This window comes from Balaenoptera musculus, chromosome 10 (genome assembly GCF_009873245.2).
Source record: "Balaenoptera musculus isolate JJ_BM4_2016_0621 chromosome 10, mBalMus1.pri.v3, whole genome shotgun sequence".
Classification (NCBI taxonomy): domain Eukaryota; kingdom Metazoa; phylum Chordata; class Mammalia; order Artiodactyla; family Balaenopteridae; genus Balaenoptera; species Balaenoptera musculus.
In genome coordinates, this window is record NC_045794.1 from 18,135,711 (window position 1) to 18,189,453 (window position 53,743).

The window sequence follows — 53,743 nt, forward strand, 5'->3', positions numbered from 1 at the left end:
ACACTCAAACATCACCCCCCACCTGCCAAGGTCCTGCCCCACCCTAAACCCCACCCCTGCCTAAGTTCCACCCCCACATAAACTCCACCCCCCCATAGCCAAAGCTTTTTCTTTTTTTCCTGTTTTAGACTGGCACTCTGTTTTACCTTGTTGGTTCATTGTTGTTGATTCATTTATATTTTTCTTTTTTCTAATAAATCTTTTATTTTTCTAATTTTATTTTATTCTTTATACTTTGTTATTGTTCTGTTCCTTTTGGCTTGTTCCTCTTTTCTTTTTCCTGTTGTGGTTTTATTTTACCTTGTTGCAGTTGTTTCAATTTTTTTATTTTTCCTAATATATTTTTTATCTTTCTAACTTTTTTTATTCTTTGTTATTGTACTGCTCCTTTTATTCTTTTTTTTTTTTTTTTTGCCATGCCACATGACTTGCGGGATCTTGGTTCTGAGGCCAGAGGTCGAGCCCAAGCTCCTGTGGTGGGAGCTCCAAGTCCAAACCGCTGGACTAACAGAGAACATCAGACCCCAGGGAATATTAATCAGAGTGAGGCCTCCCGGAGGTTCTCATCTTGGCACCAAGACTTGGCACTATCCAACTGCCTGAAAACTCCAGTGCTGGTTGCCTCAGGCCAAACAACCAGTAAGACAGGAATACAGCCCCACCCATCAAAAAAAAGAAATGAAACAACAAAAAACTATGTTGCAGACAAAGGAGCAAGGTAAAAACCTGCAACACCAAATAAATGAAGATGAAATAGGAAACCTACCTGAAAAAGAATTCAGAATAATGATAGTAAAGATGATCCAAAATCTCGGAAACAGAATGGAGAAAAGACAAAAAACATTTAACAAGGATCTAGAAGAACTAAAGAGCAAACAAACAGTGATGAACAACATAATAACTGAAATTAAAAATACTCTAGAAGGAATCAATAGCAGAATAACTGAGTCAGAAAAACAGATAAGTGAGCTGGAAGATAAAAAGTTGGAAATAACTGCCAGGGAGCAGAATAAAGAAAAAAGAATGAAAAGAATTGAGGACAGTCTCAGAGACTACTGGGACAACATTAAACACACCAACATTCAAATTATAGGGGTCCCAGAAGAGCAGAAAAAGAAAGAGGATGAGAAAATATTTGAAGAGATTATAGTCAAAAACTTCCCTAACATGGGAAAGGAAATAGTCAGTCAATACCAGAAGTGCAGAGAGTACCATACAGGATAAACCCAAAGAGAAACAGGCTGAGACACATATTAATCAAACTGTCAAAAATTAAATACAAAGAAAAAATATTAAAAGCAGCAAGGGAAAAGCAACAAATAGCATACAAGGGAATCCCCATACGGTTAACAGCTGATATTTCAGCAGAAACTTCGCAAGCCAGAAGGGAGTGGCAGGACATATTTAAAGTGATGAAAGGGAAAAACCTACAACTAAGATTACTCTACCCAGCAAGGATCTCCTTCAGATTCAATGGAGAAATCAAAAGCTTTATAGACACCCAAAAGCTACAAGAATTCAGCACCACCAAACCAGCTTTACAACAAATGCTAAAGGAACTTCTCTAAGTGGGAAGCACAAGAGAAGAAAAAGACCCACAAGAACAAACCCAAATCAATTAAGAAAATGGTAATAGAAACATACATATTGATAATCACCTTGAATGTAAATGGATTAAATGCTCCAACCAAAAGACACAGACTGGCTGAATGGATACAAAAACAAGACCCTTATATACGCTGTCTACAAGAAACCCACTTCAGACCTAGGGACACATACAGACTGAAAGTGAGGGGATGGAAAAAGATATTCCATGCAAATGGAAATCACAAGAAAGCTGGAGTAGCAGTACTCATATCAGATAAAGTAGACTTTAAAATAAAGACTGTTACAAGAGATAAGGAAGGACACTATATAATGATCAAGGGATCAATCCAAGAAGAAAACATAACAATTATAATTATTTATGCACCCAACATAGGAGCACCTCAATACATAAGGCAAATGCTAACAGCCATAAAAGTAGAAATAGACAGTAACACATTAATAGTAGGGGACTTTAACACCCCACTTACACAAATAGACAGATCATACAGACAGAAAATAAATAAGGAAACACAAGCTTTAAATGACACAATAGACCAGATAGACTTAATTGATATTTTTAGGACATTCCACCCGAAAGTGGAAGAATACACTACACCTTCTTCTCAAGTGCACACAGAATGTTCTCCAGAATAGATCACATCTTGGGTCAAAAATCAAACCTTGCAAAATTTAAGAAAATTGAAATCATCTCAAGCATCTTTTCCAACCACAACGCTATGAGATTAGAAATCAATTACAGGAAAAAAATAGTAAAAAACACAAATACATGGAGGCTAAACAGTGCACGGCTAAATACCAAGGGATCAGTGAAGAAATCAAAGACGAAATCAAAAACTACCTAGAAAAAAATGACAATGAAAACACAACGTTCCAAAACCTATGGGATGCAGCAAAAGCAGTTCTAAGAGGGAAGTCCATAACAATTCAAGCTCACCTCAAGAAACAAGAAAAATTTCAAATAAACAATCTAACCTTACAACTAAAGCAACTAGAAAAAGAACAGAGAAAACCCAAAATTAGTAGAAGGAAAAATATCATAAACACCAGAGCAGAAATAAATGAAATAGAAACACATAAAACAATAGCAAAGATCAATAAAACTAAAAGATGGTTCTTTGAGAAGACAAACAAAATTGATAAACATTTAACCAGACTCATCAAGAAAAGGAGGGAGAGGACTCAATTCAATAAAATTAGAAATGAAAGAGGAGAAATTACAACTGACACCGCAGAAATACAAAAGATCATAAGAGACTACTACAAGCAACTATATGCCAATAAAATGGACAACCTGGAAGAAATGGATAAATTATTAGAAAAGCATAACCTTCCGAGAGTGAACCAGGAAGAAATAGAAAATATAAACAGACCAATCACAGGTAATGAAATTAAAACTGTAATTAAAAATCTGCCAACAAACAAAAGTCCAGGACCAGATGGCTTCACAGGTGAATTCTGTCAAACATTTAGAGAAGAGTTAAGACCTATCCTTCTCAAACTCTTCCAAAAAATTGCAGAGGGAGGAACACTCCCAAACTCGTTCTACAAGGCCACCATCACCCTGATACCAAAACCAGACAAAGATATCACAAAAAAGAAAATTATAGACCAATATCACTGATGAACATAGATGCAAAAGTCCTCAACAAAATACTAGCAAACAGAATCCAACAACACATTGAAAGGATCATACACCATGATCAAGTGGCATTTATCCCAGGGATGCAAGGATTCTACAATATACACAAAACAATCAATGTGATACACCATATTAAGAAATTGAAGAAGAAAAACCATATGATCATCTGAATAGATGTAGAAAAAGCTTTTGACAAAATTCAATACCCATTTATGGTAAAACTCTCCAGAAAGTGGGCATAGAGGGAACCTACCTCAACATAATAAAAGTCATATATGACAAACCCACAGCAAACATCATTCTTAATGGTGAAAAACTGAAAGCATTTCCTCTAAGATCAGGAACAAGATAAGGATGTCCACTTTTGCCACTATTATTCATCATAGTATTGGAAGTCCTAGCCATGGCAATCAGAGAAAAAAAAGAAATAAAAGGAATACAAATTGGAAAAGAAGAAGTAAAACTGTCACTGTTTGCAGAAGACATGCTACTATACATAGAAAATCCTAAAGATGCCACCAGAAAACTACTAGAACTAATCAAAGAATTTGGTAAGGTTGCAGGTTACAAAATTAATGCACAGAAATCTCTTGCATTCCTATACACTAACAACGAAAGATCAGGAAGAGAAATTAAGGAAACAATCCCATTCACCACTGCAACAAAAAGCATAAAATACCTAGGAATAAACCTACCTGAGGAGACAAAAGACCTGTACTCAGAAAACTATAAAACACTGATTAAAGAAATCAAAGGTAACATAAACAGATGGAGAGATATACCATGCTCCTGGATTGGAAGAATCAATATTGTGAAAATGAGTATACTACCTAAAGCAATCTACAAGTTCAAAGCATCCCTATCAAACTACCAATGGCATTTTTCACAGAACTAGAGCAAAAATTTTCACAATTTGTATGGAAACACAAGAGACCCCGAATAGACAAATAAATCTTGAGAAAGAAAAACAGAGCTGGAGGAATCAGATTCCCTGACTTCAGACTATACTACAAAGCTACAGTAATCAAGACAGTATGGTACTGGCACAAAAACAGAAATATAGATCAATATAAGAGATAAACCCATGCACATATGGTCAACTTATCTTTGACAAAGGAAGCAGGAGAATACAATGGAGAAAAGACAGCCTCTTCAATAAATGGTGCTAGGAAAACTGGACAGCTACATGTAAAAGAATGAAATTAGAACACTCCCTAACACCATACACAAAAATAAACTCAAAATGGATTAAAGACCTAAATGTAAGGCCAGATACTATAAAACTCTTAGAGGAAAACATAGGCAGAACACTCTATGACATAAAACAGCAAGATCCTTTTTGACCTACCTCCTAGAGAAATGGAAATAAAAACAAAAATAAACAAATGGGACCTAATGAAACTTAAAAGCTTTTGCGCAGCAAAGGAAACCATAAACAAGATAAAAAGACAACCCTCAGAATGGGAGAAAATATTTGCAAATGAAGCAACTGACAAAGGATTAATCTCCAAAATATACAAGTAGCTCATGCAGGTCAATATCAAAAAACAAACAACTTAATCCAAAAATGGGCAGAAGACCTAAATAGACATTTCTCCAAAGAAGACACACAGATGGCCAACAAGTGCATGAAAAGATGCTCAACATCACTAATCATTAGAGAAATGCAAATCAAAACCACAGTGAGGTATCACCTCCCACCAGTCAGAATGGCCATCATCAAAAAATCTACAAACAATAAATGCTGGCAAGGGTGTGGTGAAAAGGGAACCCTCTTGCACTGCTGGTGGGAATGTAAATTGATACAGCCACTATGGAGAACAGTATGGAGCTTCCTTAAAAAACTAAAAACAGAGCTACCATATGACCCAGCAATCCCACTACTGGTCATATACCCTGAGAAAACCATAATTCAAAAAGAGACATGTACCACAATGTTCACTGCAGCACTATTTACGATAGCCAGGACATGGAAGCAACCTAAACGTCCATCAACAGATGAATGGATAAAGAAGATGTGGCACATATATACAAAGGAATATTACTCAGCCATAAAAAGTGCCGAAATTGAGTTATTTGTAGTGAGGTGGGTGGACCTAGAGTCTGTCATACAGAGTGAAATAAGTCAGAAAGAGAAAAACAAATATCATATGCTAACGCATATATATGGAATTTTAAAAAGTGGTACTGATGAACCTAGTGACAGGGCAGGAATAAAGACACAGATGTAGAGAACGGACTTGAGGGCCCGGAAGGGGAAGGGGAAGCTGGGATGAAGTGAGAGGGTAGCATTGACGTATATACACTGCCAAATGTAAAATGGATGTCTAGTGGGAAGCTGCTGCATAGCACAGGGAGATCAGCTCAGTGCTTTGTGACCACCTAGAGGGATGTTATAGGGAGTGTGGGAGGGAAGCTCAAGAGGGAGGGGATATGGGGATATATGTATACATTTAGCTGATTCACTTTGTTGTATAGCAGAAACTAACACAACATTGTAAAGCAATTATACTCCAATAAAGATGTGAAAAATAAAATAAAATACATATGCAAAGGAAAGCTACATTTACACTTGCATACATAGCCAAGGACATGTATGAAACATATTAGAATAAGTGTCTGTGAGAAGGAGGAAGAGAGTGAATGGGGAAAAAATGAGAGAGAGGCATCTCATAGACCAACCATAATAGAAAATAATGAATAGAAGACATCTCAAATATCAACACCTGAATTTAGGAAACAAAATATCCTCTGCCCAAACGTGGTAAGGACAATCAACTAAAACACATCAGTGTTTTTCAAATATTTCCAGTATTTTTAAAATAGTATCTTGCTCCAGAAATTTTAATTTATTTCCACATATTTTTTGTTGGGCTTTAAGAGAACACTGTAAAATTTTCTGTTTTCCCCATTTCCTGGACTTTCCAATGTATTTCAGATCAATCTTATAGATACTTGTCATTCCTCTTTATGTTTGAAAATATGAATGCTGAGTTTAAAATGGCTGTGTTTCAAGATTTCATTTTTCTTCAGCTGTTAGAACTCAAACACATTTTCCTAGTATAATAATATTATAAATACTGGTGAAAGGAAGTGGCAAGGTATTATGTGTGAAAATAAATGCACGAACATGATGACTGAATGCGTGAAGATAGACGATACTTTATATTATATACTTTATTCCCCATATGTGATATTTAATAATTTACCTCTCTGTTCTCCTCCATAAAATGTTAAGGTTTTCTACAATTGGAGCCCTGTGGGTTTTTTAAGGTTATATAACCCACTGTGATGCTTAGGAAATTGATTCTGCTCAGAATACGCCCTCAGCAAATGTTTGTTGGGTGCAGAGATGGATGGCTCATGAATGTTGTGCTGCCCACAACATATAAAGTGAATAACTGAGTTAAGTCCTTGTATAGTCTGTCCTCCCATCAAAAGGAAAAAGAAGCTAAATCTTCAAAAAAAAATGAATTTCAGTGCCATTCCCCTTTTCTTGTCCACATCTCAAGTCTACTGGGTAACACAGAAGTATTTGACTTCATAGGTAAGGAGACCGTGTTCGTTGGTGCAGGTGACAGAACATTTGTAAGTAAAAAAGGAGAGTGAAAAAAGAAGCTTCGGTATTAATATAACTCTGTAAGCCAAAAAAAAAAAAAAAAAAATAGTACCCAGAGTCTGTAGTACCCTAGTTACTGCACAGGCAAATCATTTTAATGTGTTTCAAGCCCTTGGGGTCAGAGGTCACTAAACAAATTCTCCAGTCCATGGAAATGGGGCCACCTAGTGGTCAGCGACCTTTAATTTTGTGGTGTCTGAAAGCATTTCACCGCTTGAAGCACAAGCCTTGCTTTCATCCCTGGGAGCAGTATAGATAAATCCTGGAAAGCAACTGGACTATATGTATTAGGGTTCCTAAAACTGCTGTCGTCCAAGTTTCTCCGGGCCGTATAGGTGAAGTAACAGAAATGACAGTAATTCGAACTGTCTGGCTTTCCCTGCTGATGTAACAGATCATCCTTCCATCAGTGTTCCCTCAAGTCTTTTGAGGAGTCATCAGGGATATCTAATATTTCTCCAAACAAGTCCTAACCCATCAGTGACACTGCTGGTTCTCCTGGCACCATCTCACCCAGCCCCTATACCGCCTCCCATCATGGATTCTGAAGCTTCTCTCTTCTCTGCCCAGAATAGCCCCTAACAAATCCACTGGAAGCCTCTCTGCCTAAGAACGGTGCTAGCCCGCACTTTCCCTGCTCTGTGTCATACTGTCTCACCCAGAGCCCTAAGCATTGCTGCTTCTGCCCTCATTCCTCAAACTCTCCACGAGGACAGCTCCTTCATTTTCTACCTATAACTCTTCCTTTTGTAGGACCCAGATGCCAACTCAGAGGGCCTGGCAGAGGACAGACCACTACACTGTCCTCTACTTTTCCACTCTTGCCCAAATAGTCAAATCTCCTCCTCTATATTAGTTTCCTTTGGGTACTGCAATAAATTACTTCAAATTTAGTGCCTGAAAACAATTGAATGTATTATCTTACAGTTCTAGAGGTCAGAAGTCCAAAATCAGTTTCACTGGGATAAAGTCAAGGCATCTGGAGGTCCTCAGTCCTTCTGGAGGCTCTAGGGGAGAACTCTTGTCTTGCCTTTTCCAGGCTCAAGAGGCTGTCTGCTTTCCTTGGCTCATGGACCCTTGGTCTTCAAAGACAGCAATGAAGCATCTTTTCTCCTCTCTGACTTTGGCTTCTGTTCTAACATCTTCTCACTCTGACTCTGACATGCCTGTCTTCCTCTTGTAAGGACTCTCCTGGTTGCATTGGCACCACCTGAATAATCCAAGATAATCTCCTCATTTCAAAATTCTTCACTTAATTGCACCTGCAAGTCCCCTTTTACCATGTAGCTTGTTCACAGGATCTGGGGATTAGGATTTGGACATCTTTGCAGAGCAGCCACCTTTACCCTCCTTCAAAAAACATAAAAGATAATTGAGCCCTTTAAGACTCATCACCATTTTTGCCAACCATTCACCTAGATGATTAAGTGTGGAATCAAACTAGTAATAATTGTAACACAACTATCACTGTTGCTTCTTGGCCTTTTGGCTGAGATCAAGTGAAGTATCACTTGTTTACATGTCTCAAATTCCTTGTACTTCAAGAGTTCAATAAGATTTGCTCATACTCCCATACTACATATAGCTGGATATCAATTATCCCTCTGTGTTTCTCTGCAGGCTCCTGGGAGTCTTCCATTTTTCCTTCTCATCTCTACTTCTTTTTTATTGAAGTATAGTTGATTTGCAATGTTATGTTAGTTTCAGGTGTACAGCACAGTGATTCAGATATATATATATATATATATATATATATAGATATTCTTTTTCAGATTCTTTTCTCTCATACGTTATTACAAAGTAGTGAGTAGAGTTTCCTGTGCTATATAGTAGGCTCTTGCTGGTTTTCTATTTTATATATAGTAGTGTGTATATGTTAATCCCAACCTCCTAATTTATCCCTCCCCCAGTCCTTTCCCCTTTGGTAACCATAAGTTTGTTTTCTATGTCTGTGGGTCTATTTCTGTTTTGTAAATAATTTCATTTGTATCTTCTCATCTGATTTCTTGTTTTTGCTGCATTCTGATTTCTTGCTTTTGCTGCATTCTCTATCCCACTCTACATCTCATCTCTTGGGCATTCTCTCCTGCTTTAAGGACTGCACTCCCCTAACCTTTACCCTGAGCCTTGACAGAGGCTGTGTGGGAAGCCAACTCCAGCTGAAGACAGGAAGGCACAAAATGTGTTTACAGCACAGCATAGCACAGACAACATCTTTAGAATGCTCTAAATCCAGCATATCCAGGTCATGCTCTCCACTCTTCCACCCCAAATTTTACCTTTTCTACCCAAAGAGCCTCTCAAGGCATTAAAAAATAAAAGGCTCAGTTATCTTCTGATAAAATATGAAACATTGTGCCCACTCATAAACTAACATTTCTTTCTCTAATATACAAATATTTCAATAACTCCATTTATTGGACCCTTATACGATATGCTATTCACTGTGCTAAATCTGAATATGTGGTCATTATGAGACAGATGAGAAAATTTAGACTCATAGAGGCTAAGTTATTTTTCAAGGTAAATCAACTAAAATGTGATAAAAGGAAAATCTGAACACGTAGACAGTTGAGTACAAGGCATGCGTAGGAGACAAGCTTTGTCCTCTTTCAACCCCATGCAAAGATCTTCTTTGCATCACATTGTGGCAGTTGGATAAATGGGCAGCATGTTAACTGGGGTACTCTGGTACTTCTGGCTTCCTGCCTGGGTCACAGACTCCCATATGCTTAAAAGGAGCAGTGCATGTGATCAGGACACTGGACAACTTTGTGACATCCTCTGTAGATTACTCACCTCCATCCACAGCCTCCTTTTCCCCATCACAGACTCCTTCAAGAAAGGGGCTGGTGCTTCATGCTGGGCCCTGTTTATTTGGCACTGTGTGACCTGGGTCTAGGAACTGTCTTCTGCTCAAGACAATATCTGGGGACAAAGATCCGATCAGATGGTCCACCCTTCTTATCCTCTGATCAAGGTGACACCCTTGTGTCTCTACTTGCTAGGTATACCTCCTTCCTACCCTTTAACAGCCTTAAGGCCTCTATACAAGTGAACAGTGGAATTCTCTATTTGCCCCCTTTTGGGGAAGTAGTTTATGAGGGCACCTGATGTTATCAGCACTGCTCGCTCCTAAGGTCTCACGGTTTCCATAGCTCTTCCACCATCTTGGCCAAGAACTCCATTTGTACCAGAGGACTGAGCACACTACAGAAACATGTTACCAGATCCTATTTATTCTGAATCTGGGTGTTCTCTCTGTTCTTTCTTCTCCTCATCAGATCAAAATATAACTACTAAATCATTCAAGACGGGTTCTCATAGCCTAAGGGTTCAGAACCCAGATTCTAGAGTTGGAGACTTTGCATTTGAATCTCACCTTGATCACTTGCCAGCTGTGGGATTTTGAACAGGAGTTAAAGTTCCTTAAAGAGCCAGGTGGGGCTCAGTTTTCTTATCTACCATTGGGGATGGTGTTAAGGGTTAGGGTTGTCATGAAAATGAAATGAGACAATACATGTGAAGATTCAGCAGTGTGCATGGCACCAAGTTCTCAGGAAAGGTTAGCTGCAATTATGAATACATCCTTCTAGAAAGTGATCATTCTCCATTAACATCAACATAGTGGTGGGCATTTTTCATTCACCACATTGCAGAGTATTGTTCCAGAAACATTCTCCTTTGAGGGGTAGGCAGAATCTTCTCTGATTTTGTTGGCCTTAAATCTTGTCTTTGAGGGGTTGCTTCCGTAGTTTTATGGAACACGAAGTCTTGGTGTCTTCCTGACTCTTCCTTGGCATCGTCAGTAACAGAGGATGGCTCTCTGTTTTACAATTTACCTGCTTCCCTCCACCTTTCAGCCTCCCAAACCTGTCACAGAACCATGGTTGTGTTTGCCTTAAAGACCTGATATTTTGCCCAGAAGTTCTCTAATTGCAGACAGTCCTTAGCAGATGTTTTTAATACCAGGAGCAACTCCCCCACCTTCAGGCCTGGCTCTTATCAACATCTCCCATGGAGTTCAAAGTCTGAAATAGCTGGAGGCCGGACTGGCTCTGAGCTCAGTGGTTCTAAGGCACGTCTCTTTCCTTCTCCTTCTAAATAAGGATCCAGGGAGTCCTTCAAGTCTTCCAAATAATCTGAGCTTCCACAGTACCATTTCTCTGCAGGTTAACCCTTCCTTCACTTGCTCCATGCAAGTTTTCAAGTTTATTTTCTATAGATTCTTTCCAACGTGCTTTTTGGAATAATTTCCCTAGCATTAATATATCCATGTTTTAAAAAACTCATTTATCTTGATAGAGACTGAAATATTCATCTGTTCATCCCAGGTATATTAAATGCCAATTCAAATCATAATAAATATAAGGTCACAAACACCAAACCATTAGCAACTTTGTGGCAGTGGAAGTCCTCATAATCAGGAATTATTTCTGCTTGAGGAATGTGCATCTTGTGTTACGCCCCAGTAATAGGGTCTGGCCACATTTGAAATTTCTCCCTCACAGGTGCTGTCATCACACCTTCTGGGAATACCTATGATTTGGCAGCCATGTGGGCTCTGTCATGGGCTGTAAAAAAAAAAAAAAAAAATTCTACCTATCTAATGCCCATTTGGGATTATTAATCTAGTCTCCTGGGGATACTTCCCAGGAATCTGGGGTCAGGGTAGACCTCCTCCTTCCTTCTAAAGCTGATAAAAAAAGAAAGGAAGGGAAGGGAGGAAACAGGAGGCCCAACTCCTAGGTTACAGTGATTTTAAAAATATATGTCCATAAATTCTTTGACACTCTCCCCTTCAAAAGTAGAGCCAATTTCCCTTCCCTTGAGAGTGGGCTGGACTTAGTGACTCACCTGAAACAAATAGAATGAAACAAAAGCGACAGTGTGTGACTTTGGAGACTGGGCCTTTATATTTTGTGTGTTTTGGGGATTTGGGTTTTTTTAAACTTATTTTTAATTTTTAAAAAATTTTAAATTAAAAAATTTTGTTTAGAGACTGGGTCTTTAAAAGATACTGTGGCTTCCATCTTGGTTGCTCTGTCTTTCACTCTTTCTTGAATCACTTGCTCGGGGGATGCAGCTTGCTATACTGTGAGCTGCCTCGTGGAAAGGCCCATGTGGCAAGGAGCTGAGGGAAGCTTCTGGACACACAAACAGCCAGCAAGGAACTGAGACCTGCCAACAGCCAGGTGGATGAGCCACCTTAGAAATGGATTCTCTAGCTCAGTCAGGCCCTGAGGTGATCATGGCCCCTACTTGAGAGCCTGACTGAAACCACATGAGAAACCCTGAGCCAGAATCACTCCTCTAAATGTCTCTCTGCCCCTCAGAAACTGTGAGATGGAAATGTCTGTTGGTTTAAGTTGCTAAGTTTTAGGGTAATTTATTATGTGGCAAGAGATAACTTATACGTGACTAGTAACCGTTGCCAACATACCCAGATAGCACTGAATCTTAATTTGGATTCAAAGGAAGATAATCACTACATTTTAATCGGGTAATTTCATTTACAGAAATCTGTTTCAGGAACCATCACCTACATCATTACAAATTTATACACAAAGTTATTAGGGATTATTACCTTACATAAAAATGTTCAGCAGTAAGGAATTGCTGAATATAGTATGGTCTGTCCATTGAAAGTAATTTTAAACAACTTTTACCAGTAAGTTTAAAGACTTTATAATGACACAAACAACAAAAAAAAGAATATAAAATTGTGTGTGTGTGTATATGTATATATATACATACAATATACATATGTATATACATATATAGTACTTCAACTCAGTAAATATGTATATACATATATATAGTACTTACAAATCAGTAAAATATATATATATATACATATATATATATACACATATATGTAGTACTTACAACTCAGTAAAAATCTATGTGTTAAAAAACCAATAAGAAAGTCTTAGCTTAGCTCCAGAGAGAGAAATAGGTCTGTGGTGCTCTAGCAACTGCAGCCACTATAAGTCACAGCCAGGACGTTCATTTTCATGGGCACATGTAAGACACCCTTGAGAACTCGCAGAAATACTCAAGGAAAGGGGGCTTTCTCCAGAGCTGGGATTCTTGCATCACCAGAGACTGACTGATCCTTAGATTCAGATGTTGGTATGGCTTCATTCCTACCCACTTGTTGGTGAGAGTCACCAACATTAAAAAATTATAATGGTCAGGCCAAAGATCCTGCCACCACTCTTATCTCCCTCTTTCTCTCACACCCCTCATCTGGCTTGTCAGCAAATCCTATTAGCTATACTTCTAAGATACATCCAGAAATTGAGCACTTTCTAGCACCTTCAATGTATTTCCAGGGGCCAGCAAAGTACCTAACACACAGTAGTCATGCAATAATGATTTGCTGAAAGAATGAAGTGAATTGTGTCCTATCCCTGCTCTTCATAACTTCCTTGACAAGGCTTGGCTCCTAATACCTTTATGTGCTGTAATCTGGCCCACATGTTCCCCTCTATTCTCATCTTTTGCCATGAACCCACAAGTATCATATGCTCCGATTATAGTGACCTACTTCAAGTTTCCCAGTTTCCCTTTGGAAAGCTATTTCATTCATCTGTGCCTTCCCCAGTGTTGTTCCCTCAGCAGAGAAGATTCTCATACTTGAACAGTATTGCAAGAGTCATCTCAGCCAATAAAAATCTCACTCTAACCTAAATACTTCTCCCCCATTCTTGCCCACCCCAGAACACACATTTCTATCAAAGCACAAACGACACTCTACTGAGGTTTGCCTGTATCCCCATCAGAATGCTAAGCTCTGGGTCTAGGCCATCTTGCTTTGGCATTCCTGAAGTGTCACACAAGGCCTGGCTTGTGGAATGCAATAAATGTGAGCAAATCAATGAATGAAAGGACTCCTCTGTGTATTGAGTGTGTTCATATACAGAATCATAAAACAAGAGGTCCTACAAAGATATATTCTCTCACTATGGATACAAATGAATTATTCTTTAGCAGCAATACTTCACACGCATCTTTAAAGAAAGGATGAGTCCGAATATTTGTTTTGAGAGCAGTTTATTTTTAACTCCTTCAGAGTAACCCAAAGACAAGCTAACATTTCCTCTTCCTGGCACAGTTATTGTCTCTCTCTTTTTTTCAAAATTTTATTTACTGTGATATGAATATGTAACATGAGATCTGCCATCTCAAATTTTAAGTGTGCAATACATTATTGTTGACGATAGGTACAATGTTGTACAGCAAATCTCTAGAGTTTATCCATCTTGTTTACTGGAAACTTTATGCCCGTTGACCACACATAAGAATAATCTATTAAATGATTATATTCTAATTTCACTGAAAAAAAAATTATCAAACTTCCATGTGTCATATATTGAATTAGATGAATCACCTTCCACTTTTTCTAACCTTTCCCCCGCCTCTCTCTCTTTCTTTCTCAGGACTGGAATCAGCCAGTTGTCAAGTCTAACCAAAACTGTACTGTAAAAATACAAAGAATACAAGACGCTTTATTATTGTAAGACTGCAACCATATAAAAAAGTATGTGTGGCAGTATACCACTTTGTGGTTGGTTTGGGGGAGAGAGTTTTCATCAGCTAAAAGTATGATTCTTGGTTTGTTTGTTTTGTTTTTGTGTTCTTATAGTTGCTTTGTATGGAGTTGGTTTAATTTTTTGCTATTCCAGGGCATTTAACACATCATATGAATGCCCAGTTCAGCCAGGATATGGACGTACAGTTTCTTTTAAATAAATGAGTTTATGGTAATGTTGGAGAGTGAAAAAAAAAAAAAGAAAAAAGTATGTGTGGGCAGAGACTGGAAAAGTAACATCAGACGTAGTTCACTGCCGTTTACTAAGCAGATGCTGTGACCCACATATTGTTCTGAATGTGATTACAAAGAAGGAACAGTCCCTCTCCTGGAGGAGTCCAGAGTCTCACAGCTTTTACGCAAATTGTTATAATCTCCTTTGATAAGAAACAGTGGTGCCACTTGCTGTGTCCCCAGCTTGGAGGACACCAATGCCAGAGAAGTTAAACTACTCAGATGTCAGTGGCCCACTAGGGTTTGTGGGTCCCTAGGGAATTACTGTGGAGAATGGTAACTATCTTATTAGTGGGAACTAAGATTGTTATTGGGGTGGAAAGGAGAAAAGAGGTTTTGGTGTGTGAGAAGCAGTAGATGTCCTCCTCACATGGTTGCCAAAAAATCAGTGCTGCTCTCTGTCAAGCAAAATAACTGTGAAGGTGCCAGTCAAAGAGCCAGTACGTTGGGGGCAGAGTGGTCACTTGGTCTGGAGCGCTGGATGGTTCTTAGGGGCCTGGCCCCCTTCTTCAGGCACTGCACTGATGTCTGTTTACAGCCACACTGCCCCACATCCAGCACCTTCTCCCAGAACCAGTCCCAGTAAGGGCTGAGCTACTTCACAGGCAAACAGATGAGACGTGAAGTTTCCAGTGCCTCTCCAGGACCCAAAACACTAAAGGCTTACTCTGTCTCCTTCAGAAAGAGCCAAGACCTGAGAAGCACAAAGGCTTTCTGTCACTTCTTGAGAAGAAGAGGCAGTACTACTATCTTTCATCCGTTCTGGATGTACTAGCCTTTACCCAGGACAGGCAAGGAGACTCTCTACTTCCAGATACAAGCTTGCAAAAGTGGCAAAAAACAAAATGCGTGCTAGGTAGGAGAATCCTTCCTAAAAAACCACCCCAAAAAAGAGATATATGTATGCATATGTGTGCCTGTGTGTGTGTGCACGTGCACCTTTGAACCTCTTGGCTGGATCAAGAGGTTTAAATGACGCCATCGGGGCTCTTTCTCTCTTCTCCCTGCATGTCTTGGCCCTGTTTTCTTCTGTGTGAACATCAGCCTCCCAGCCAATTTCAGAACAGAAACTCCCACCACATCCCTTCCTTCATCCTGCCTTCAGGATTCAGGTTTACAGGGTCCTTAGCACCCAAATATTCAGCAAGAAAAAGATCCTTTCTTTCCCAGAGTCTCTGGAAAGGACGCCAAGAGGCTCTGCTTGGTCATACGCCTGTCCCTAGACCACAGCTGTGTTCAGGAAGATGAGGTACTTAGATTGATCAGCTTGGGTCACACACCCACCGCTACACTGTTGAGGGTGGCGTGAAACGCCCACCAAGTAAGAGAGGTAACAATTCCTGAAAGGGAAAGGTTTTCAGTAGTCCAAAAACAAAAAACAAGAAAACTAACAGGTGTCTACTACACTTAGAAGGGAGTAGACAAGGTTGACTTCCAAGTTTTTCCACCAGACGGATGGTGGTATTTGATAGAAAATGCAGACAGATATGTTGAAAGGTTAACTAAACCTATTGTGGTGATCATTTCCCAATACATACAAATATCGAATAGTTACATTGTACACCTGAAACTAACATGTTATATGTCAGTTACACCTCAATTAAAAAAAAAGAAAGAAAGAAAAAGAAAATGCAGAGGTAGAAGCAGTTTGAGCTTCTCCTCACATGGTTACCAAAAATACAGGGTTGCTCTGGGAGAGTTGTTTTTAAAACGTTGAATTTAAGGTGTTTGGAGGACATTCGAATGAGGTCATCTCTTGGAAACAATGAGTCAGAAGCATAGCAGAAAGACAAACGTTTAAAATATAAATTTTAAAATATAAAATTGATTAGTGTTCGGGTGCACCAGGGTGTGCCGTGGAAAACCCACAATTCCTAAATGGGGAAGTTCTTCAGCAAAAGATCGGTAACCTGTGTTGCCTACTTTATTAATCTCCATACAATATCAAGCCCCCCAGAAGCTACACTTCCTTCCAGGCATTTCTGGCCTTTCCGTGCCGGGCTTGGACTTGGGGGTCGCCTGGGCAGAACCTACTGGGCCTCCGGGACCCTGAGAGCGACCCGTGGACTACAATTCCCGGCGTGCCCCGCGAGGGCGCGGGGACGTGGCGGTGGGCGGGGTCGGGAACAGCCACCCCCGCGAGCGGTCGGGCGGGGAGATCGGGCGGCGCCGAGCTGAGGTGGCGAGACAAGAGCTCCCGGATGTGGAGAAGCTGGGGAGAAGGCGTGGGAGGAAGATGGACTCGGTGGAGAAGGGGGCAGCCACCTCCGTCTCCAACCCGCGGGGGCGGCCCTCCCGGGGTCGGCCGCCAAAGCTGCAGCGCAACTCCCGCGGCGGCCAGGGCCGAGGTGTGGAGAAGCCCCCGCACCTGGCGGCCCTAATCCTGGCCCGCGGCGGCAGCAAGGGCATCCCCCTGAAGAACATTAAGCACCTGGCGGGGGTCCCGCTCATTGGCTGGGTCCTGCGTGCGGCCCTGGACTCGGGGGTCTTCCAGAGGTGCGCATGTGCGAGAGTGGGCGGTGCGGCCTGGGCGGGGGTCGTGAGGGGGAGCGGGGCCGCCGGAGGGGCAGGGGCTCCGGGGGGCAATCGCCCCCGGAAGGGGTGTGCAAGATCCGGGGTGTCTGGGCCCCGGCTGGCAGCCGGGGGAGGAGGGGCTCCAGCTTCTTCCTTGTACCGTAGCTGCTAATAGCCATGAACTTGGGACCGTTCCTGTCTCCGCCCTTGAGAATAACATCCGTAAAGGGGGAGATTTCCTCTTCTCTACCGTCTGCGCTGCCCGGGTTGACGTCGCAGGGTAAAGGAAAGGAGTCCACCCTTGTGAAACGTCTGCGATAATCTGTGAACTCCTTTAGGCAGTGGCCGTTGGCTTTCCCCTGTTGCCCGGCGTCTGACACCCACCTGGTGCTGAACGATTAAGGAGGCATCGGGTTCATGAATGGAGTGGGCTGTCAAGGCTTTTCTCATTTCAAGTTCAGCTTGGAGATCCTTTCCTGACCTTTGGAAAATACTCTAAGCTATCTGCCTGTGAGTCAGCACAATCTAGAAAGCTCCCCACATTTGTATCTAGGTGCGAGAGAGTGGAAAACCGCACCGCTGGACTGTTTGATGAAATGCTTATAAATGGTTTGATCATACCTTTGGAACCTCGTTTGTCCTAAGGACAGTTTTAATTGTGCATCATTTAGAGACATGGCCATATGCCGTATTGGTCGGGAGTTACAAGCTTATGTCGTTCATAAAAGAAGGGAGGTAGAATTCTGTGTCAAGAATGCATTTACACATGGTAATTTCAACCTAATTATGCTTGAATTTGTTACCGTGGAAAGTAAATTATTTTCACCTTTTGATGTTTGGGTTTTGGTTTTTAAAGAGATGGCTGGTTTTGGAGCATATTAATTACCTACATTAATATATGGATAAATGATTTTCATTTAACTGTTCTTGTTTACAAAGGAGGTACCAAAAAAGTATAAATTTACTAATTTTCTTAATGTTTTAATCTAAAGGAAGTCCTGGGTGGTGCAAGGTAAATAAGAGCTGGCGCACAGAATATAACAGTAATGTAACAGGAAGTGTGCAAAGGAGTGATAAAGAAAGACTGGGGGAATTGGTTCAGTTCAGTAAACACTGAGCCCTAATTTCTGCCATACACATCCAAGGGAACAGCAAGATGTGTGTGACATGGTTCTTTCCGTGTTAAGCTCACAGACTTTTGGACATTTTTACCTCCTTACAAAGGGTACACACTGGGAAAACAAAAGGACCGAGAGAAGGTGCATCCAGTTAGTAGTGATGTAGTAAAATCCTATTTTTGTAACATAAACTAGAGAGGAAAATCACATTCATAATAGATTGAGAACAGAACCCATTTACAACTCCAGTTGCGTATGTCAAGAAACCCCTTTCAAACTGGCTAAACAAAAAAAGGTAGGGCTTGTTTGAGATACAGATTCAAGGGCAAAAATGATTCATTCATTCAGCAAACATTTATTGACTACCTACTATGTGACAGGCACTGTTATGTGTCCTTAACCAAGGGTTATAGCAGTAGGGTCCATCCCTAGGCTGGTGGAGCTTGCATTATAATAGGGAGAAGACAGTTAATATATAAACAGTGTATACTGTATCAGGTGATAATACATATTTTTAAGAAAAGGAAAGTAAGGGGATAGTGCACTTGGTCACCATAATCCTCTATTTCTTGGTTCCTCTAGATAGGCTCTCCCTTTATGGTATGGGGGTAGTTTTGCTGAGAACTGCAAAACTTTCCACACATAACAAACAACTCCATCCAAACCTCTGTGTTCAACCAAACTCTGTCATGGTTTCTAGCAGCTTAAGGCCTTGTTCTTAGGATGATCCCAGCCCCCGAAAATGCGTGCTCAATGCTGCCGGGAGAATTTACCTGTGTTCTGGCAGATAGCCCCTGATGCCCTCTTAAAACAGTTAATTTAGAAAGCTTGCAGTTATACATCCCTCTCTGCCCTTTGAGTTCTAATCTACCACCCAAAAGGGGTAGATTTGAATTTAATTGACTTATTCTGAAGCTGCAGTCAGTTCGGAGCAGTCTTCCTGCTTCTCCCCTTCTGCCTCCTTTAACAAATATGTACCCTATGAAGGAATTGGGGAAGACTGTAGCTTGCCTGATTTGTGTTTTTCACGCCTGGAGATTATTCTGTTCAAAATCATTTTGACTTAATTGAGTTTCTGGCCTGCTTAGAATCAAAGCTAACGACACTTTCAAGGTTGCTAACTTCGCACACTAACTTGAAGAGTTAACAGTCAAGAAAAATGCTGAGATAATATTTTCATTTAGTAAAAAGCTATATTGTTTGAGCTGAGTTTTTAAGAGCTTGGTTTCAACAGTGGTTGAGTGCTGTGTAAGTGAATCTCAGAGTAAATTGATTTTTTAAAATGTTGCCTAACGTGAAAAATAAACATAAGTTTTGGTTTCATTTCTAGGGTGTGGATTTATGATTAATGAAAGGCCATGCTATGTTGTCCTTGAAATGGCAGTTTATGATTTGAAGTTTCTGTCGTAGGGATCGTGGTTGATACTCCTGTTCATCCTGTTAGATGTGGTATGACTTCATCTGAGGCTAAAGCCATTGGCGTTGAACTTGGACATTTACTTTATACTTGATTTAAAATTTTATTAGCCCTGTTTGTTCATTTGCTCATTCTTTCTCTTTTGCCCTCCCTCATCTGATGCCCCTAAACCAAGGGAGAATGATTGACTGACTTAGTCCTTCTAATAAATGATGATCATTGTATTTTAAGTGTACCTATAAGATGCTATTTTCATATTCATGATGCCATTGCCTTACATAATACATACAAATTAGACATTTGGACCTTTGAAGGTCTAAACTTCAGTTTTCCTTGCAACAAACTCTGTGTGAGGATTAAATGAGACTGTGTAGCTGTTCCTTTATTACCATTGCTATTTTATTATTTTCAATAGCTAACACTTATTAAACGTTTATTCTGTATTGTGGTTTATGTTGAATTCTCATAACAATCATATTAGGTAATTACTACTATTATTACCTCCGTTTTACTGACAATTGAGGCTTAGGGAGATTTGACCTAGAGTCATATAGCTAGCTTGTGGTAGAGCCGGGATTTGAAGCCCTTCCTTCAGAGCCCATGCTCTTAACCATCTACTGTTTCATTCATTCAACAAACTGAGCACCTGTTATGTAGCAGGCACTATAAAAATACCTTGTAAAAAGTAAAGCATTGTAGAAAGGTTAGTTATTGCTTCCTGACCTCTCGCTGTCTCTACCAGTCGGCTGAGAGTTTCTCAAGAAAATGGATTATATATCCCGGTGTCCAGAGTAGGGCCTAAAACAGAATAGGCAGTCAGGAATCATTTCATGAATGAAGGAATGAATGAATAATAAAAGGGAGGAAAGAAGAAACACAGGCAAACCTCTTCCCAACCTCTATTATTTCTTATTTACTGTTTAGCATTTCCAAAAGATCACTGAATCCTGAGGTGTTGGATATTTATTACAGTAAAGATCAGGCTAATAAAGTAAATGGCTTCAGTAATTTATTTCAATTAGTAATGGAAAACAGATGTCAAAAGACTCATCTCTTTCTTTTACTGTTTACTTTTTACTGTGTTACTATCACCACCCTCCTTTTATCCTCTGTTTAAAAAATTCACTACATTTTTGTTGATACTTCACTTTGTTGTATAACTTTGTGACATTTTCCAGTGAAAAACTTATCCCAAAATTATTTCAGATTTTGAGATGGAGGAAAATGAGGGCTCCTATGTTCTGCCGTACGCAGAATGGCATGAGTAGATATGACACACTTGACTCCTAGCCAATGGCTCATCTTGTTTACTAGGTTTTCTCTGAAAAAAAAAATTGGGGGCACTATGGGGGTTTATTGACTTTATCTCTAAATTAAATCATCTGCCAATAGTAAAGGCAATAAATGAAATTAAATTCATAAATGAAAGCCAGAGATGTTAGAAATTTTTCTTTAGTTTCTCTCTTTTCACTCTTGACAATTGAGCATAGACGTTTGAAACATGCAGGTTCTCATTCATTCAGTAGATATTGAATGAAAAGGGTAAAAGAAATACAGTTGACCCTTGAACAATGTGGGGTCAGGGGTGTTGACTCCCCTCCCCACCCTGGGCAGTCAAAACTCCCAGATTAGCTTTTGATCCACCAAAACTTAACTACTAATAAGCCTACTGTTGACTAAAGCCTTACCAGTAACATAAACACATTATGTTTTTGTTTGTTTGTTTTTAATTATTTAATTATTTATTTGTTTATGGCTGTGTTGGGTCTTCGTTTCTGTGCGAGGGCTTTTCTTTCTAGTTGCGGCAAGTGGGGGCCACTCTTCATCGCGGTGCGTGGGCCTGTCACTATTGTGGCCTCTCTTGTTGCGGAGCACAGGCTCCAGATGTGCAGGCTCAGTAGTTGTGGCTCACGGGCCTAGTTGCTCCGCGGCATGTGGGATCCTCCCAGACCAGGGCTCGAACCCGTGTCCCCTGCATTGGCAGGCAGACTCTCAACCACTGCGCCACCAAGGAAGCCCCTAAACACATTATGTTTTTAAAATTTAATTGATTTTTTTAATTGAAGGAAAGATTCTTTAAATTCTGTAGTGCTTTACAATTTTCAGAAGTTTCACACATGATTTTATGTAATCCCATAATAACCCTTTTTTTTCCCCTACCCCTAATTGGCCCTCCCCCTTTCCCTCTCCCCACGGGTAACCGTGAGTTTTCTATATCTGAAACACATTATGTTTTATTTAGTTTTATGTTTTATTTTATGTTTTATTTATTTTTTATTATTGATTAACACATTTGATAATATATATGTATTTTATAGTATATTACAATAAAGTAAGCTAGAGAAAAGAAAATCATAAGACAAAATACATTTACAGTACTGCACTATATCAATATCATAAGTTTACTTTGTTTACAAGGTGAATCACCTGTCAGTATCAATATTGTCTTATATGATACAAAACACTGTAGATGTTACACATATTACTAACACTGAACATCAAAAATGAAAAGATAATGTGAAAAAGAAATTCATATTTATTTACAGGTATAATGATTCAGGCATTGGTAACAAAGAAGCAACAGTATGATTGCTTTATGGTAGCCGATTGTAATCAGTATGATTGCTTCACGGTAGCCTAGCCTATACACTAATGAATGAATCATTATAAAATTTTTATGGCATACAGTATTACAGTCATATTCATAATACAGTGTCAGAAACATTGTTCCATTTTTTAAAAAAACCACTTACCTGTGATGATGGGCAGAGTTAAAAAACAGAAAAGTAAAACATTATTAACTTTATATTAAATATCACTCATGTCTGTGTAAGGATAGACTATTATCTACATATGTTGTATGTGTTCATGGCATACCTTTTTTTTTTTTTGCGTTTTTGTGGTATTATACTTAGTCATCTTGGCTGGTTTAATCACATCGTTGTTGTTTATTTTTTGGCCATGCCTCACAGCATGTGTGATCTTAGTTCCCCAACCAGGGATCGAACCCACACCCCCTGCATTGGAAGCACGGAGTCGTAACCACTGGACCGCGAGGGAAGTCCCACCTAACTTTTTCTTATTTTTTCCAATATTACTAGGCTACACAGTTGGCAATTTTTTTCAAATTGTAGCAGACCTTCTAAAATTTTTCCAGTGCATATATTGAAAAACATTCACACAGTTCAAACCAGTGCTGTTCAAGGGTCAACTGTATATGCATATACCAAAGAAGTCATTCAGATTTCTTTGTGTAATGTCACTATAAAAACATTGTGGCTAGAGTAATACTCACATCTTCTGTTTCTAGCAGTGGGGATTTGTAAAGGTCAAGGAAACAATTCAGTACAGACTAGTACACACCCCCAAAATAATGTTTTATATTTTACTCTTAGTTGTCGTCTTATAAAGTCCAAATGGTCAGCTCTGTAAGCTATGGTTAATAGAGCTGTTCAACTAAGCTCTCCTGAGCCAATCAAGTCATGTTCTCCACATCTTTAATTGTTATCGGTGGCTTTACCCACTTGATTCTGTGTTCAGATATTTATGTACCCATTGTTAGTTGGCAAAAAAAAAAAAAAAAAAGAGTTGGCTTGTCTGATTGTTTTGGGCATTTAATCTCTACTAAGCTTGAAACTCTTTCAGTGTTGTGGTTTGGCTAAGCCAAATCCATTTTTTTCTTAGCAAGTATATTAAATACACAATATTTTGGATTTTGATGGGGAATGAGAAGCAGTATCTTCTTTATTTCCTTTAGATTTGAACTTCTAGTGTTACTAGTGTCTTTAATATACCAGTAGCTTTAAAAATACCAATTATCATTTTTTTCTAATTTTATAAAACTATATCTAGGGCTATGTAAATAATATGTATATAAATAATATGTTATATATAATATAAATATATATGTAAATATAAATATTACATCTAGGACCACATTTTTGATTCAGACATTTTAAAATGTGGTTTACATAGAAAATACTTTATTTTTCTTTAAATTTCATATTACTTTCTATCTGTAACATTATTTTGCTGGTACAAAAACTATTCTAACATTATGTAAGCTGTATTTTTGGGGTTGCAGAGCTCCTTTTTATCTTTAATGATTTTTTTTTTAGTGATTTGGCTTTTTATTTTTTTATTTTTTAATATCTGTACAGTGTTTGGGTTTCAACAGACCATGATGAAATTGAGAATGTGGCCAAACAATTTGGTGCACAAGTTCATCGAAGAAGTTCTGAAGCTTCAAAAGACAGTTCTACCTCACTAGATGCCATCATAGAATTTCTTAATTATCACAATGGTATGAGTTTGACTAATAGTTTATTCAAAAATTTTACATAATTTCCAACTTGCCTATCATTTCACAAGACTTGTTTTAACATTTGAATTTAGATCTTAGTATTACTTGCTTGCAAAGAACTTTATTTTGATGTTCTTTTCATTTGTTTTGTCTTTTTAAGAGGTTGACATTGTAGGAAATATTCAAGCTACTTCTCCGTGTTTACATCCTACTGATCTTCAGAAAGTTGCAGAAATGATTCGAGAAGAAGGATATGATTCTGTTTTCTCTGTTGTGAGACGCCATCAGTTTCGATGGGGTGAAATTCAGAAAGGAGGTAATCTGTTGTATCAATCTTTATTTTAGCTCATTTTATGGAGAATTAATTTTTCATATGTAAATATTCTTTAGGAGTGGGGAGAGTAAAAAGGGAGCAGTAAAATAGAACATGGGATTCTTAACTCTAGTAGGTAATAACATAATGTGTTCTAAATCTTGTGATTATTGAGGCAAAACAATGAGACCAAATTAATTCTCTACCAAATTACTTTTTACAAAGGATTATTTTAACCCTCTATTTGTATTTTGAGGAAGACGTGTCATTTTTCTAGAGCAAATACTTTTATGTTGTTCTAGACTTGTTTGATAAACTCCCTATAAATCATAGAATTGTGGGACTAGAAATCTTCTACCAAAAAGTTTTGGAGAACCTCAAGAATGAATTTGTGGAATTGCTTCCCAAAATTTGTAACTTCTTGTGCAAAAAGAGTTCCATAATGTTTAGCTACAGCCTGATTTCTAGCCAGATAAAGTAGCAAAATCTGTAATAAAGAATAGAATCACCAACAAATAGGTAAATGTAACATACGTGAAGAAAGGCAGTGTGATTACTCTTCAGTGCCCTGACATTTGTTGAATGTAGGAAAGCTGGCCCATTTGTCTCTAACCTATGTTTGACTTAAAGGAGAGGGGAAGATGCAGTGAAAATGGAGAAGGTCCACAAAAGAGCAATTAAGATAAGAAGATAAAGTTATAGACAGAAAATGATGATTTTTCAGCCTCTAAATATGAATGCTATCAAAATCAATGTAGTATATCAATGACTACATTTATTGATTTCATTCAGTAAGCATTTATTGTCTTCTCTGTAGCAAGTTCTATGTTAAGTTTTATATATATAATATTTTGAACTTATTCACTAAATATCAGAAATAAGATATAGGAAGGATTAAAGCTTGAAAAACACATTTTTGAACAAATCAAGGAAGCCCAGTGTTAAACTGAATATTGAGCTTTATATGATACATGATTAAGTTAAAAAAGTTCAATAAGTATCTATACACATCCACAAACACAAATTTGGCAAAAATTTAGTGGAAAGCCAAGGGAATTCCTATATACCAATACTGAAGGCTTCATTTATTATATCATGTTATAATCATTAATGTTGGTATTGCTCAGCTTTCATTATTACCAACAATAATAATAAGTAAACATAATTTATTTATTGTTATGTATATTTTATATTAGTATTTTTTTTAACTACTGGTAAGAATGTATCATACATTATATAAGCAGTTCTATCAATATGAAAGTTTCAATAATTTAATGGGGAAGTATTCATTTTTCTGTAATAATTCCATGAAAGTAATTTCTCAACCACATTAGATAAATAACACATACATTGTATTTCTATAGAAGCACATAGTGAGCAGTAGATTTACAGGGCTCAAATATTGAATTATGGGTACTGTATAACAAATTCAGTTCTTTTGAAACTATTTTAAGGTTGCCTGTATGTCCTCCCAAAGCATCATATTTGTATAAATAGCTTAAAACTTTAATTACTCAGAATTTCTCTATAAGATACTTTATTTTTCTCTTATTATTGTTATTGAAAAACAAAGATAAATCATCAGAATTATTAGAGGTTTTGTTTCTTTAAAAAATCTTTTAAATTGTTTATTTAGATACAGAAATATTCTACCTTCTGAGTTCATTTTTATTTGCTTTTTAAAAAAATTACTGAATGAACATTTTCAGTGTTGAAAGCACCTGGGACTTACTGTAGCTTTTTGCTTTTAGTTCGTGAAATGACTGAGCCTCTGAATTTGAATCCAGCTAAACGACCTCGTCGACAAGACTGGGATGGAGAATTATATGAAAATGGCTCGTTTTATTTTGCTAAAAGACATTTGATAGAGATGGGTTACTTACAGGTTTGTGCCCTCATTTTGCAAAAACCTTTCAAACCCTTTTATCTATATACTTTGAGTTCTAAGAAAGAAGTATGGCACGTAAAGGAAAGTATTAACCCCTAGGGGAAAAGCAGTAACTGACAAGATTTATCATCTGAGGCATTTATCCTGCACACTTACCCCAAAATGATCTTTGGGGTTCATTCAGTGAGTATGGGAAGGATTCTGCTACAATTGTAACATTAAGATAAGAAATGAAACAAGTATTGAATGTTCTATATGTGTCCTGGTATTCATATTATTTCATTCAAAACTCTGTTTTTAATCCATAGTTGTATTACTGTCAAGTTGTGGTTGTACAGTTGAATAACCTTTATTACTTTGAAAAGAGACAAAAAAACACAACAGTATAGTAGAGGTGAAAGAGCACCAACCTGGACATCAGGAAAACCGGAATATATTGTAGTAAAATCTCTATCTATAACTATTTAACCTTGAATATATCATTTTATCTGTTTGAGTCTTAATGCTCTCATTTTACAATAAGGGAGTTGGATGTCTCTCTCATCTTTAGAGCCTGTGTGGTTACATCATATACTATTTGTTCATTTTGGTTATAGCTATTCTTTATTCAGCACTTACTATGGACCCAGGACTATATGAAATACTACATAGGTTATCTTATGTAACGGAATAAAATGGATGTTCCTAGTTCTGTTTCAGAGGAGGAAACGGCAGCTCTGAAAAATGAAGCAATTGGCTCAAAGCAAAAACAAGTTGTAAATGGCACTGTTAGGATTTGGATTCAAGTCCTTATGTTACTCAAAAAATAGCATTTAAGAACCCCTGAACTCCACTCTTTATAGTAAAAATTCTAATGTGACTCATTCTCTAAGGGGAAGGAATTTTTCCAATCTTCTGGTCAGTAGGCAAACTGTAGGCTGGCTGTTCAGTTAAGTTTGAGTATTCAGGAAAATTAGATTTGACATCTACAGATACCACCCTCCATAAGCTCTTTGCTAAGGGGAACTGTGATTTGACCCTTTCCTAAAGTGCGGAGAAAAATAGCTTTCTCCTTGTAACAAGATTTGTAAAGAGACTGACAATTCTGAAAAATGAAAATTTCTAGTGATTGATATTGACCTTCAAATGATTACAATCAGGAAAGGCCTCACTCCTCTTGCGCCATACCCCAGGATCATGACACTGTTCCTACCTTTGCCCACGTATGACCCAGACAATTATTGTCCACTCCCATCTGTGGCTCAGGGATCTAAGACAATTCTGTACCGTAGATACTACAGTTCCTTTTCCTCCCCAATCTTACCCCTATTGCAAATAGGAACAGAAGTTCCAAAAACATTTATACTACTGCTTTTGGATGATGATGGGAGAGACTACCAGAACAAAGGGGATACAATTAGGGATTCCCAGAAAATTCCTTGTGGTCAGAATACTGGAGGATGCGTATTATTTCTACTGTGTTTCAATCTTAAAAATCTATTTAAAGAAAGATGGGAACTTGCACTGTGTAGATAGAATTTGGAAAATGTCAAGGTTATTTGTTTTATGTGGTTTGAATATATGGAAAACAATAAGCTCTCCCCTCCAAAAAAAATTATTTGTTGTATGTCTGGTATTACTGCTTATTCATTTTTCTTAGTACTGTAGAAGTGGATTCATTGTTCTGTATTGTAATAAACTTTTTGATACGTGTGAATGCATGTTGACAACAGTCCTCATGGCACCTGTGCTATCTTTAGGGTGGGAAAATGGCGTACTACGAGATGCGAGCCGAGCACAGTGTGGACATAGATGTGGACATTGACTGGCCTATTGCAGAACAAAGAGTATTAAGGTAAAAACAAGATTGTATAGCCTTTGCACTACACCATAATGAATGATTTTTAGTAGATACATTTAAATTCACTTGTGGACAACTGATTTTTGATCCTCCAATCTTAGGATCTTTTGTAATTATTTTGCTTATGTGAGGAAGACATATACATAAAATATGCCTATAGATGGCTTATTCAATAACTTGAGAAGCACATAATCTGGTTAGACCACACTTAAAATCCTTGCATTGTAAGTTGAAGTGTATATGTGAGGTTACTTGGAAAGGTAATGTTTGAGTAATTAAATGGAAACGGGTTATCAAGTTTACTGGTGTTAGCTAGATGAGAGGGAGTGATTAGTGTCACACTTGGATTCAAAAGTCTATTTTGGTTTCTTTTAGATTTGGCTATTTTGGCAAAGAGAAGCTGAAGGAGATAAAACTTTTCGTTTGCAATATTGATGGATGTCTAACCAATGGCCACATTTATGTATCAGGAGACCAAAAAGAAATAATATCTTATGATGTAAAAGATGCTATTGGGATAAGTTTATTAAAGAAAAGTGGTATTGAGGTATGTGCCCCCTGAACATAGCAATGCTTTTTAAGATTGTGATTTAAGGTCAAGGAACATGTGAGGGAAATAAGAGATATACATTTTTAGTATTATCAATTAAAATATCTGAAATTTGGCTTTCACATGCCTAGAAAATTGTGCTGTTTACTTCTGGATGAGTAGAATTAGTAATTTGTCTATCAATAAATAATATTTCTTATTTATTTAATGAGTATGGTAGTAGGTGCTATCTAGTATTTCCGATAGGATCTTGCAACCCGAAAGATTTCACAGAAAATAGGTGTCAGCATTTGGAAAAAAGCAAATCTCAGGTGGATTTTTTAAATGTAGCTTATTCTTATGATTGAAAATTTTAATTCAAAATAACAATACTTATGTGTATTTTCAAAAATGAAGTTTAAGATGATTTCTTAGAATTCACTAGAAATCTTAAATACGTGTTTCTGAGCAGCATGAGAGACAAGTTAGACTTTCCTCTGAATAAACTGAATTATTGGAGAATCTTAGATTGTTATCAGACAATGTATATTTTATTTTTTACCTGTAGATAGACTCCTTTCCACTGTAGAAAACAGTCTTTCGCCTTTATTGGACTACTAGCAATCAAATGTGTTAAAGCTTCATCATTTTAAAATAAATTAGTTGATTTTACTTAATTAGTCCTTCAGACTACTCACTTGTGATTTGTATTATTTAAAAGGTGTTATTTTATTATGAGAGATTTCTGTTTTCTCATTTTGCCCTTTGTTTTTTGTTTCTTAAGGTGAGGTTAATCTCAGAAAGGGCCTGTTCAAAGCAGACTCTCGCTTCCTTAAAACTGGATTGCAAAATGGAAGTCAGTGTACCAGACAAGCTTGCAGTTGTAGATGAATGGAGAAAAGAAATGGGCCTGTGCTGGAAAGAAGTGGCATATCTTGGTTGGTATCCTTCTATTCAGCCATAATAATGGATTAAAGATGTCTGATATATAGGAAGTACATTCTGAATATTTTTTGCTATTATTAAAATGTACATAGATTTGACTCCCCAGATTCCATTTCCAGGAAAGAAATGGGACAAATATGCCAATAATGGAGGGATAAAAAGAACCCACCTAAATATCCTGCACAAATATATTTATGCAATCATTAAAAACAATGCTGTAATATGTATTCCTTGACATGGTCACATGTCATAAGTTTTTCACTTTAGCATTAAGCAAGTATATTTATCAGGTGTCTCCTCTATGCATACTTGGAACTGGTTGCTGGGACTTATTGCTTACAGAGTTTACAGTCTAATGATGTCAACATTTTTGAATATCAGTAATGAAAAGTTATTAAAATACATAATAACTATAAACGTGTATGAGATAAATATTTACAAGGACAATATGGGCCTCAAAAGAAGAAGCACAGGGATGCTTTGGGAGCACGTGATCTGGGGACTTCAGGAATAGCCTTTGAATCACATGTGAAGATTCAGTGGAGAAAAATACTATAGAACCTTTGATAGAAAATGATCCAATTTTTGTAAGAAGAAAACAATTTTAATGGAACATATAACAAATCCCAGCTGTACTTATTATTACCTGTGCAACCTTAAGCAGCTTCTCTAAGCCTTAGTTTTCCTATTTATAGTATAAACACAAATCAAACTTCATAAGGCTATTGGGAAAGAAATTGAAGATAATATAAGATTCCTTAAAATAGTGTATGCATTTAGTAATAAGTGTATATCATTTATATAAGTAAAACTGTAAAATATATATGCCAAAGTGTAGTGATTATCCATAAATAATGATAATTAGGCTAATTTTGATTTTTTTTGCCTTCGTTTATTTTTTTAAAAAGTTTCTACCAAGAATATGCATTACTTATATCACATAAGGAAAAAACTATAAAAAGTAGAGGTTAGAAAAGCAAGAAAATAGAGAATAAACTCCAAATTTTTATTTTAAAAATCAGAGCAGTATTTTGTATCAGCCACATAAATGTATAAAAGTGTATTCCTTTAAAATGTTGACACTATTTTTTTCTTCCAATTTTATTGAGATATAACTGACTTACAGAACTGTATAAGTTTAAGGTCTACAGCACAGTGATTTAACTTACATACATCATGCAGTGATTATCACAGTAAATTTAGTGAATATCCATCATCTCATATAGATACATATGAGATAATAAAAATATGTTTTCCCTGCGATGAGAACTCTTAGGATTAATCTCTTAACATACTGCTTTAATGAGTATAGCTTTTGAAAACAGGGAACATGATTCCTTCAGCTCTGTTCTTCTTTCTCAAGATTGTTTTGGCTACTTGGGGTCTTTTGTTTCCATACAAATTTTAGATTTATTCTAGTTCTGTGAAAAATGCCTTTGGTATTTTGGTAGGGATTGCATTGACTCTGCAGATTGCCTTTGGTGTAGTTATGATCATTTTAACAACATTAATTCTTCTAATCCATGAGCACAGTATATCTTTCCATCTGTTTGTGTCATCTTCAGTTTCTTTTGCCAGTGTCTTAAAGAGTTTTCTGAGTACAGGTCTTTTACCTCCTTAGATTTATTCCTAGGTATTTTATTCTTTTTGATGAAATAGTAAATGGGATTGTTTTCTTAATTTCTCATTCTGAGAGTTCATTATTAGTATGTATAGAAACGCAATAGACTTCTATGTATTAATTTTGTATCCTGCAACTTTACTGAATTCATTTATTAGTTCTAATAAACACTTTTATAAATAAAATTTAATAAAGTTTAGTCTCAGGGGTGGGTTATACAAAGAAATACTTTAATTTTTATCATCTTTCATTGAAAACAATTCAAATTTCAATACATTTAATAATAAAAGAAAAATTTCAGTAGATAAATGTAGAACAGATTTAAAACAAACACTCTTAACCAACATTTATTACTAGTATTTGGTCTATATTATAGTAATAGTTATATGCAGAATGGTGAATGTTAGATCCTGGGAGCTTCTGAAATTCATCCTACCAAAAAAAAATAAAATAAAATAAGAGGGGGAGGTGGAGAAACTGATAAGCAAGGCAGGGAGAGAAAGGATGCAGTTATGTCAGTGTGATGGTAATTTTTCAACAAGCAGCATACAAATCAGAGAGAACTGTTAGAGACTTAAGATGTATAGCAACAAAATGCAGTATGTGGACCTTTTTTGGTTTCTGATTCAAATGAATCAACTATAAAAAGACAATTTTGAGACAGCTGAGGATATTTGAGCATGTACTAGGTTATTAGATGATATTAAGGAATTAGTGTTGATTTTGTTGGTTGGGTGATATTGTGTCAGTTTCTTAAAAATATATGTTATTATAGACAGATGGCAAAGAGTTTATGGGTAAAGTATGTCGTCTGGGAATTCCTTCTTCTCCCTTTCCTCCAAAAAACTTGAGGGCAGGGAATGGACAAAAATATTGATAAATAATGCAAAACATTAATAATTACTTTACATAAATTTGGGATTCTTGCATGTTTGAAATTTTCCTTAATAAAAAGTTTAAATAATTATAGTTTATATTAGATTTCTAGTAATTGTAATATGCATGGCAAGCAGAAAGTACACTCCATTCTCCTCTAATTGATAAGCGTTTATTATGAATTACTTAGGATAAACCCTAGACCTTAAGTATTTATTATACTTGGAAATACTTTTATTTTTGTTCCATCTAATCTGTAGTATTCTAATATACAGTGTCTGAAGTTGCCAGAATTACTTACTGATTGCTGTTTGCATTATTTAGGAAGAAAATTCCTTCTCTCTTTAAATATTCAACCAGTGTTTCTTTAACTTGATAGGAAATGAAGTGTCTGATGAGGAGTGCTTGAAGAAAGTGGGCCTCAGTGGCGTTCCTGCTGATGCCTGTGCCGCTGCCCGGAAGGCTGTTGGATATATTTGCAAAAGCAATGGTGGCCGTGGTGCCCTCCGAGAGTTTGCAGAGCACGTTTTCCTACTAATGGAAAAGGTTATTAATTCATGCCAAAAATAGAAATTAGTGTTATGTTGGAAAAGAAAGTATACAGCCTTCTTCAGCCACTTTACTTTTATTTTTGATTAAGTACAATTCCATGCTGTAATGTTAACAGAGAGTGTGATTGGATTTGTGATATATCTTAATATCTTTTAAAGCAGAGTCTTCTCAAACTGTCACTCCAAAACCTTCTATGAAATAACTGTGCTGTACTTTTCTCTTTATGCAGGATCATTATTTAGAGATTGATTACAGTCTCTCTCAGATTTTTAGTAAATGCAAGTAAGAGCACCATCAAAATTGACTTTGTATTTTACCCTGTAAAATTGTGTGTTTGTGTGCTTTTAATGATGCTGAAACTTTATTTATTTTGGGACAGTTTGTCTGGTAAGACATGCCCTTCTATTAATTAATAAAATTACATTTCACAAACTTGATGCAAACTGTCTTGTTGCTGTAGAAGAGATGTACCGAACATTGCCTGATTTCAACACTGACCACGCGGTCAGCGTGAGAAACAAGCCACTAAATACCAGCTGTGGAGCATCCTCTTCTACTCCATATATGGATACATGCAGCACATTAATACAAATACAGATGTCTGAAGAAATTCATGTATTGTGAAGGTTGTATATTGGTTTGTAGTAAATCGTTTGCAGTTACCTCGGAGATCATGGTAATTTTGTGTACTAAATTTGGGTATTATCACAATTTTACAACCAGCACAAATCTCTCTCCTACCTGGTTAGATTCCAAGAATGGGACATTAGCTCATAAATGTGGATGCTTACCTAATAAAAACACTAACCATTTCCTGTGGAACATTTTCATCTATTTCCACTATAAAAAGAGTTCATGTAAAACTCTAGCAAGAAGCAAGCCATTCACGCCGTGCTATATAGGAAGCTGTTTTCCAGTCAAGACTGGGTGGATCTGTACAGTTCAGAGTCTGCCCCTATAGGCCAGACATAAGTTGGAAGAAAAAAGGATCACCTTCTACCTTAATTTCCTTTTCATCTTGTCCTGGTTTTACTCCCATCTTTCTTGCTTTTCCACTGCTAACTCTATGTTCTCCCATCCCCTTAAATTTACACATTCCCAAAGGTTCTAAACGCAGCTCTTGTTCTTCCCGAAGACCACATCTCTATTCAGTATTTCAGCTCTAACCTCCATGCGGATGACTCCAAAATCTAATGACTCCAAAATCTAATCTCTGTTGTGAGATCTGGTTGCATTTCAAGTTCTTTGTATTATAGGCCAGACTCCTGTACCTCATCTCTCAAATGTCTGATTTTATCATTGGGACATCACAGCCTTCCTCAGTTTTTCCTTTTCATTTCTAGTCAGACACTAAATCTTGAGCTTGACACTACTAGCCCAGTGTCCCTTCAGTTTATCTAATACTATTGCTAGATTAATTATGTATTTGCTGTTATCCTTTACAAAATCTGTAGTGACTCCATGCTGACCACAGAATGTAATCAAACATTTCCCAGTCTAAATGTACTCTGGACACAATACTTCCAGCTTCGGTTCCTACTGATTCTTGTGCGGTTCTCCACCCCAATCAAGCTAGTCTGTGTAATTCTCCAACCATGACTCTATTAGCCTATTCTCAAGTCTTATATTTAATCAGCACATGAGTCACTCATTCCTAACAAACGTCCTGACAAAATACCTCCCGTAATTACCGTGCATAAGTATAGATTATACTGGAGTCCTTGTTTCATTCCCCTCACCCAAAACAAAATACAAAGAGACAGTTCAGACCGCCTTGTGACTCCTAGTTCCTGTGTGCCCAATAGTAGGGAAACAGCCAAGAAAATATATGTTCAGCTCTGACATGTAAAGAACTTAGAAGTTGCCAACCCCTTCCTTACAAGACAAACTGGCCAAAATCAATGACAATCACATCCAGAGATATAGCACCTGATATTGGTTTGCCTAGAGCAAAACCTGCTGGATGCCATAAACTGACGGGAACATTTAGTAATTTTGCAAATTGCCAGCAGTTGTGTGGAACTAATGTGAGCGTGAGAAACTCCTAGAAACTGCAGTCATGGGAGGTGGGAGTGGGACACACTTTCCCTCCAGAAATGCCAGCAGGTTATCACAGAACGGGTCTGAGGATTCAAGAAAAATCCCCTTATGGTCCTGATAGGAGAAACCCTATCTCCCTAAGAAAGGACTACTCCAGTAGGAAGGACATCTCCCCAGAGGACAATACAGAAGACTTGCCCCAACAGGGAGAAGGGAACTCTGCTCCACTCCAACCTCTCTGTCTCACCTAAGGTGGGGAAATTCCCCCTTATTCAACAGGGGAGATGACATCAAGGAAATAGAGAATGCTGCAGGCAGGAAAAACAGTAGCAGCAAGAGGAAGAAAGCGATATGTTGTAGGAGAGACAGAAACACTTGTGAAGGCATATTCCCAAGACAAGCCCACTAAGAGACCAAGTCTTAGAAGATTTTAGAATGTTCCCCGTGTTCTACACCCTATGCTACACCAATATGTTGCTAGTATGATAACAGTGGATTACAGCTTAAAAGACTACAAGGCACAGACTTTCTCTGAGGAGAAATAAAAAAGGAAGTCCCAAAATCAAAAACAAGGACATTGGAGGAATTTGAAGTCTCTGGTCCCTATAGCTACAGGAAACAGTAAATACAGCCCAACTCCTAGCAAGATTAACATAAATCTTCATACTAGAGACTTTGTGTCTTGGTACCCATTACCCAATAACATACATGGCTTTCAACAACAAAATTATAAAGTATACAAAAGGCAAGAAAAAGCAGAATCTGAAGAGAAAAAGCAATCATCAGATCCAGACTCAGATATGACACACTTGTTAGTATTATCAAATAGGCAATTTAAATAGCTATGATTAATATCTAAAAGGATGTAATGAGAAAAGTACCCAACATGAAAGACCAGATAGGTAACATCAGTAGAGAGATGGAAACTATAAGAAAGAATCAGAAGGAAATGCTAGAAATCAGACACAGGAACAGAAATGAAGAATGCCTTTGAGAGTGGGTGAGTAGATTTGAAACAGCTGAGGAAAGAATGGGTGAACTTAAATATTAGCCGATTTTATTTTGTTTTTCTCTATACATCTGAGTTACATGTTTATTTTATTACATTTCTTTTTTTCCAGCTTTATTGAGCTATACTTGACATATAACATTTTGTAAGTTTAAGGTGTACAACGTGATGATTTGAAATATGTATACATTGCAAATGATTATCACAATAATGTTAGCCAGCACATCCATTACCTCACACAGCTACCATTCTGTGTGTGTGTGTGTGTGTGTGTGTGTGTGTGTGTGTGTGTGTGTGTGTGTGTGTGTGTGGTGAGAACATTTAAGATCTACTCTCTTAGCAGCTTTCAAGTGTACAACACAGTATTGTTAACTACAATCACCATGCTGGACATTAGTTCCCAGAAACTTACATATCTTACAACTGGAACTTTGGACCCTTTGACCAACATCATCTGTTTCCCTTACTCCCCAGCCCCTGGCAACCACCAGTACACTCTCTATTAATTCGTTTGGTTTTTTGTTTGCTTTTTTTTAGATTCTGCATATAAGTGAAATCACGTGGCATTTGTCTTTCTCTGTCTGGCTTATTTCACTTAGCATAAGTGCCCTAAGTTTCATTAATGTTGGGCAAATAGCAGGATTTCCTCCTTTTTATGGCTGAATAATATTCCACTGTATATATCTATATACTACATTTTCTTCATTCATCATTGACGGACACTTAGGTTGTTTCCATGCGTTATGAACTTGTCAAGTTAACACTTAATAAGTGGATCACATAGATATGTGGTCAACCAAGGTGGTGACACAGGAGACTCCTGAACTCCTCACACCAACACAACAAATGTACAGCTACATACAGAGCAATTTCCTTTAAAAGAAATCCAGAAATTAGCTGAATGATTCCTAAACATCAGACAAATGAGAAAATACACACATTGATACTGGTAAAAAAAAGGCTGAGACACACTCTTGCTATAAACCCTACTCCCAGCACAGTAGGGGACAATCAGGAGGGAAATCCAACTACCAGCTTCTCCCCGAAGAGTGAAGAGTTTGGACATTACATTTAGCACCCAAACTTTTAAGACTCCCACCCAATAGATGGGACCCCAAAACACCTAACTCTGAGAGCCAATGAGGCTTGCATACGAGACCCAAAAGACTATTGCAAAAGAAGAAGCAATAGTTAATGGGCATATGAGCACTTGCCAAAGCTATCCCACCAGGGCTCAGGGCAGAGGAAGCAGGCAAAAACACCCATCTCACACTTTTTCCCTGGAAGCACCTTAACTACATTCTTTACCAGCTGCTGCCTGAGAGTCCAGTCTTGGTAAGATATATGTTTCTAGGAATTTACCCACTTCTTCTAGGTTATCCAATTTGTTGGAATATGATTTTTCACAGTAACCTTTATAATCCTTTGTATTTCTGTAATGTCAGTTGTAATGTTTCCTCTTCCATTTATAATTTTATTTGAGTCCTCTCTTTTTTTTTTTGGTTAGCTAAAAGTTTGTCAGTTTTGTTTATGTTTTAAAAAAACCAACTCTTAAAGTTTCATTGATTTTTTTTCTATTGTCTTTCTAGTTTCTATTTCATTTATTTCTAATCTTTATTATTTCCTTCTTTCTGTTAACTTAAGGCTTAGTTTGTTCTTTTTCTAATTCCTTGAAATTAGGTGGTTTATTTGAGATCTTTCTCTTAATGTATGTGTTTATCACTATAAACTTCTCTCTCAGAACTGCTTTTGCTGCATTCCATAAGTTTTGGTATCTTGTATTTCCATTTTCATTTGTCTTGACATATTCTTTTATTTCCCTTTTGACTTCTTTTTTGACCCATTGGTTGATGAGGAGTGTGTTAATTTCCACATATTTGTGAGTTTTCCAACTTTCCTCCTGTTATTGACTTCTAGTTTTATACCATTGTGGACAGAACAAATGCTTGACATAATCTCAATATTCTTAAATTTGTTAAGGCTTGCTTTATGACCCAATATATGATCTCTCCTGGAGAATGTTCCATGTGAGCTTGAGAAGAATGTTTATTTTGGTGGTATTGGGTGGAATATTCTATATATTTTGTTAGGTGCATTTGGTCTACAGTGTTATTCAGGTCTGCTGTTTTCTTATTGATTTTCTGTCGGGTTGATCTATCCAGGGTGATTATAACATATGGATAAATGAAATGATTGACAGCAGTGTCTCGAGGGATGGGAAGGATGACTTGGGTATACACTCATAAACTGGATCAGTATAGTGTTATTTGAAGGTGGACTTAGAATATTTTAAAATGTATATTGTAAACCCTAGGGCAACAACTGAAAATGTTTTTTTTAAATGTTGAGAGGAAGTAAAATGGAATAATACAAAATTCTCAATTAAACACATGGAAGTCAGAAAAAGAGGGGTGGGAGAAAAATGAACAAATGTAATGAATAGAAAACAGTTACAAAGATGGTAAATTTTAATCCAACTATATCAATAATCACTTTAAATGTGAATGGTCTAAACACACTAGTTAAAAGACAGAGATCTTCAGATTGGAGTAAAAAAACTAGACCCAACTTTATGCTGTCTACCACAAACCTACTTTAAATATAATGACTCCGAAAAAATTAAAAGTAATGAGATGGAAAAAGAAACACCATGCTAACACTAATCAAATGATAATATTATACACTGTACCAGTTATCTATTGCTATATAATGAACTACTTCAAAATATGTTTGCTTAAAACAACCACCATTTAATTTTTCACAGTTCTTTGGGTCAGCAACTTGAGTAGAGCACAGTAGTGTTGTCCTTCTGGTCTCACCTGGGTTTACTCTTGTGGTCGCAGTCACCTAGTGGCTAGAATGACTGAATGATCTGAATTTTACTCACATGCTGGTTGTTGTCTGGGTCTTTCTCTTCTTGTAATCTTTCAACTTTAAGGAGAGCAGCCTAGGCTTCTTAACATGGCAATCTCAGAGCAGCTAGGAGGTGAGATTGGAAGCTGCAACACCTCTTGAGGGCTTCCTTAGAAGTCACCCAATGTCACTTCAGTCCCATTTCTACTGGTCAAAGTTAGGCAAGTTGCTGACTATCCAGCCCAGATCAAGAAGTCAGGAGATGATAGAGTCTATTTCCTAATGGAAGGAGTTTTATTTTTAATCCACTATCTATGTTGATATGTTCAGCTTTGGGAATTAAAGAAGCTGGGAAAAGAGATATGTTTAAGGGCTTTTATTGGAATTATTATGCATCATGCACTTTGGGCAAGTTAGTCAACTTCTCTGTGCCTTACCTTCCTTACTCTAATTGAAGCTAATAATATTACAGTATCACCTCAGAGGATTGTGAAGATTAAATGAGATAATATATAAGTAGCATCTTTAGAGGAGTACCTGGCTCATGTAGGTCCTCTAAGCATTGATGGTGATGATGATGATGAGTGATGAATTGATTTAGCAATTACTACTTCTAGATTCTAGCTTCAACTTTGTCACTAATTAGCTAGGTGGCATTTTTCAAATCATTTAACACCCTCAAGTTAGTTTACTTGACTATGAACTGAGGGGCTTATATAATAGACTACCTCTACGATCCCTTCTCATTCTACAGTTGCAACTGTACTAATGTTTAACTGAGAAGAAATATTTCACATAGAAGAAATATATGCCAAATTTATGGTAAATATAGGTATTTAGGGCACTGGAGATGCCTGGCCACAGAATTACAGTGCAGAAGTCTTTTAAATTTCTTATTACAAAAATAAACTTGAAAAGGAAATAATCTTGATTAGATTCTGTGGTTCTTTGAGGGAGAGCAGCTATCAACAAAATAATCTGTGAGGACTATTTACTTTTCTTCAATTCAGCAATAAAGCATTTAGCATGTTAAAGGTATTGTAATAGTCCCTGAAGACAAAAAGATAAATAAGACACCAGTTCACCACCCAGGCTGGCCAACAAATATAGAGGAATGGGATGAGAGATGAGTCTGGAGTGGTAAACAAACAAAGCCAAATCATACAGGGTCTTGTGAGTTATACTAAGGAATTTTTATTTTATTCTAAGACCAAGGGTAGAGAGAGGCCCTTAAAAATCTTGAAGCAGGTAAAGCTTTTCAGGTGAAGGTGCAATTCGAGGTGGCCTTAAAGATGACAGAAAATTTACTACCAGCTAGATTGTCTACTTAGTGCTTGCTGTTCTCTTTGTAAAACCTTACAGTGACTCCAAACTGCCCACAGAATAAGGTAAACACTTCTCAGTCCAAGTGTTATAGTTCTTTGTATCCTTCCTGCCCTTCTACTCTGATGCAGAAATCAGCAGAGACAAAATTATCCTTCCTCTCCTTACCTCACCCGTGCCCATTATTCTCTTAAAGTTCACTGTTCCTTCATAGCCTGGAGTATTTATATGGGTGTTCACTTGTTTAAGTTCCAAAAGGTCAGAAGGCCGGTCTGTCTTATTGGCATCGTATGGCTTCAGTGTGGTGATTCAGAGGATGTTGAGATGGGCTAGGCCGATCACCCTTGATACTGGAGGACTTACTCTTCCAACTGCTGCGAGTATTGTCAGCAGATGAGCCTCAGCTGTCAGCCCTCTTCAGCGCTGCTTCAGCTAAAAGAGAGCTACTTCACCAAAAGTCACCCCTTCCTGGGGGTAGCCAACATCCAATGACTGGATGGACCCAGAGGATAAAAGTTCTCCCCACTTTCCCCAATAAGAGGCAACACTAAGGGGTCATGCTAGCTTCAGAGCTCCCTGTGGGGTCAGCTGAAGCCGTTGTCGAGACTGCATAGCAGCCCATCTTCTCCCTCTGCCCAATCCTCCCAAGAGCACTTCCTTATAAACCTCCTGGACATTAATCTCCCTCTCAGAGTCTGCTTCTCAAATAGGACATTTGGAAATATTTCCTGAATGAGCAAAAGAATGAATATACCGAAGGATAGATCCTATACCAATTTGGGAGGGGAACTAGATAGAGGAATCACTGTTACCCGAATTGTTAATTATTTCCTCATCATTTAAAGGGCCATATGTGAAGTCTTAAGTCTCTGTTACAATTCTCCTGTGTCTGCTCTTTTGTTTGTTTTCTACATACTGATACAAATTGCTTTCTCCAAGTGGAAAAGTTTTTATTATGAATGTCACCTTTGATGACCTTGTGCTCTTGTCTGCCTGAACTGGCTGGGAAAGTTTTACTACTAAAAAAATACTAAAGAATGTTGGTTTGTCCACATTTCATTGATGATATTCTTTTTTTATACTGGGTAAAATTCTATTTTTTAAAAATTCTTATTGGAGTAGAGTTGATTTGCAATGTTGTGTTAGTTTCAGGTGTACTGTAAAGTGAATCAGTTATACATATACATATATCCACTCTTTTTTAGATTCTTTTCCCAAATAGGCCATTACAGAGTATTAAGTAGAGTTCCCTGTGCTATACCATAGGTCCCTATTAGTTATCTATTTTATATATAGTAGTGTATGTCAGTTCCAATCTCCCAATTTATGCCGCCTCACCCCCTGCCCCCCTGGTAACCATAAGATTGTTTTCTACATCTGTGACTCTATTTCTGTTTTGTAAATAAGTTCATTTGTACCATTTTTTTAGATTCCACATATAAGTGATGTCATTGCTGATATTCTTAATGCAGAACTGTTTCATACTTTATTATTAAATTGGTCTCAAAATATAAAGATAAAATAGATGCAATATTAAGTATCTGTATGCTGAGGAAAATATATGTATTTTAAAAATCTCAGTGGTTAACATTTTGGCCACTGGGTGTCACCACAGTTCTAGCGTTTCTTTTTGTTTTTTTGTTTTTTTGTTTTATATTGGAGCATAGTTGATTAACAACGTTGTGTTAGTTTCAAGTGTACAGCAAAATGATTCAGTTATACGTATACATGTATCTATTCTTTTTCAAATTCTTTTCCGATTTAGGTTATTACAGAATACTAAGCAGAATTCCCTGTGCTATACAGCTATACAGTAGGTCCTTGTTGGTTATCTGTTTTAAATATAGTAGTGTGTATATGTCAATTCGAACCTCCCACTCTCTCCCTCCCCTTTCCCCCCGTAACCATAAGCTCGTTCTCTAAGTCTGTGAATCGGTTTCTCTTTTGTAAATAAGTTCATTTGTATCATTTTTTTTTTTTTAGATTCTGCATATAAGCTATATCATATATTTGTCTTTCTCTGTCTGACTTACTTCACTTAGTATGATAATTTCCAGGTCCATCCATGTTGTTGTAAATGGCATTATTTCATTCTTTTTAATCGCTGAGTAATATTCCATTGTATATATATGTACCACATCTTCTTTATCCATTCATCTGTTGATGGACATTTAGGTTGCTTCCATGTCTTGGCTATTGTAAACAGCACTGCAATGAACATGGGACATATATGTCCTTTTGAACCATGTTTTTCTCTGGATATATGCCCTATTTTTAGTTTTTTAAGGAACCTCCATAATGGCTATAGTCCCATAGCCCCATAGTGGCTATAACAATTTACATTCCCACCAACAGTGTATCAGGGTTCCCTTTTCTCCACACCCTCTTCAGCATTGTTTGTAGATTTTTTGATGATGGCCATTCTGACGGGTGTGAGGTGATATCTCATTGTAGTTTTGATTTGCATTTCTCTAATAATTAGCGATGTTGAGCATCTTTTCATGTTTGTTGGCCATCTGTATGCCTTCTTTGCAGAAATGTCTATTTAGGTCTTCTGCCCATTTTTTGATTGGGTTGTTTGTTTTTCTGATATTGAGACACATGAGCTCTTTGTAAATTTTGGAGACTAATGCCTTGTCGGTTTCTTCATTTGTAAATATTTTCTCCCAGTCTGTGGGTTGTCTTTTCATTTTGTCTGTAGTTTCCTTTGCTGTGCAAAAGCTGTTGAGTTTAATTAGGTCCCATTTGTTTATTTTTGTTTTCATTTCCATTACTCTAAGAGACAGCTCAAAAAAGATATTGCTGTGATTTATGTCAAAGAGTGTTCTGTCTATGTTTTCCTCTAAGAGTTTTATAGTATCCAGTCTTACATTTAGGTCTTTAATCTATTTTGAGTTTATTTTTGTGTATAGTGTTAAAGAATGTTCTAATTTTATTTTTTTTAATGTAACTGTCCAGTTTTCCCAGCACTATTTATTGAAGAGAGTGTCTTTCCTCCATTGTATAGTCTTCCCTCCTTTGTCATAGATTAATTGACCATAGGTGCATGGGTTTATTTTGGGCTTTCTATCCTGTTCCATTGATCTATATTTCTGTTATTGTGCCAGTACAATACTGATTTAATGACTGTAGCTTTGTAGCATAGTCTGAAGACAGGGACACTGATTCCTCCAGCTCCGTTTTTCTTTCTCAAAATTGCTTTGGCTATTTGGGGTCTTTTGTGTTTCCATGCAAATTTTAAGATTTTTTGTTCTAGTTCCATGAAAAATGCCATTGGTAATTTGATAGGGATGGCATTGAATCTGTAGATTGCCTTGGGTAGTACAGTCATTTTGACAATATTGATTCTTCCTATCCAAGAACATGGTATATCTTTCCATCTGTGTCAATTTTGATTTCTTTCATCAGTATCTTATAGTATTCCATGTACAGGTCTTTTGCTGCCTGGGTAGGTTTATTCCTAGGTATTTTATTCTTTTTGGAGCAATGATAATGGAATTGTTTCCTTAATTTCTCTTTCTGATGTTTCATTTTTAGCGTATAGAAATGCAAGAGATTTACCTGTATTAATTATGTAACCTGCAACTTTATCAAATTCATTGATGAGCTCTAGTAGTTTTCTGGTAGCATCTTTAGGATTTTCTATGTATAGTATCATGTCATCTGCAAACAGTGACAGTTTTACTTCTTTTTTTCCAATTTGGATTCCTTTTATTTATTTTTCTTCTCTGATTGCTGTGGCTAGGACTTCCAAAACTGTGTTGAATAAAAGTGGAAAGAGTAGACAATACTGTCTTATTCCTGATCTTAGAGGAAGTGCTTTCAGCTTTTCACAGTTGAGTATGATGTTAGCTGTAGGTTTGTCATATATGGTCTTAGTATGGTTGAGGTAGGTTCCCTCTATGCCCACTTTCTGGAGAGTTTTTCATTTTTTCAAATGAATGTTGAATTTTGTCAAAAGCTTTTTCTGCATCTATCGGGATGATCATATGGTTTTTATTCTTCAATTTGTTGATGCGGTGTATCACACTGATTGATTTGTGGATACTGAAAAATCCTTGCATCCCTGGGATAAATCTCACTTGATCATGGTGTATGATCTTTTTCATGTTTTTTTTTTTAATTTTTTTAATTTTTATTTTTGGCTGTGTTGGATCTTCATTGCTGTGCATGGGCTTTCTCTAGTTGTGGCGAGTGGGATCTACTCTTCGTTGCAGTGCACGGGCTTCTCATTGCGGTGGCTTCTCTTGTTGTGGAGCATGGGCTCTAGGCATGCAGGCTTCAGTAGTTGCAACACATAGGCTCAGTAGTTGCGGCATGTGGGCCCTAGAGCACACGGGCTTCAGTAGTTGTGGCACACAGGCTCAGTAGCTGTGGCTCACAGGCTCTAGAGCACAGGCTCAGTAGTTGTGGCACATGGGCTTAGTTGCTCCGTAGCATGTGGAATCTTTCCAGACCAGGGATTGAACCCGTGTCCCCTGTATTGGCAGGTGGATTCTTAACCACTGTGCCACCAGGGAAGCCCCCCTTTTCATGTATTGTTGGATTCAGAGTGCTAGTATTTTGTTGAGGATTTTTGCGTCTATGTTCATCAGTGATATTGGCCTGTAATTTTTGTGGTATCTTTGTCGAGTTTTGGTATCAGGATGATGGTGGCCTCATAGAATGAGTTTGGGAGTATTCCTTTATATGAAATTCTTTGGAATAGTTTCAGAAGGATGGGTGCTAACTCTTCTCTAAATGTTTGATAGAATTTGCCTTTGAAGTCTTCTGGTCCTGGACTTCTTTTTGTTGGGAGTTTTTTAATCACAGTTTCAATTTCAGTACTGGGGATTGTTCTGTTCATATTTTCTATTTCTTCCTGGTTTAGTCTTAGGAGATTGTACCTTTCTAAGAATTTGTCCATTTTTTCTAGGTTGTCCATTTTATTGGCATATAGTTGCTTGTAATAGTCTCTTATGATCCTTTGTATTTCTGTGGTGTCCATTGTAACTTCTCCTTTTTCATATCTAATTTTACTGATTTGAGCCCTCTCCCTTTTTTCCTTGATGAGTCTGGCTAAAGATTTATCAATTTTCTTTCTCTTTTCAAAGATATACTGGGTATCATCACAGTTCTAGCTTTTTAAAAAAATAAAGTTTTAATCAATTGATTGGAAGTAACTAATAAATTATTTATTAATTAATAAGAAATTAATATGTCATTAAATCTCATGATTATTAATCTCATTAGAGATTTAATAACATATTTTCATTGTTCAACCATTATACATTGAACATTAATATCCACTAGAGGAAATTCTTTGTAAAATACAATTTTAGCATGTTTTGTTTTTCTTCACAACAAATCACATAGAGAGAAAATTTCTTCTAACCATGATTGGAGTATCTCATGTGAGTGGGCAAGTGGAATGGGAAGGCTAAGGCTGAAGGAGGACACAGAAACAGTTGAATTACTGCCTTATCAGAGAACCAGAGCCAACTAAATAGAGAGAGAGAGAGATTCCCAAAATAAAAATGACCTCTTTCTGTCTTAACTTCTTTTAATCCTTACAACCTCTGTAAAGTAAGTACTTTTATTTCCTCCATTTTACAGATGGAGAAACTGAAGCACAGAGAGGTTAATAACTACCTAAGATCAGACACAAGTTGGTGGAACCAGAATTCAAGACAGAGAACATTCCCAAGGGTAGCAGATTATACCCTTGGTGAAGGCCTAGACAGTGTTTTCAAAATATCATGGTACCTCAACCACCCTCATCAAAGTTGAATATAATCATTGGTAAAGGGCTTCCCTGGTGGCGCAGTGGGTAAGAATCTGCCTGCCAATGCAGGGGACATGGGTTCGAGCCCTGGTCCGGGAAGATCCCACATGCTGTGGAGCAACTAAGCCCGTGTGCCACAACTACGAGCCTGCACTCTAGAGCTTGCGAGCCACAACTACTGAGCCCATGCACAACAACTACTGAAGCCCGCGCGCCTAGAGCCTGTGCTCCACAACAAAGAGAATCCACCGCAATGAGAAGCCTGCACACCGCAACAAAGAGTAGCCTCCACTAGCTGCACCTAGAGAAAGCCCATGTGCAGCAACAAAGACCCAACACAGCCAAAAATAAATAAAATAAAAATAAATTTTAAAAAAATCATTGGTAAGTATAATAATTGTTAACATATATATTCCAGTTGCATTCCTGACTACTGAATCAGAACTTACCCAGACCAATGAAATGAGAAGCTCTGGGTATGGGGCCCAGAGAATTGGTATTTTAAAAAGGTTTTTTTCCAGGTGATTCTTTTGTGGAGCCAGAGTTGATGTCATGTTTTTGAGCAATAGTTCTCAAATGAAATCTTGAACAAGTACCTTAGAGGTGATTCTCATGCAAATTCTGCAAAATACACTTTGAGAAACTGTCATAAAGAACAAAAAGACAGGGACTTCCCTGGAGGTCCAGTGATTAAGACTCCACTTCCACTGCAGGGGGCACAGGTTCGTTCCCTGGTCGGGGAACTAAGATCCCACGTGCCTCATGGACCAAAAAAAAATAAAAATAAAAAAAAATAAAAAGACGGGGCAGAGAAAAGAATGCCAAAGGGGAGAGAAGTGTTAGACTAAGACTCTTCCAGGTGGTATTAAACTATGGCTGATTTTCCAGATCCAGAGACCAGGCTGTCTGGAAGCTCACGTCACAGACTGAGCAAGAGGAGTCTGTCAAGGGGCCAGCAAGTCCACCCGTAGTCTCTCCTCATGCCTGACCCACTTGGCTAGGGGGTTGTGTTTTGCAAAATGTGAGACCTGCTTGGCCATGTGGGCATTCCGGGTCCCCCAGCACAGCTGCACATTAGGGGTCCATCATGAGTGGGGGACCACTGCCTGCCAATGGCAGTCCATGGGACTCCTTTAAGGACCCCATTCCTGAGCCCACACACAGTGATTCAGGCCTGCAGAGCTCTGTCACTGGACTTTTTAGCCATCACCCTCCACTTCTGGCTATAAGGGCTAAAGAAATGACGTCTTCTGGCTTAATCACCAGTATTTTCACCATCTAGTACAGCACCTGGAGTCCATTCTAAGGGATTCCAGATCCTTCTTCCATCACCTGTAAAAATAGCAAAGCCTGAAGTACTGGCAGGAAAAGAGCAACACAGACAGAAATAGGAGTCAAGACAGGACCACTGGACGTGGCTGGGGAAATGACAACATGTTGCTGTCCTCTTCCTTCCATCCTCTACCCGCACCTGGTACCTACATTCTTCATCATTCTCGCTTCTCGGGGAGAAGAGTCCCTGAGGGAGGCAATTCAGAGCATGGGAAAGGTGCTGAGCTGGATGCGCCCTCAGGGGTCTTTTTGTACAGTCTCCTCATTTTACAGAAATAAATATCACTGCCCAAGTTCTCTTTCTTTGAATTTCAGATCTCTCATTTCATAGCAGAGACCCAGGCCTGGGTCAGACTTTAAGAGCCAACAGCTCTGACTGAAGACAGGACCTTACTTGAACCATCAGATGACTGTCCTCAATAGTCTAGGTATCAAACCAGCCCTGGCCAGGGCACTTATTAGCTGTCCTTCCTGCGACCCAGGACCCTTTTGTTTAATTGGCATCATAGAAAGAGTACCGACCGTGAGGAGTCCTGTCACTGCAGCCTCATCCCCCTCGGGCCTTAGTTCTGTTTGCACTCTACAGAGGGCTCAAGGAATTCCTACTTAGGTTTTATGACCCTCAGGGCGGAAATGTTACTTCACCCCTGGCTACAGAAGCCTTATAACCTTAGTTATAAATCAGAAACTGAACTCTCACAAAACAGGATATAGTTGACCTTTACTATGCGAGCAAAAGAAGAATGAAATGAGATATTTATTGGACTGGCTAGAACTACCTTTTGGAGCAAATGTAATATTAACATTATTAATTTGTATATTTACCTGATGACTTTTAAATATTTCTGTCAGGATTGAATAAGCTTCTCTGTCATTTTCCAACTCAGTTGTCTACTACCTGGCAGGATTTCGTTGGCCACATTTATTTTAATTAAAATTTCCTTTGTGTCAATTACTTAGAAATATACCCTCTCTCCCTAAGCAGGCTGCTTATCACAAGGATGCTCTCTCCCTCCGTGCCTGCCCGTATCTCCCTCAGGTGTCCTTTGCACAGATCCTGGTAGACTATGAAACTTTCACAAAATGAAGGCATAATCCAAATAACTGAGAGCATCCAAAGACCTATATTTTCTCATTTCTATTAAAGCAAATTTGATAATGTAAATTAATATAAGCCATTGAAATAAATAGCAAATTTGAATTGACCAAAATCATACTTTTAGAAATATATATATATAAATTCAAAGACATAGATTGGCTCAGATTTCTACTCCTATTATTAACTGTAGTTTGAGATTTTCCTTTTCATCCCAGGGATAATGATCACACAGCCAGTTAACAATTAAAGATTAGTAAACCCTCACAGTTATATACCAATTGTCGTGAAGATTTTATACTAAATGATTATATTGCAAATAACCTGAAAAAAAATGCCCAAATTTATTTACCCAAATCTGTTAGAGTTTGAGATTACAAGTGTGAGATTACCTCACACTTCAGATGGGTAATAATCCAAACTGTCCTTATCCAAATGGGGCACACACCCCCATGTAACCCTGCAGGCTCTAATTAGTTTCCCTGTAATTGATTGGCAGCTGGTGGGAGGAGGGGTGGCTAGGTGGACTGACGACACCTTAGTTACTCATGTTTTGTGTAGCTTTTCACCCAAAGTAACCACAGGGCCATTCCTATTTCCTCCTCTGCTAAGTCCTTAGAAAATTCCATTTAGGTCTGTAGCTGTACATTCAGAAAAAGAATCAAGAATTCTTTTATTAGAGTAAACATTAACAAAATCACTGTGAATGTTATTTAAAGGCTACAGGATTCCTCTTTGACACTGATTTTCAATTACCTGACTTTAATTGATATTTTATTAATGCGTGAAAGAGCTGCTTAAGGACAAAAAGTATTTCTATTTTATAGTCTTACACATGACAAGGAGAAATTGCAAAAAACCAAGAAAAGGCTAAAAGCACACACACATTGTGTGAATCACCACAAACTTCTCCACGAGACTTAGTTACCCTGTAGGTGGTAGGCTGTTCTTATCATTTATAACTGATCTTGGCTTACTTTATGTTTGAAGGAAGATTGACAAAGTCTTTCATTACACACAGAATGGATTAAGAGAGATTGAAAAGCAAGAATCGATAGTATTTTGTGACTGGTTTGAATTGGAAAGTGGAGGAAAAGCAAAGAATTAAATATGACTCTAAGCATTCATGCCTACAGCTGAGCAGGTAGATAGATGGGAATGTGTTTTCATTCCTTAAATCATTCATTCACTAATTCATTCTTCCAGTCAACCCACCCTTATTGAATAATTTCTGAGGGCAACACGCTGCATGTGTCACTGAAGAAGCTTCTGACAAGCTCTTTGTAAGTCTACAATAAAATTGGGAAGAAAAGACTTGCCTCATGTGAAATAGTTAAGTAATAATAGAAGGGAATATACGATTAAATTTTAAAAAACCTGACTAATGCAAGCATGAAGTAATAGGAGAATACAAAAATAGAACCAAAGTGGATAACAGTATTGGAACTGAGTCTCCTGGAAGACGTAAAATTAAACTGGTCCACGAACTCAATTGACAACCAACATTAGTTACACATCTATGATGAGTGCTGTCGCCAGCTAGGTGTGGTGGAGGATACAAAAATGAACATGCCATGGACTCTCACCGGTAAGAACCTTACAAACTAGAATAGGAGGCAGACATTTACCTAGTAACACAAAGCCCGAATGGTTAAGTGTGGGAAGTAAAATATAAGCGAAGGGTCACTGAAGAACCAATGAGGGAGAAATGAAAAACAATGGGGCAGGGAAAGGGGGGTACCAGAGAAGGTTTTCTTAGAGCTGGTGTTAAACCAATAATGGGGTGAAATGCCTTTAAGGCACAAACAAATACGTGGAAGTGAGACAGTGCCTCCTAATGAAACCTGAGAAGACTCATTAGGATCTGGCAGTGATGTATTAACTACAATAGAGGAGGGTGTAGGGCAGAGAAATGATGGAAGAAGAGCGAAAATTTTAAAAACAAGACAGGGGAATCGATAGGGGAGTAGTAGAAAGCCACTTGGATGAGGAAATGGATATAAGTTGTTTGGTCAGATCCAAGTAAGTGAAAAAGCAGTGTGGTGGGTCAGAGTTCATAGGGAGAGATTCAGAACTTACCTTTGAAAAGGTGAACCCCTCAGTGGACGTGGGTATCAGGGCAATTAGTCTGCAGCCCGTCCCCAGCAATAGCCATCATCATGCAGACTCTCGTTTCCGAGGTGCTCTATAACTCTTCTAAACTGGCCCAGCTTCCCAAGTCTCCCCACCTTCTTCAACCTCCCCCTTGGCCCCAGGGGACAGCACCACCGTCATCAGAGAGACTCTCCTATCCTACCAATTACCTGGTGTCTAAATGACGTTTCAAACAGCATGGCCAAAGCAGGTCTTCTTTTTTTTCTTTTCTTTTTTTTTAAATTGGAGTATAGTCGCTTTACAATGTTGTGTTAGTTTCTGATCTACAGCAAAGTGAATCAGCTATACATATGCATATATCCCCTCTTTTTTGGATTTCCTTCCCATTTAGGTCACCACAGAGCACTGAGTAGAGTTCCCTGTGCTATACAGCAGGTTCTCATTAGCTATCTATATTATACATAGTATCAGTAGCGTATACATGTCAATCCCAATCTCCCAATTCGTCCCAACGCCCCCTCCCCACCTTGGTAACCATAAGTTTGTTCTCTACGTCTGTGTCTCTACTTCTCAAAGCAGAGGTCTTGATCCATAGCTCCTCCCCCCCGCCCCTCCACCACCAAAATCATGCTGCTAACAAGCCTTCATATCTAACTAAATGGTACCTCAGCTACTCAGTTGATTAGCTAAAAATCTAGGCTTCATCTTCTACTCCTTTCTGTCTTTCATTCCTATAATAGGTGAGCTAGCTCGATATCCATGTTATATCCTGAAACTGGCCATTTCTCACCGTTCCCACTCCTATATTATTCCCTCACCTACACGGTACTAGCCGTTTGTCCATGCCTCTTCTCCTTGACCCTACGTCCATCCTCCGTCTCGTCATCACAGTGATCTTGTGAAAGTGTCCAGCAGAGTGTCTCACTCCCCCGTGGGAAATCCCCCACCTAGCATGAAATCCAAACTCCTTGCCACGCCCCCAAGCCAGGGAACCCCATTCATCATTCGCACTGGATCTCCTACGTCCCTTCCTCAGGGTCCTCAGCCCAACACCCAGCTGAGGCAGCTCTGCAGTCACTGTTTGCCACATGACCTCATTTTATCTCCTTTAGAGCACCTATTGGTACCTGGTGTATCTCAAATGTTTACTTCATAAAAAATTATATATTTATCCCTACTAGGATGTAAGCGTCTTGAGAACTTTGTCAAGTTCATCATGTGTCCCTATGGTCTACAATAAGGCCTGGCATATAGAAGATGCTCAAAAAATTATTTTTTGCCTGATGATAATGATGTGGGAATTAAGGCTCTTAGTTGTAAATACCTTTAGATTATTGACCTTAAGGAATTTCCTATCAAAATTGGATTACAATGATCCCCAACGTACCTTACAGATTTAAAATACTATCATGTCATCAAATAAAGTCCTACGTCAGTTCATTCCACCTCAATGATCATCTTAATGTGAGAAGATGATATAGCCTCATGGAATTTGGTAACTCGAACACCACGGTCAATGTCTTCTCCCCTCGCCTGTCTCATCAGACCCCCTTTGCCATATTCCAACAGCTTAGTCATTCTCTGCACATCAGCATCAGGGGAAGTTAACTACGATTTTAGCTCCAAAATGAAGATAAGGACTTGACCAAAATCACACCTGATTGCCTCTCTCATTCACTAACCTCATTTATTTGGGAAAGGGAGATGTCGAAGTAGATCTCTGTGAGTGTTAATTCTGAAGAAAAAACAAAACCCTGAATTGCATGAAGTCCACAGGAATACGTTTTATTCAAAACAAATATGTATATATAGAAGATTGATCAAAATCTAATACTTCCTGAATTGTGATAAACTTGATACAAAATGCTCCAACAGATTTGTTACTAAAAATTACATTCCTAATACTTTGAGGTACAGAATCAAAGTGTTTGGCTGAATTATTAACTAACTCAACCCACTGCTTTGGGTTTATAGCTCAGAGTCATATACAATATACAATCTTGATTTTCCATTTAGCCTTGAATAAGATATTATGGCCAAGATGTAAACAATATGACATAGATGCTCATAACTTGTGTATTGTCATTTAGGTAATAATCCTAAAATAAGTTCACTGAAATTTCATTACAATGTCCTCTAGGCTAAAGCTACAGAATCATATTCATTACAGGAGAGAGAGAATTATAGAGGTTGGATTAATGTTAGAAATGCTTCTGGGAGAAAGCATACATATTCAAAATACTGTAAAAAATCATGTGTAATTCAAGGAAACTTATACCTTTAAAATTGTAATTTGACTATATTAATGATAAAGAAAATACTGGAATGCCAAGCCACTGTCAATTTATAGGTAAAGAGTATTTTTTTCATTCTTCATTCTCACTAATACACCAGACTGTGATCATTTAATATAATCTATCTATTACATGTTCCCACCTTAGCAAAATGATATCTGTCATTGTACTGCACTGGAGAACATTTCTACACAGACACTGGGGAATGTTGAAATAAAATGTTTGTTTAGAAGTCATGATTGTCCAAATAGGCAGAAAATAATTTCTTCTCAGACATTTGTTATTTTAGATAATCCCCTCACCTCTTTTGTTGTACATTAATGCAGCTTATAGAACACACAGTAATATGCTGTCTCTGAATAGAAGTAATCTCCTTGCCTTACAAATATTCTGAAAGTAGATATATAACTCAGCCATTCAAAAATTGTATACTTCCTTTTATTAGTAATTATCTATCACCAAACATGCTAATAATAGTCTCTCACACATGACACTTTTTCATAAGGTGTCTGTTTCTCACTGCAGGAAATATCTGCTTTCCACATTTGTGAAAAATATTTATGTATTCCCCAAGCACTGCACTGCATAAAATGGAAATTGGTTTCATTTGCCATTTATATTAAGAGTAATCTCCAAAGTGTTTTGCTAGTTCACTATGTTTCATTTTCTCTGTGAATAGTTCATCAAATACTCTCTTCTGCTTTGAAGTAAAGTAGTTTGTCCAATCACCCATTGCACCTGAAAAAAAACTGGAAAGAAATCAGACAAGAACCAATTTAAATGTACAGTATGCACAAAAGAAATCTGCTAGATTTATAAGAAAATGTGAATAATTTTATCTCTTGATGGTAAGATGATGGGGAATTATTCTTTTCTTCATTTGCTTATCTGTTGCTTCTAATTTCTTCAGTAGTTGCATATTAATTTGTATAGTTTAAAAAGTTATTTCTTAAAAAGAAAGGAAGATGAAAAATATATAAATATCCTAGGTTTTACCATAGGAGGCAAAGAAGGACCTCACCTAAACGTAATATAAACATAAAACAGACAAAGTGGATGCAATGATGCTTCATTTATTTTCCTGCCTCTGCACCTCTGCAGCCATAGCTGTGCTGATAACATACCATAGGAGTGGGTCATTGGTCTCATTTAAGGAAATTTCTTTTACAAAATCGATAACGGAGAGTTGAAAACATAAACACCAAGTTACTTGTATGACATCCTCACCTTCAATATAAGGCGTTCGGAAATTGAAATAAGACGTACACTTCACACGGTCCATTGGCTTCTCCTGATTGTTAGAGTCACACTCTCGGCCTTGGCCA

General features: G+C 37.7%; 1 protein-coding gene across 1 annotated transcript; it reads left to right on the forward strand.

Moving 5' to 3' along the window:
• The first annotated feature begins 16,825 nt into the window (after nt 1-16,825).
• Nucleotides 16,826-33,050, forward strand: CMAS (cytidine monophosphate N-acetylneuraminic acid synthetase). The gene is made up of 8 exons (XM_036866761.1): nt 16,826-17,193; nt 23,907-24,049; nt 24,210-24,365; nt 26,114-26,247; nt 27,990-28,084; nt 28,466-28,637; nt 29,404-29,557; nt 32,441-33,050. Exons 1-8 carry the CDS (start codon nt 16,934-16,936, stop codon nt 32,629-32,631), a joined length of 1,305 nt encoding a protein of 434 aa, XP_036722656.1. The 5' UTR covers nt 16,826-16,933; the 3' UTR covers nt 32,632-33,050.
• The last annotated feature ends 20,693 nt before the right edge of the window (nt 33,051-53,743 follow it).

Coding starts and splice junctions, on each gene's coding strand:
- CMAS (XM_036866761.1), top strand. CDS start 16,934: ATGGACTCGGTGGAGAAGGGGGCAGCCACCTCCGTCTCCAACCCGCGG. Junction 24,050..24,209: donor ATTTCTTAATTATCACAATG/GTATGAGTTTGA, acceptor TGTCTTTTTAAG/AGGTTGACATTGTAGGAAAT. Junction 28,638..29,403: donor TAAAGAAAAGTGGTATTGAG/GTATGTGCCCCC, acceptor TTGTTTCTTAAG/GTGAGGTTAATCTCAGAAAG.